Source organism: Coptis chinensis, chromosome 4, assembly GCF_015680905.1.
Source record: "Coptis chinensis isolate HL-2020 chromosome 4, ASM1568090v1, whole genome shotgun sequence".
Classification (NCBI taxonomy): domain Eukaryota; kingdom Viridiplantae; phylum Streptophyta; class Magnoliopsida; order Ranunculales; family Ranunculaceae; genus Coptis; species Coptis chinensis.
In genome coordinates this window covers 43,942,720-44,014,808 of record NC_141459.1, presented here as the reverse complement: position 1 = coordinate 44,014,808, position 72,089 = coordinate 43,942,720, and the positions used below count along the sequence as shown (strand labels likewise).

The following is a 72,089-nucleotide window of genomic DNA, read 5'->3' as shown; positions in this document are numbered from 1 at the left end:
GGACTTGCTACATAGATAGCTAATGACTCAAAAGCCTAAAGTCCACTTGAATAAATAATATATGTATACTTTGTTTGAAGGGTTTATATTTTTCTATTTTTTTTTTTTTTGAAGGGTTTTGACGAAGGGTTTTATTTCTATTTTTGGGTTATTATTGTCCTAGATAACAATTCTTATCATCCTCACCTATATAAATTATATCAAAATATAACGCAACAATCAAAGAATATAACACATACTTAAAATATACCATATGTTTAAGCGATAACCGAATTATATTTCATCTCCATCAATTAAAGTTGCAACTTCATTGCCAGTTGGCAGGTTGTATTGTCTTCCATCACTCTGCCGAGAATTAATAAGTCTTAGGCGGACATCAATCATTTCATCTTCTTTAAATCTGTCTTTTGCCATCCTAAAAGACTGTACAACTTTACTGTGTTGATCAAACATTTTGATCAATCCATCAACAATTACAGGATTGGCAACTTCATTATCTTCTTCATTGAATATTTGCATCCTATTCTTCAGTTCATTTTGAGTATCGTATACATATAACTGGCCAAATTGAGGAGGCTTATTTTCAAATGGAAGAAGAGACCCGATTTTATGATGATTTTGCCCACTTATTCTGAAAACGAAAAGACCTTCTCCATTATTGATAGTCTTATCTATCTTGCCTCCTGCAGAAGTAAATTGAAACATGGAGTTGTATGTCCGTATATATCTTCTAAATTTAGTAGATCTTGTTCCTCCTTTCAAGTCCAAGATTTATTAAGAAACTCAGGGGCATCCTCAAATAGTGAAAGTTGAACTTTTCCTTCTCCACAACATAGAGAGAACGTTGGAACAGATGATCTTTCTTTGTTGTTTCTTTCTTCTTCCCAAAGAATTGCTCCACAGTACATACACTTTTCAGTTGGTGGTCCAAAGTCATAAACGCCTAAAATATAAAAATTATTAGTGAACTTGGCAAACATTATGAATAAAATATTATAACTGAAGAAAAAAACACATACCATCAATGTTAGTATATTTGCTTTCACTGATATTTGAGATTTGAGATATTTAAGTCATTATACGACACATAGCATCTGTAAGATTCAAAGTACCTGTTTGGTCTGCGTAATAAAAATTATCAAATTTTGTAAACTTTAATTTTCAAATGACTATAGAATACAATTTTACCTTTGGTTAAATGATTGATCTGTTGCTCATTTAATTCCTGTGTGTGTATCGATTCCTCCATAACATAATTTGTCTCTGTATTTTCTTCCTCTGTAATAAATGCATAAAGGAAAGTATAAGTATCAGTTTCCTACATCTACAGAATATCTTAAAATCAAATGAGAATAAAAAACAGTATATTTTGATTTGGAAAGTTACATACCAATGCGACTTTGATATTCCATTAGCTGTGGATGTCTTCTTCTATGTTCTTTTAGCACTTCTTCTCTATGGTTGTTGTTTGTACTTGCAGACATCATAATTCTTCTATAATGCTTAAGGTTAGACCCTTCAATATATTCCCATAAGATTAGACACTTCAATATTTTATTTTGTTAGAATATTTATCAAGTGTGTATAATAAAAATGAAAACTTCGTACCATTATTGTTTTTCAGTGCAAGAATACATCGTCTATTGAACCGAACAATTCTGGAGGTATATCTTTTTTCGTCATCCATAAGGTAATCCTAAACAACTCTTCCTCTCTTCGGCTAAAGCTTTACCTCCTCTTATAGCTGATGCTTATCTCTAAAGGATAGGAATCACCCACCATCTCTGTTGGTTCAACTCGAGACGAATATCAATCTTATTCACTACAACTGATAATGATTTAGAAATTGTCTTCTTGGACAGCACTTACTTGACTGTATTAACAACTTTTGGGGATTTCTTAGCAACTGTGTAATCTCAAACTATAAAACAGTTTGTTTACCGTAAGATATGTGACACTGAAGAGGATCTTGAGCGACAGAAAAAACAGTTTGCTTACCGCTTTTGTTAAGAGATTTTGTTTGGTATGAACTGATGAGGAGAAGATTTATAAACACTCAAATATATCATGGAGTTATAGTAGTAATAGAGTTCTAAGACTTACGCTTTAGACTTTTAATTGTATAAGATTTCTAATTGTGTAAGAACCGAGTTAGCTTTTTAGACTTTTAATTGTATAAGACTTCTTAAATTTATCCTTGGACATTCGAGTTGAATTTCTATGCAAGTAAGATACTTATTTATTTAATTTGTGTTTTTGGATAGTAAAAAAGGTTATTTAATCTTAACATTTGTACTAATTTATTGGGTTATCTACTTATCTAAATAAAGAGTGTGAAACAAAATCAACAGGAATATTAACATAAATAGATCCTATATAATAGGAAACTTTTTATTTGCACGATGTTCTTGACAATGTATGGTGAAATTAATAGCAAGACCCTTACATAAACTGCGAAAAACAACAATTGATGGTTGCTGGCCTATCTGCTGCATATCGGGGACAACTGCTGCACTATGGCTTCCAGATGACAACTAAGGCTGGCTAGCTAAAGGAATAGCAAGTGTATGTGTTTGTGATATTGGTCGGTAGTGAGTTAAAGCATTGATGTAAATTGGAGCTCACCATAAGAAGATGGTGCAAACTACATGAGTCTAATGACAATAAATGAAAGATTAGAATTCATCCAACACTCTTAAGTAAACAACATCTGATACATACACATAAACACAAACTCATACATCAGTATACCTAAGATCTGAAGATCCTTCTTTATTCGATTGTCGGAGTTAGATTGCTTTTCCCCTTTCTGGTTAGGTACTTTCAAACCCGGGCCTTCCAACTCGTACTGCTCACACTCCTAGATCTTCACGGCACCTCCTCCACCATAGTGTGAGCTCCGAGCAGCTCTGAAAAGCTAGGCCTACTTAAAAATTAACTTTCAACAACGTCAACAACGCCACGAAAAAAGTAGACTATGGTTGCCTACTAATCTGATCACAGGTGAAATCCCTTCGCTTCGCGCTAGGCTTGGAAGCCGAATGTCAGGCTCCCTTCGCCTTATCTCTTTGAGTCGACAGAAGTAGTAGCAGCTAACAGGAACACTTTGTTGAAACTTCTCTTCAAACAATAGAATGTAACCGAAGAAGAGCTTTAACTGCTGAAAATGGCCAACCAAGGATGACACTCCGCATTTTGCCAATCGAAGTAGCCATAGCAGGTTTTGCAAGAAGAAACAATCCTAATGATAAGGTAACCGCATACATAGAGAATGATCATGCACATGAGTCAGCAAACTAACATTTGTAATAATAGCAAAAGAGTAAAGAAAAAATCACAATCTCGCAGCTCATGAAGCTATAGAAAACATAAGGTAATTATTAAACCATGAAACATGAAAAAGATAATTATGTAAAAGTGAGCCAATTACCTGGAATTCCTCAAAAGTAAGTTTGGGAATGACATTTGGATCACCACCACTATCAACCACATATGTATTGTCTGGGAATAAGGCCTACAATTAATTGCAACATAAAAGAAAAGAAATAAGGGATATTGATAAACGTGTATTTTTCTCGAACGTTTATTGGTTTCAGTTACTTATTTTCTTAAGTTCGAGGTCCACAGTCCAAAGTCCGAAGTCTAAAGACCCAAGTCCAAAGTCCAAAGTCCAACGTCCATATAGTCGTACGTTTTAGTCAAGTTACCTTACTCACGTGGGATTGGTAGGATAGGTTGAGTAAGGGATCGTCCAAACCTTAGGGCTCGGATAGGTTCACAACTGGAATTACAACTTTTGGTGAGTAGGATTTTTAGGTTTTTTAATTGGTTTAATAAATTTTGCGGTAATGCAATTAATGTAAATTACTACGGTGATTTTTATGTAGGTAAACAAAGGTGGAGAAACAGGGAGAGAGTTAATCATGCTCATGCAAGAATCATTTTTTAACAGTTTTTATTACCAAATCACTACATCTCTAGTTCGTCTCGTTTTGGAGACGACGTCCAGTATTGATCCCTAGTGCATGCCCACATCTCTAGGTCGCATTTCATTAGCATAAGGAGTTTCAATAATACCTCATCTCTGGTATATTATTTCAGCTCCTGGCTCGATTTCACATCAGTTGGACGAATTAGAGAGTCATTCGACACCGGAGAGTCGCGCAGAAGACTGGCGTCTGGAGCATCGCAATTCAACTTTGTACAGATCCTCGATCATTTTGGGACCGGATGTCAATTCTATGCCTAATTCCTAAGTAGTGATTCTAGAATATTAACGAAGTCAATCCGATTTTCACACGAAGAAAAGATAACCCTCCCCACGGGGATTAGCTCATGGTCATAGAAGGAATAATAAAACTTGTTGTATACATTAAGTAAATAAATGCAGGACAGAAATTAAACTAGAAAAGAAATGACTGTTATTAAGAGTAAAATAACTTACAGTATTTAAGCTGCTAAAATGGAAATGGCAGAATGTAAGTACTGAAGAAGAAAATCTAACTAAGCGGAAGCTAAAGCATTAATATGCTGAAGGGGTAATAATGAAGGCGACCCCCTCATATATAACCCTCATATATATAGGCTGATACAGGAGTGCTATCCGTGAATGTTTTAGATTTTGGTTTTATACTAATTGAATGGTGATAAGAGCCCAAAACTGTAGTTTTAACCCTGTAACAGTCATACTTTTAGACCAATTATGTGAGTAATAATTAAGAGTTAACACTGATTACGTGTTTTTATGCATTTCAGGCTTCAAAGTCCATTATATGCATAAATGTGCCACTTTAGCGAGATAAAGGAGCAAAGGTCGGTTACTAAGGAGTTCCGTGATTAAAGGCCAAGATTCAAGAAGACAAAGCCTTTCTAAAGCCCGGTCAAAGTTGAAAAGTCAAAGTCCACGCAGGCAGAAACAGTGCACAAAGTCAACAGAACTTCCGAAGACCATATCTTTGGACTCAGACCTTGGAATTAGGCCTACCTTATGTCAAAACGACTGGCTCGGAAAGAGCTTTCCAATGGTCCAAGCCTTGACCCAATCAGAGGAGCAGAAGTGGACGAAAAGTCTGTTGAAGCGAACTGCAGCTGAAGATGCCTTTTTGGACTGAAAGAATTGGGTTTTGGGCCTGATTCTCTGGCCCAAAACATGGCTCCACGCCCATGCACGATTTTTGGATCTGAATGTATAAAAACCAAAGCTTCACTCTTTGTTAATGGTAGATAGTTAGACCTAGATTAGTTAGCCTCCATTAATTAGTTTTAGAACTTAGTTTAATTAGTTTCAATTCATTGTATTAGATTAAATACTTGAATGATTGTTCATCATTTAATTAGATAAATAAAATAGTTATTATTATTCAATTTCGATTTTTGTCATTTACATTTATAGATCTAGTTTAAATTCTTGTTCTTATTTCATTCTTAGTTAATTAATTAGATTTCGATTATTGTTTAGTTAAATTTCATAAAGTTAGAATCTTTGTAATATGTTGTATTCAATTTCAATGGGAAATGATGGGTTGATGACTCAAGGCTAAAACCTCCATTAGAGGGGTTGATGAAGCTTTGATGAAAACTTAGTGGTTTAGTGTAGAAGTGTTGTAGAATCTATTCCACTCTATAAGGTCGTGATTCGCCATGAGAATGGGTGGACGACCTCACATGCTAGTTAGTATTTGGTAGAAATGCCATGAACACTAGGGATTAGAACTCGAAATTCTTGCCGTAAGAACGTAAGAATCGAGATACAAGAATCTATGCTAGGTTATCAAGTTGGATTCGAGGTGGATTCAATTCCCCTCTAATCCTTTATCTAGATTCAAGAACATTAGTATTTCCATATATTTCGTAGTGACATTCAACATATTGCTTTTCATATTGCATCGTAGTATAATTCCCCCTTCGTAAAGCTCTCATTAGACTTAAGACCGACTAATTAGATTAGAAAACATCTCATGCTAGAGCACTAGGAGTGGAACGAATTTGTTACTCCACGCTATTTCGATAGAATTGAGAGTAGAAACTTTGATAAATATAGACTCATAATAGTTTTAGTTTACTTACATTTTGAGTTTCATCGTTCATTTCGTAGGTAAGCTAATCATTTTTATGTTTATCAAATGGTTCGAAACAAAACTTTGTTTTAACTGTTTTAATTTTTGTCTTTTTGCTGATTTAAAGTTTTGTTTTTAGCTCATGTCAATTCAAAACGGTTTGGTTTGAATTAGTATGTCTTCTCTCTTGCCGTGGTATCAAATTGAAACCATCCTTTGCCACCGCCTATCTTTGACTCATCATGCTTTCGGGCCCGCAGAGTGGATCCACCTAGTGTGTCCAGTGGTGCGCTACCGATTTTGGTTTTTTACAACTTTTTGTCCTTCATACTGAAGTTAAATTAAGCCGTCGCTATGGCAGCTTCTTCACTAGCCAACGTCGGCATCTAGATTTATCCAATTTGAGCTTCGGAAGTTTGTCGCTTCTTTATATGTGGACCCGCTCGCCTTTGGTTTTGTTCTTTTGGAAACTTCGGCTCTAGTCGGGCTTTGTTGGGCTTCACGGGGTTGAGTGGGAAACTTCAAATATTCCCGTATTTCAGACTTCCGATGCATGTTTTATCACTATATTTATTTTAATTGCGGAATCCCGCAAAAGTACGAAAATATAATTATTACATGATTATTAAACACATAATCAACCAAAATGATATGTCTCTCGAGGGTTTAATATTACGGTTTTGGGTGCTTATCACACCACCCCAAACAAAGACTTTGCTTGTCCTCAAGCAAAGAAGCAACATTAAAACGATAAGTGATCAAAAATGTGTTGTCCTAAGCTAAATCTCATTTCGCGAGAGCAGAGCGGTTGCATTAACCGTGATGCAACAAGGCCTTGAACCACTAGGAATTCCCTAGTGGATGAGTTATAGCCTCGTGAGAGTTTTCCGAGAAGATACTCACAAACTTCATTTATACTACAACGACTCAGTAACAAAGGCTTGTTTCCTTAATTAATCTCGGGTATCTAGACATCTCACTAGCAGGGGAAACAAGGATTTTATTCTTTCGAAATTCAAGTTAATATACATACAATAATTGAAACATCTACGTATGAGCATGCATGCAGTAATCTAATAATGAAATGTATGAGCAGGACCGTTTCTGGATCCTTTGGATAGCGTCCTTAATTAGGTTCTCACAGGTATGTGTCGAAACACAATTTCTCTCTTATTTTTCCACTCAAGCTTTGCTATCTCCAGTGTGCAGTGGGCACACGTTTCCTCACATACTCAATGACAGTTAGAAGAGCCGAGGTCGAGAAGTCACAACAACTACTTATTATCACACTATCCTATTCCTAATTGAGCTAGAGGTCTTTATTAGGTGTTATGGGGCTTAGGTGGTAGTGTAGAAGAAAATGGAATGGAAAGTTCAAAAATGATAAGTATGAGAGAATAAGGTCTTCGAGATATTTATACTAGAGAATCCTTATTTTCTTTCCTGCTTCTAACATGGGTTTCCATACTTGGATTTTTCAAGCTTTTGTATTCCCTTTTGATTTGATTTTTTTTTTTTTTTTTTTTGGAGGGGGGGATTCTAACCTTGACATTTCTTTTGATTTTTGGAAACATATTTCTATTTTTTTTTTTTTTTTTTTTTTTTTTTTTTTTGAAACAGGTAACTGATTTTGATTTGTGACAAGGTTTTTCTCTTCATTTTTCTGCACTTCATCCTATTTCTCATACTCATCATCTAGGTAGGCTTATTTATTTGTGGTTACTAGATGGGTAATGATTTTTTTTGGTGAAGTAGAAAGGATTAATGAAAGGTTCAGTGGGGCGACTAGCGGTAAATTTTTTTTTTACAGGTGCGAATTTTTGGCTATATCGATCCAAAGAAGGCCTAAATTCTCGCCTAAGATTTGGGTAGTGATCAAGTAAGTAGACGTGTGAACTTCTCTATTCGGAAGAACTACTTCTCTGTGTCATTACTCATATATCATACATTTTGAGGCTTTTGGTTATATTCTTACAAGATATGGAAACTAAGTTGTCTAACCCGTGGGTCCTTAAACTTCTATCATTTGTGTACATTTAATGATAGTCGGTGCATGAATGCTCATAAAAAGATGTAAAAACTATTGCATCATGATTAAATTAAGTTTCTAAGAACAAGTCCTAATTTTGATGCTAGGGTGAGATTTCTAAATATTTTTCATCATAGAAAGAGAAATGAGAATTTGTCACTAAATACGTTTATTTAGACATTAAGTAACTATATACAACTATGCATGCCTAATTTTTGCAAAAGGTTCTCACCACCCAAAAATCCGGACCCGTGTCCTCAAAGTGTTAAGAGGAAGAAAGAGTATACGGAGAGGCTTTGAGCAAAAATAAAGTCGACATCTTCCACGAAATTTATTGTAACACACTATATATTATACATCATAAAAGTAGAAGCACAATCGTTGTTAGAGTAGCACATTGTTAGGTTATTTATTTATTTCACATCAAAACGTAAAACAAATATGTACATGCATCAACTCACATTGCCCCATCCTTGAACGGGGGATAGTCCCTCCTTGCCTCGTCCCCTCGTAGAAATGTCATTCCTTCACATCCCGCCAATCTATCATAGCTTTCCGGACTTCACTCCACTTCCTCTTCTTTGCATTGTCTAGATGAGCTATCATTTTATCATCATTAGGGGAAAGAACGAACTTTCTTAAGATACCTTGCGTGCGTGTCCATGTCCGAAATTGCAAAGAACGAATTATCTTGTTTGTTGGACACATAGAGTCGACCTTTACCCCAAATCCGAAGGTGGCCGCAAACTTCGTGGAAGTACGCCCTCACTATCCCGCATTTATTATTGGCGTGGTGATATAGTGTTGCCGAAAAGACCGGGCCTTCTTAAGATTCTCAATTACTAGTTCAGAATGTCGAAGGTGGTATGTTCTTTGGGCCAATGCATGGAATGTCTTACATCTTTGACTTTGATGCAGATGGAAAAATGCTAATCCCCATGATGTTGAGGAAGAATAAATAACATGGCAGTTCCAACATTCATGGTCATAATTGGCTAGTGGAATAGTAAATTCGCCATTGGCCGGCTTCGCACGCGTTCTTTGGCGTGGGCAAGGCCATCGCCATACCGGGCAGCAAAATCTTCCCTAGAATAGTCATTAAGGTCATTCTCTATCATGTATTGAATGGGAGATCCGGGTGAAGAGGAGGAAGGTCTAGAGCCATAGCCACTGTTGGCTCATAAAAGCATGTCGGGTGTTACCAATACGTGAGTGTAAAACCATTCAAAGGGAAACCCCCGGACAATTTGGTAGATTTTCCATGTTATCATAAAAATAAGTTGCCAAACCTGGGAGTATGCGCTCGGTGTAGAATAAGAGAGTTCCAACCAACTCGAAGTGATGTAGTCTGAAAAAGATGTCCATATGCTTGGGAGAATTCAAGAACGAGTGGAAAGATTGTTCGGAATCATCTTTGGAGCTTCCATTGTGTGAAAAATTGTGACCTGTTTAGACAAGGATAAACAAATATTAGAGTATGATGAGAATAATTAAGTAAAAACAAATTACCATACGAAAATTAAAAACTAAAAGGAAAATGATAAATAATATAGAATTGCAAAATTTAAATGGTTTCATTGGCCCAAGTAACGGCTAGGATCCTTTTGTGGGAGGGATCCATTTATAAGATTTTCTATGCCGTCAATCCGTACAACAGCCTGTCGCAACATTTTGCTTTCTATCTGGTAAATCTCGGCGTGGTTCTCCATTATGAGGTGTGATTTGCCAAGAACTGGTTGTGGCTGTGCAAGAATTGTGCTTGTTCCTCTTCGTTTATTGTCCGCAGGTCCTGAAATTCAAGAAGGCTGGTGATAATAATGTTCTGACGTTTGAATAATGTCATCAGTCCTTGTTGAATTAAGTGAAGCCCTTCCATTGGATTAAATACATTACATAATGCATTTTTAGTAAAGATGTTGTCGGTGGAACAATCTTCGTTTGGTCCTGTACCGACATGGTTCTTTGCAACGTCGGGGTTCTAGAATCCATTCCTACATACTGAGTGAATGGTAAGAATGTTAGCTGTTCGAAGAGGTGTATGAGGAGAAGTACTAGAAAAACCCCAATGTATCATGATAAGTGTCACAATGGTTGGTAAAGGAGCTGCCTTTTTCCTAGCACGTGCGATCGCATTCCAGAGATTTTTAATAATGCAAAAATCATTGCAGTTACTCTGCAACACCCAGAGTAAATGGAGGAGGGGTTTGGTTATTTTGGAAGTCTTAGACGTGCCTAGGACATTATGAGCTACCCATTGGATCACAGATAATTGGTTTTTTTGTAAAGATCTCGATAAACAATACGGTTTTTTTCGGTTGTATTCGGCCGTGAAGGATAGTTGCAAACATCGGATGTCGGATATTATCGAAAGGTGAATCTGAAGGTGTACTCCTTGGTTTGTAATAAGAATTTGAAGTACCTCAGAGATGATTTCCATAGTCAATTCATGTCAAGATCCGTTAGCACGGACAAAGAATTGTCCGTTTTGGAAATAACCGCTTTTATAAAATAACAAGACCAATTCTCGGAATAAAATGCTTGCTTATGGTGTAAAAGAGGGTACCATCCTCGACGTAATATTTCAGTGTCAAAAAAGGGATGAAAAAGACCATTTTGGAAATTTTCCATAAAATTTTGCTCGGGCACGAAACTTCGAGTGAGGGCCATTAAAGATGGAGTGGTGAAAAAAAGATTATTTTGGAAAAAGGGAAGTTAAATTTTGGAGGTGTCTATCCTTGTTATAAAAAGGCACCCATCCAAAAATGTAAAAGATACGTTTCGAGGTGTCACAGGATAGTTAGACCACGTGTATCTTCTAAGATAAGCGCAAAAGTGGGTGTAGTGTGGATGAGAAGAATGGGGCATGTGACAAGGAGTTTTTTTTTTTTTTTTTTTTTAGAAAAACGTAAGTAGAAGGACAAGGAAACTGTAGATATACGATTACAATAAGAGGTAAGAACGTACAACGGTATGGAAACACAACATAATGATACGATGACTTAAATACAAACCTAAATGTTAGATAGAACTATATGCCACATGAACAACATGACTATAATAAAACAACCGAGCATGAAGACTTGAGTAGCATATTCAATCTGCTGCTACTCAAACTTTTCTAGTGCATCCATGAATCTTGAGCTTGGAGTGATCCAAAAACGGTTTTTAGAATAAGAAGTGTAGAGGGAAGAATATGAAATGAGTGAATATGGAGGAAGAGTTGAACTTATTTATAGAAAGAAAATTGCCGTTTTCTGACCGTTTTCTGACTGTTTTTTAGATGTGGTCATGACCATTTTCTGACCGTTTTTTAGATGTGGTTCATGACCGTTTTTTAGATGTGGTTCATGACCGTTTTCTGACCGTTTTTTGATGTGTTTTCATTATCGGTTTCTGAACGTGTTAGTTACGTTAAAATTTGTTGTTTAAGTATGACATGTGAAATATATTTATATATATGTATATAATTTATTATTACCAATATATGTTCCTACCTATATACTATAATATTAGATATAGCTAATATATCAAGATAGAAATATTTAGGAACCATCTACTATTAAGCTAGAAAATGCAAACACGTAAATAAAATATCTGATAAAATATTATACAAGACCGGAAAAATAAATCTAGCTACAGATGATCCTCAGGGGTTGTAGCGAGAATCCTCCGGGGGCTGCAGAAGAAGAACCAGGAGTCCTGCGACGCCGAGGCAATCTGAGCTCCCATAGAGGCTAACTGCTCTGGATATCACCAAGAGTATCCATCACTGAGCTGAAATCGATCTTTGGCTCGCCATGAACATTCGCTAAACCGGGTTCTAGCGAAAGTAAGCATATTGTCCCCGAAATGCAGTCATGGAAGCTCTCATTTCTGGGAATTCGCCCATCTTTATCATCATCGACTTCGTGGAAAGTGGTCATATCTGTCCTTAACTTCGCCCAAGGTATGCGCCTCATCGATACGGCAAGTGTACATGTCTCTCGGACCACCGTTCACGCACGTAGGCCTCTATGGGTTGGGTGATCTTACTCATGGCAGTCTCATCAAAGTATGGTGGGTGAGAGGATCCTACGCTAAGCGTCTTTGGGCAGCCCTAGGTGCTGTGGGTTCCCAAGGGTCCTGTATGCATTTCTTGAAGACAAGCATATTCTCATATTGTGGTATAGGGAGTAGTGGGGTGGCAGACAGGAAACCCAGATTAATCATGACTTGCGTTACTAGAATGGCAAGGGGGGCTGACCTAAAAGTGGCATGTGTGATAATATCAAAAAGAAAGGTAACAATGCAGAAGTTACCCTTTCGCTCCTGGAGGATCCAGAGAAGGTGGAGGAAGGTCTTATTGATGTCCGAAGGCTTCGAGGTGCCAATGACGTTCAGTCCCAGCCATTGGGTTACTGCTAGCTGATTCGTCGCGACCGAAGACCGATACTGGCGCATTTTCGTCGATGTTGTACTCTCCCTCGATTAGCGTGTCGAGCATTAGGTCGTAAGTCCGTGGGTAGACGGACTGCTGCTGAGTCAGTACGTGGTCGACCAGAGGAATGCCCGTGATCCCGGAGAGCAACACAGGTGTGACTTCGTGGCGCACACCCTCGACGGTGACCCAAAAATGGTCGCCATTAAAGCTCCCATTGTCGTGAGAATTTCATCACCAAATCCTTGGAATAAAGCCCTCCATTGGCATATAACAAACTCTCCCATCCTCTAGAGTGAATTTCGTGATCAAAGAATGGAGCAAACATCCCGTTTTTCAAACAAATTCCCAAATTTTTTTCAACACAAATCCGCTGTTTCCGGCCATTCTTTGGTCGTAAAGAGAGGATGGCTATTGATTCTTGATGAGGGGAGAATTGGGATGATCGACGAAAAGGAAATCTTGATCGAGCTGTGAGGGTCTCGCTAGCGAGACTGGTTTTAGTGTGGGCTGTCTCTCGTGCGAGACTAATTCGAGAGGGTGCAAGATCCGGTTTTAGGAAGAAGAATGGTGTATTTGTGGACGCGTGTTTTCCGGTTTTGAGTTTAAATGGACCGAGAAATCGGTATTTTGGTTGGGCCAAAATTTTCGAAGCCCAAATCAAGCCTAAAGCCCGATTTAAACCTAAAAATCTAAATGCTCACCCCGACTTCGTTTGGACTCCGAATTGGACGAATGAGATACCGAAACGATCGGCACAAAAAATGCTATCCAATTGTATGAGTCTTTCTTGAAAGTCACATTTTTTTTTAGAGGAGAGTGTTTTATTTATAAACAAAGGTTTTATTTACATACAAGGGAGATATATGTGAAAAACACTGGATGTCCAGGGGAGTCACCATCTTAAATCATAGACAACCGTCATGTCGGCTCGAGCTTAACCCAATCAGCCCGGTGGGCTTCACCTCTATGTATTATGGGGTTAGGGGCAGGATGGTACCATCCTGGACCGTGCGAGCTACGGTCTAATAAAATTTCCCTTATTACATACTATTATCCTCAAACCGCCCCAAAGGGAACTCAGAGTAACCAATTTTAGGGTTGGTCTGGTGGAATCCATTGCCCGTTTGTGTTCCAAGTGTGCAACATCTGAGGTTGGACACGAATCTCATGTGCAAAACTTAATGCAAAGGGAAAAGGCAACAATATAAACATATCTACAAGGTGAGTCTTTTAACGTCAGATCCTCAAGACGAGTCCCAACCTGGGAGAAAATGGCGCGCGATTTAAGATTATCTTCTTGCACCGGGTGTCGCAAAAGTATACCTTAAACTAGCTAGTATCGGATAGGAAGTCAGGGCCTAGACAGAAGGGTGTTTGGCAATGCATACACCAGCCCATTCTTCACGCACGTCGTTTACGAGCAAAAGAACTACGACCATTCCCTATTCGTGATAAGTGAGACTTACACCAAATGATTAGCTAAAGTTCGCGAGGTAGAGAGTAGAAAAGGGAAGAGAAGGAAGGAGGTGAAATTTTAGGTACCCATCGTTTATCGAAAGGTACGTTTGCTCGTGTTGCAGAAGACATTTATACTATTCACGAAAAGAGTTTTTGTGGACTAAGGTTAGGGCTTGCAACCACACACTTCAAAGAACTTTGGAGATCATAAGATAGAAGATGGCCCGGCTACCAAAATGGCGTACCCTCTATAGAAACAAGATTGAGTACGCCAAACGAAACATCTAGTCAGTGTATACTGGATTCTGAAGAAGAGTCTGTTCAACATCTGGTGATCGTAATTCATGGTAATGTTTTAGGCGTTGTCCATTGACTTGAAATTCACTGTTATCTTTTGGATTAAGCAAAGAGATTTCCTCATAATGTTTCACAGCTGACATAATGAAAGGACCAGACCATCGTGTTTTCAATTTACCACGAAAGATGTGTAATATGGAGTTGTACAGTAAAACTTTTTGGCCAATTTTGAAATCCTTACGCAAAATGTGCTTGTCGTGCACTCTTTTCATATTAGCTTTGTAGGATTTCGAGAGATCATAAGCATCACTCCGAATCTCCTCCAGCTCATTTAATTGCAGTTTTTGCTTCTCGCCTGCCTCGATGATATTGTAATTGAGGCTTTTGATGGCCCAAAAGGCACGATGCTTAAGTTCAACTGGCAGATGACAAGGTTTTCCAAAAACAATGCGGTAAGGAGACATCCCTATAGGTGTCTTAAATGCTGTTCGGTTGCCCACAAGGCATCCGACAAGCGGAGAGACTAGTCCTTCCTTGAGAGGTTGACAGTTTTCTCCAGAATAGACTTTATCTCTCTGTTGGAGACTTCCACCTGGCCACTCGTTTGTGGGTGGTATGGAGTAGCAACCTTGTGAGTAACCCCATATTTCTTCATTAAAAACCCAAAAAATTTGTTACAAAATGTGTACCCCATCACTAATGATAGCTTTGGGAACACCAAAGCGAGAAAATGTTTTCTTTACAAATCTCACGATAGTCTTATGGTCATTTGAGCGACATGCGAGTGCCTCAATCCATTTGGACACATAGTCTACAGCGACTAAAATATATAGAAAACCTTGAGAAATAGGGAAAGGTTCCATAAAATCAATGCCCCAAACATCAAAAATTTCCACAATCAAGATAGGATTTAGGGGCATCATATTTCGTTTGGTAATTCGACCTAGGTGCTGACAACGAATGCAAGCTATGCAATGTTCGTGTGCATCGCGAAAAAGGGTGGGCCAGTAAAAACCACATTGTAACACCTTGGCCGCAATTTTCTTCCCACTTAAATGACCTCCGCAAGATTGTTCATGGCAAAAGGATAATACGTCGGTGTGTTCCCAGTCGGGAATGCAGTGACGAATGAGTTGGTCGGAACAATACTTAAAGAGGTAGGGTTCATCCCAGAAATAATATTTTACAGTGGATAAGAACTTTTTATGATCAGGACGTGACCAAAAGGAAGGGACTTCCTCAGTAACTAGGTAGTTAACGATATCCGCGTACCATGGGGATGAGAAAATAGAGTACAAGTATTCGTCCGGGAAGGAATCACCGATAGCTTTAGAATCACTATCGATGTCACCAACCAGCCTTGATAAATGGTCGGCTCACGACATTTTGGTTCCTTTCTTGTCTTTGATTTCCGTGGTGAATTCTTGTAAGAGAAGGATCCAGTGGAACAATCGTTGTTTTCGTCCTTTTTCCGCAGTAAGTACCGAATTGCTGTATGGTCAGTATATACGATGGTCAATGTTCCAACTAGGTAGGGGCGAAACTTATCCAAAGCATAGACAACAGCTAGGAACTCTTTCTCAGTTGTGGTATAATTACGTTGAGTGTCATTAAGAGTTTTACTAGCGTAGTAAATGACAATGGGTTTGTCGTCACGTCATTGGCCTAGCACGGCACCAATAGCAAAGTCGCTAGCGTCACACATCAATTCGAATGGTTGAGACCAATCAGGGGGTTGAATGATAGGAGGGGTAGTCAGAGCGGTTTTTAGAGTATCAAAAGCTTGTTTGCAATTGAAATTGAAGTCGAATACTGCATCCTTAAGCAGGAAATTGGTTAAGGGGCAAGTGACTTTAGAAAAATCCTGAATGAATCTCCTGTAAAACCCAGCGTGGCCTAAAAAGGCACGGATATCACGAACTGTACGTGAGAAAGGTAGCGAAGAAATTTTAACAATTTTAGCTTTATCGACCTCTATCCCGTCTTTTGAAACAATATGACCTTGAACAAGTCCCTTGGTAACCATGAAATGACACTTCTCCCAATTGAGTACCAGATTTTTCTCTTCGCAACGCGTTAATACTTTAGAAAGGTTGGATAAACAGTTGTTAAAGGAATTTCCGTAAATGGAAAAGTCGTCCATGAAGACTTCCATATAACGTTCCACCATATCACTAAAAATGTGAAGCATGCAGCGTTGGAAAGTGCCTGGGGCATTACAAAGACCAAAAGGCATTCGTCTGTATGCAAAGGTTCCAAAGGGACACGTGAACGTTGTCTTTTCTTAATCGGCGGGATCGATGACAATTTGGAAGTATTCGGAATAGCCATCAAGAAAACAGTAGTAAGCATAACCGGCTAAACGTTCTAGCATCTGGTCAATGAATGGGAGAGGGAAGTGATCTTTATGGGTTCTGGCATTAAGTTTGTGATAGTCAATGCAAATTCTCCATTTCAAAGGAATGCGAGTGGAGATGCACTCACCATTTTCATTTTATACAACTTGAATGCCGGACTTTTTGGGAACAACGTGGATAGGACTAACCCAGTCACTATCTGAGATAGGGTATATGATACCCGCATCAAGTAAACGTAAAACTTCCTCTCTCACTACTTCCTTCATGGCGGGATTAAGGAGGCGTTGTGGTTCTCGCGATGTCTTTGTGCCGTCATCAAGATGTATACGATGCGTGCATATGCTAGGGTCTATTCCCTTGATATCATCTAAGGACCATCCGATAGCGGAGCGGTGTTCACGAATGACATGAATCAAACGAGCCTCTTCGTCTGTAGTCAAGTGAGCAGAAATTATTATAGGGTGACTACCATCGAGATCGAGATGCACGTACTTCAAATCAGAGGGTAGAGGTTTTAAATCCGGAGTTGGAGGATTGGGGATCAAGGATTCGTGAGGGATCATCTCTTCAATGGAAAAGAGCGAATCCGGTTCTTCGAATCGGTTTGCACCAAGCATTAGGGTCAATAGTGGTATGCGACTCTAATAATGCATGGACATCCCTTTATGTAATGAAGTCATCGTCAAACTCGAATTATCAAAAGAAAGAAATTGGTGTATCTCATCCGGGGAAAAGAGTTTGTGAAATAATCATGTTCCGGACTATCAACCGGGCTAATCTAAGCCCTCCATTATAGGATCGGAAAATTGTTTCATTAATTTGAACACGTTGAGTTCGGAGTAAAGGTTCGAAAAGACAATGTCATTGAACCGTCCGACAATTTATGAGAGCGTTAGCGATTGCAAGAAAAGGGCGCCCCAAGATGATAGGGATGGAGTCACGAGGCTACTTCAAGATCTAGAATGACAAAATCCACCGGGTAGTAAAAATCTTGGACCTTTACTATAACGTTCTCTACTATGCCTTTTGGGTACTTGATGGATCGATCCGCGAGTTGCAGAGTCATATTGGTAGGTTTTAATTCATGAAGACCTAACTGCTTAAATAAGTAGTAGGGAAGTAGGTTAACACTGGCACCTAGGTCTAAAAGTGCAGTAGTGGTATACTTGTCATGGCGTGCATGGTACGGTTGGTAGGCACTGGTCCTTGTACTTTACCACACCATTGGTAGTGGTAATCGAGGGAAACTACTCAGTGAGGAACGCTTGTTGAGGTACATTCGTACGTCGTTTGGTGGTGCACATGTCCTTCAAAAACTTGGCATGCTTGGGCAAATGCTTTAGCGCATCTAAGAAAGGTAAGTTTATGGTCAAATTTTTGAAGGTTTCACGGATCTCATCAAAATGTTCATCATGTTTGTTCTTTACCAAATGAGCAGGGAACGGAGCTTTTGGACAGAATCGCGATATAAGGATCAGTGGCGTCTTTCCCTAGGGACGTAGGTGTAGATTTTGAAGGTACAACTTCGTCCGTTATAGGTTGCGAGGTAGGAGTTGGAAGGACGTCAGTCGTGACTTCCGTTAATTCCTCGTCTGGCATACGTAAATTATTGTCGATGGTTCGGCCAGAACAAAGAGTGGTAATGGCATTTATCTCACCCTGGCTTGGATTACTAGGTCCTGGTGCATTATTGAGTTCAAAGGCAGTGTTTGTAGGCTTAGGGTTTGGAACTGCTTGGCCAGGGAACACGCCCTTTTGACTTTTATCCTGAGCTAACGGTGAAAGAGATTGGATAGAAGCTAGGATTTGATTCTCATTGATTCATGTATGTTAGGAAGGTTTCAGCCCGTTTTATCTACCGTGGATTGTACCAAAAGAGTAGCGGGAACTAGTTCACGGTTATTATTTCACGAGTTGATTTTGGTAGTCATATCCTTGATTAAGCGGGAACAAGGTTGCGGTTGTTTTGGTACCTTATATTTGCGTTGTTGGGAAAATTACTTTGCCCTTTTTGGAATTGTGGAGGATTTCCTTGATGATAGGAATTGTAGTTCGCGGGTGGTCGTCTGAGGACGCGTTGTTGCCACGAAGGAGCTTGTTGTTGGACGGGGTGCCCAAGCTAAATTCGGATGTTGTCGCCAAGGTGCATTAGGGATGTTGAAAGCACAAGCCTCTTGAGAAGGTTGGGGAGGACACTCGTATACCAAAGGACAATAAGAATCGGTGCTTTCGGGACTTAAACAAAGAGGGCATGGGGAAGCGTTGGCGACCATGACTGTTTGGGTTTGTTTGTTCATTTACTTGTACCGAAAAAAGCATAAACCTTTTGTTTAGGGACTCGATTAGAGTTTTAATTCGGATCGGGTTTGACCTCAAACATAGGCGTAACTTTGGTAGAGTATCTTTAGAAGATCTAGAAGAATCGTGTTTTCCCAATGGGTGCTTCGCGGAGGCCTGTTTCAAGAAAAGTGTATGCTTCAAGATGGCGCCCTTGTCCATGAAACAACCGCCGTTCATGATATCTAATGTTTCCTTTTGATGGTCGAGAGACCATTAAAGAATGGAACGGACTAATACTGGCGGTGTCGAGTTGATGATGGGGACATTCGAGAAGTAGATCGATAAATCGCTCCACGCTCGAAAAAGGATTCACAGGGGTCCGGGCGAAAAAGAATTGAATCTTTTGAAGCATTTCGTAGTTTTCTTCCGGTATAAAACTTTATCATGAATGCTTGAACAAGTTTAGCCCATGTGTCAATGGATTGCGGCTTGTCCGGTGAGCCAAACCGAAGCTTTATCGCCTAAGGTGAAGGGAAACAACCTAAAGCAAGACTTGTTCGTTGGTAACGGCCGGATGGCGGAAAGTGGTGACTACTTGTTGCATCCGATGAAGATGATTGTATGGTTTTTCATGGTCTAACCCATGGTAAAAGGTAACAAACCGAAAATGTTTGGCGGAATCTGAAAATCACCTACAATCGCGATCGAGTTTAATACAGAAGCGTGTCCTTCCCGTAAAGGCAAGATAGAAATCGAAAGGGGTTTCTCATTTGTGAGATTTTCCTCGACCATAATTAAAGGAGATAATGGCAATGGAGATGTTTGACGAGGTTGATTTACGGAGGAGGGACTATGTCTAGGAGATAACATAAATAATTGTTTCTTATATTTTCGACGATGATATGTAAGTTCTAATTCCTTATGTTTACCAGACCGTAGTCTCATACAAATATAGATTTTAATTTAAGGCTCATAAGGAACGAACAATGACTGGAGGTTTTAGAATTTAGGAAGGAGGGAGTTGAAGCACGTCTTCCTGAGCTGTTGCTAACTCGAGCAGGGAAGCTAGGATAACGTGTGAATATTCCAGTAGCCAGGTCACCTGAGAGAATTGAGGGAGGTTGTTCGTGCTAGCACGTTCCTTAATTAGGCAACCTCAATTTTTTTTTTTTTCAAGTTTCCTAGGCACTGATGGAATAGGATGATGATTTATGATGGTGTATTATGCGGGGTGTTATTAAAATGATTTAGATGAAATTTTTAATTACTATGATTTTTTATTTTTTTATTTATTTATTTATTATTATTTTTTTTTTGTTTACGTAATTAATGTATTATGGAGACGTGATTACAAAATATGCAATTAAAACGATAGATGTCAAAATAGAAACTAACTAACATATACTAGTTTACGCAGAAAATCTACCCATGCAAATATATATTACCTATACGTGCAACTATGTGCAAGTTATACGTGAGTTAGGGGAATGTCGAGAATGAACTCATGCAATTGAATACTGCGTACGTGAATTGATGTAACATACACATACAAAAATATTCTAAGCAGGTGGTTTGGCGCTACGCATATATCAAAATATATTCGAATCATATTAATTGTGTTACGTGAATATGTAATGACGAACCACCTTTACATGCACTGAGTTCTCATGCCAACATACAAATATACGAGGTAAAATAGGTTATAGCAAATAATATCATCGACAAAGTTTGAGGAGTTTAAGAGTTTGAAACCTGGCGTCCCGCGATTCCTCGTATAGCGATCGACTACTCCCGAGCTTATGCTTACTAGCAAAACAGGACCAAAGAGCCCAAAAGAGTACTGAAAAGAAAAGTGGCATGTACCTGAAAACCGGAGTGTTGATACTCCAGGTTAGTCTCGCGTGCTACTAATTCAGTCTCGTCGTCAGAGACTCTTTGTCTGCATCAAGATTTTCAAATTCCTACGGAGTAGTTAGACTGTGCTAATGAAAATAAACAAACTTGGTGCACAGATATTTGTTAGTAGAAAAAGTTAAGGTAAACTGTTCCGTAACTCGTTAGTATTGTAATAGAAATAAAAATTAAAAAGATGAGGAGGTAGGGGAGGGGGTTTTTATGGATGTATTCCAGTTATTACGTTAAGTCCAGAGTCCTTCGGCGTGCAGCGGTGCCATTTGATAAACGTGTATTTTTCTCAAACGTTTATTGGTTTCAGTTACTTATTTTCTTAAGTCCGAGGTCCATAGTCCAAAGTTCGAAGTCCAAAGACCCAAGTCCAAAGTCCAAAGTCCAAAGTCCAACATTCGTATAGTCGTACGTTTTAGTCAAGTTACCTTACTCACGTGGGATTGGTAGGATAGGTCGAGTAAGGGATCGTCCAAACCTTAGGGCTCGGATAGGTTCACAACTGGAATTACAATTTTTGGTGAGTAGGATTTTTAGGTTTTTTAATTGGTTTAATAAATTTTGCGGTAATGCAATTAATGTAAATTACTACGGTGATTTTTATGTAGGTAAACAAAGGTGGAGAAACAGGAAGAGAGTTAATCATGCTCATGCAAGAATCATTTTTAACAGTTTTATTACCAAATCACTACATCTCTAGTTCGTCTCGTTTAGAGAGCGGCGCCGAAAGTATTGATCCCTAGTGCATGCCCACATCTCTAGGTCGCATTTCATTAGCATAAGGAGTTTCAATAATACCTCATCTACGGTATATTATTTCAGCTCTCGACTCGATTTCACATCACCGGCCGAATGGAGAGTCATCCCGACACCGAGAGTCGCTAGAGACTGTCTTGGAGCATCGCTGATCCAACTTTGTCTGATCTCGATCATTTTGGGACCGGATGTCAATTCTATGCCTAATTCTTAAGTAGTGATTCTAGAATATTAACGAAGTCAATCCGGATTTTCACACGAAGTAAAGATAACCCTCCGGTGGGGATTAGCTTCATGGTCATAGAAGGAATAATAAAACTTGTATACATTAAGTAAATAAATGCATGATAGAAATTAAACTAGAAAAGAAATGATTTATTAAGGGTAAAATAACTTACGATTATTTAAGGCTCTTTGAAATGGAAATGGCGGAATGTAAGTCTTGAAGAAGAAAATCTAACTAAGCGGAAGCTAAAGCATTAATATCTTTGAAGGGATAATAATGAAGGCGACCCCCCTCATATATATAGCCGATCTGGGGAGTGTTATCCGTGAATGTTTTAGATTTTGGTTTTATGCTAATTGAATGGTTCGAAACAAAACTTTGTTTTAACCTGTTTTTAATTTTTGTCTTTTTCTTTGATTTAAAGTTTTGTTTTAGCTCATGTCAATTCAAAACCACCTAGTTTGAATTGGTGCGTCTTCTCTCTTGCCAGGTAGTATCAAATTGAAACCATCTTTTGCCACCGCCCTATCGACTCATCATGCCTACGGGCCCTTGAGAATGGATCCACCTCATCATGCCGATTTTTGGGTTTTACAACTTTTTGTCCCTTGTTTGAGTTAAATTAAGCCCGTCGCTATGGATCATCTAAATTTATCCGATTCATTGTCACCAAATGCAGTGCGGGTTTAAAATGGTATACTTGAAAAAACTTAGTTCGTGTTTTAAAACGTCGTCCGGAAAAAAAGCGAAAAAAGCGTGGGGCATAAAAAGCGGGTTTAAAAGCGGTAAAAGCGGGTTTAAAGCATAATATCATATTTAAAAGAAAGCGGTAAAACCGATGATAAATAATATAATAGATAAGGAGTTTGATTTTCTTTGGGAAAAAAAAATAGACACATAAAATAAAAATAATAATAATACAAATGAAAGAAAATTCAAATACATGAAAGTATCAAATTATCATTACTCATCCAAATACTAGAAGTTTTAGATTCAATTGCCAAAACACTATTCAAAATAAGATACTACTAATTACCAACCATAATGGCATAATTAAATTACTACAAATAAGTTAATAACTTTAAAATTTTTAATTAATTATTAATAGTCTAAAGCAAAATAGAATGGTCTCAATAAGTCAATCTAAGCCCACTCTTCAAAAGGTTCAAAACCCTTTTCTTTTCTAGCATTTTCTTTTAAAAAAAAAAAAAAAAAAAAAAAAACGATTTTCAAAATCTAAATTTATTAAAATTTAAAAAGCGGGTTTAAATCGTTTAAAGCGGGTTTTTATTTTGTTGAAAAACCGGGTTTTAAAGACCGGTTTATCTCGGGTTTTAAAAGCGTTTTAAACCGTATTTTGACAATGATCCGATTTGAGTCGGAAGTTTCTTTGCTTTTTATTGTGGACCCTTCACGGGTTTTGTTCTTTTGGAAAGGCTCTAGGAAACTCCAAATATTCCCGGGGTTGATGGGAAACTCAAATATTCAGTATTCACTAGCCAGCTTCACTAGCCAAGCGTCGGCATCTAGATTTATCGATTTGAGCTTGAAGTTTCTTCGCTTCTTTATATGTGGACCCGCTCTGTACTGGTTTTGTTCTTTTGGAAACTTCGGCTCTAGTCAGGCTTTGTTGGGCTTCACGGGGGTTGAGTGGGAAACTTCAAATATTCTCGTATTCCTGTACTTCGATGCATGTTTTATCACTATATTTATTTTAATTGCGGAATCCTGCAAAAGTACGAAAATATAATTATTACATGATTATTAAACACATAATCGACCAAAATGTTATGTCTCTCGGGGTTTAATATTACAGTTTTGGGTGCTTATCAGATATATTCTGACAAACTCCACATTTAAAGTGTCAAAGAGAATCCAGCAGGTCAGTCTAGTAGAACCATAGGAACAGAATTATCAAACTAAATCCTTAAAGTTTATTTTCACCACAAACTTAAGCCAAGTGTAAGAAAATATAGCAAGCCAAGAAAACTTGATTAAATTGTGCAGTTAAAGCAAGTTCAAGCATTTATTAAGTGAAATCAGTTTTCATCTTAGAAACTTTTCAAGAAATTGATGGCGGATGCCTAAACTTATTAATTTATTGGTTCAAGAAATCAATATGATCGATAAAACAATGTCCGCAAGGGCTCACATTGTAAAATAAATAAATTACATTATAGTCACCATCTTTGAAATATCTCTCGGCTCACATTAGCGGTGTATTTCTCGCTTACTGTTGAGTGGTGTATTTCTAAAGATGACCAAGTTAGCGGTGTATTTCTAGCTTACCCGTTGAGCGGATCACGACCCGATGTATGTTATTAGGTTGGGAATATACCCCTTTCATTTCATTGAAAACTACACCTAAAATTGACAAAAGAAAAGAGTTTAAAAGTAAGAAAATGATGAAAGAATAACTGTTTAATCATTCAAAACTCGTGTCACCTGAAAAGACAAAATACAAAAGTTTTTTTTTTCTTCTAAATCGATTATAAGATTGAAACCTTTAAAAGATATATTTTCTCAAGGATTGTTAAGCTCGTAATGCCAACCCTCTTGCTGAAATGTCCGAAAGTCCTCCACACATTTGGGGAAGAAAACAAACATCAAGGTACACATCGACTAAATTGTAGAAATCCTTAAGTAGAAACACAAAATCCTTGAGTTAATACGAAGATACATTTAAGACTAAGCATAAACGGATATAAAATTTTCTTCACCTTAGTGTTTGTGGAAGCAAAAGCGGGTAGCAAGTCCTATCGGGATACGTAAATGCATTCAAAAATGTGTTTAGACTCCCTTTCAATAACTCAATGAACGGTTCCTTCAAAGGATATTTCCTTGACCCACACAACACACTATGTTCTAGTATGTGAGGAATTCCAGTTGAGTCCTTTCTGCATTTAAATTGCTATCACCATTTAATTGGGCCTAATGCACTTACAAAAAAACCAAAGAGATGAATAATTAAATTAAAAACTTACGGAGGAGTGCGAAAAACGATACCAAAGACTTTATTCTCATCATCATTAGAAACGGACATGACTTCACAACCAGTCTTCTTATGTCTAAAGAGAACAGCTTTAGATTTACATTCATTAATAACTTGTTCAGACACTTTCTCAAAACCCAAGTTCTCAGCTGCCTCATCTTCAACCCTACCACCAATATCTTAAAAAAACAAACAAATTAGTTTTTTAATATATATAATAAAGAAAAAAAAAAGAGGATTGATATATAAAAGAAAATGAACTTGGAGAGATGTTAGGAGAAGTTGAGACAAAGATTAACCTTGAAAGAGAAGAGAAGTTGTGTTTTTTAAAGTGGAAAGAAGGTGATGTGGAGGAGAGAAAAGCAAGTTGCAGCCGCTGTGGTGGTGGCCATGGCTTGAGGCTAATGTGTACCAAGTGTGGTGGTAATGGCGGTGAATAACAAGTGGTTTTTTTTTTTTTTTTTTTTTTTTTTTTTTGGTGAAGAGTTTTGTTTTTTTATCTTTGTTTATGTTACGAACAATTTTTTAAACCGAATTATGGTAAAATCTGATGTGTCATTCTCAGAGAAAAAAGGGAGGCTGACGTGGGTCGCTGGGAGCATTTTCCACTACTCTTATTAGTTAACTTTCTAGGTACTGACTTTACGATAATAGCCACTGGGAGTACCAGATACATATCCAACGTCCTTGAAACAAACTCGTCCTTGTTTAAAAGCTTAATCCAAGAATATAAAAAGTCAAAACAAGATTCTCCTAAAAACATGGGCTTGATGAAGAGGTTTGAAGGAAAAGTAGCAATAGTAACAGCATCAACACAAGGTATTGGTTTCGGCATAGCAGAACGTCTTGGACAAGAAGGAGCATCTGTTGTTATCTCTTCTCGCAAACAGGTTCGTGGCTGGCCTTGTGTCATTTTTTTTTTTTTTTTATGAAAATTTGAGATGTGCTTTTGTTATTGAGTTTTTCGCAGAAGAATGTGGATGAAGCAGTTGAGAATCTTAGAGGTAAAGGGATTGAGGTTTTTGGGGTTGTTTGTCATGTGTCTAATGCGCAGCAAAGAAAGAATCTTATTGACAAGACTATTGAGGTTTGCAATTTTTTCTTTTTGGTTCTTGAAATATTTGATAGTTTTATAATCAATTTTGTTATATAATTTGTGTTAGTTTGGATGTTATGATATTGTGTTACTATGGTGTGATTGGTTGTTAGATTACTGATCTATGACTGATTTGGGATAACTTCTACTTGGAATGAAAAATAGGCTTCTTTGTCTAGGGATTCCTATTATGTTTTTTGCCTTAGTGTTTAATTTTAGTACACCTTGTTGAATTGCAAGTTACTCTTTAAGGTCGAACTTGTAGAGGGAGGCTTCAACAATGTATACCAGGTCCAACACACACCATCCCACAAACATGCAGTGGACTTGTTAAAATTCCCCCTCAATGGGAACACGGGTCACACACATCCAGCAACACACCTTTGTTTTTGAGTTTGACTGAGATCTTTGTTTTGGTCCACAAAATGCTTGTTCTCATCACCGGTGGTGTTTAAGGTACTGGGTTGCTGATAATTGCTTTATTGTTGCTGTATCTTTCTTTCTCTCTCTAATCCTTATTTTGCTTTGCATGTACACCAACTTTAGCCAGAATTTAAACACACGATTCTTTTAGTAGTATCTTTATGGGACCTTTTGCGTTTTGTTTTATCTGATATAGAACACATATCACGATAAAATGATTTGAATGATTTACTAGAAAGATGGGAATTTCACCCCTATTTTATCGAATGCAGAATCGACGGCCTATCTATATGGTATACGTTTGTTTTTTGTGAATTTGAAATAAAGAAAAAAACAACAACTTGTCTGCTCGGAAGAGCCTCCGAATATTCTGGTCTAAAATCAATGATCAGTTTTGATATTTTGGAATTCGAACAGAGAAGAGATCAATAAGCACATGACATTAAAAAAAAAAAAAAAGATACGGGAATTGCCCCATAAGTAACTGTGCATGAAAGCCAAATGGATTGAAAGATTCATGTTTGGTTCGGGAAGAGATCATAATTTTTTTAAAATTAATTGAGAGGTAATGTTCTTTCATTAAGAATAAGTCAATATCCAGACACTTCTAGTATAGTTTAACCAGAATCATGCCACAAAGAAACGCTTCAATAATGGGACCACTAAGCTTCCTCTTATTCTACACCAAAGCACAAAGTTTGAATTTTTTCTGCTTTCGCAAAATTAATATGATTCGGTAACTACATAAGGAGTAACGTTCTTTGATAGTTATTTCTCAATTCGCATTTAATGTTTTATTTTCCTGGCAACTTCTGGATATTTCTGCTCTGATACTTCGATTATTTTTTCTGCTTTATGGATATCTTAACAAAGTAAAAGTTTCACAACTATTTTACGGTGTCATGCTTTTTGCTTATGATCACATGAGGTCCTAACTGATGATCTTGGTGGTTTGTCTGCAGAAATATGGGAGAATAGATGTAATTGTATCCAATGCCGCTGCCAATCCATCTGTTGAATCCATTTTGGACACTAAAGAATCCGTCCTTGATAAGCTCTGGGAGATCAATGTTAAAGCTTCAATACTTCTCTTAAAGGTGATTGATGCCTATGTTACTTCATTTCCTATCAAGTAGACCAATGATATACTTATTTACAGAGCCATGAGTGCATTCCCAAAGTCTGCATAACACTGCAGTAAAATTATGTGATTGCTAAAAACAAAGAAGAAAGTTTGGAGCTATAAGAGAGAAAAGACAGAACAACCTTAATTGGTTTCGGCCTCCTTTCACACTCCTTATATAGGAAAAGTAGTCGATTAATAATATAGGAATGTAAAAAAAAAATTGGTTTCGGAGGGGAGAATTGTCCCAACTGCCCCTTAGAACTCTATTAACTACTAAGGACAAAAAATAGGAGACCAGTTATCACTATATGTCTTGTTTGCATCTTGTTGTATATTTTGGAAAATATGGTTGGATTGTTGGCAGTTATGAAAATCATTTTGCATAAGAGATTAGTTGGCAGGATAATATGGCAATGGTTGGCCACATTTCTGTAATATTAGCAATATGTTTTGCTGAGAGTCTCACTGTAATCTGTTCCCTTGCACAGGATGCATCACCTCACTTGCAGAAGGGATCATCAGTTGTTTTTATTTCTTCAATCGCGGCTTATCAACCGCAGGGAGGCATGGCCATGTATGGAGTGACAAAAACAGCTCTTCTTGGACTTACCAAGGTATGTTTGTGAAATTCACATTTTTGTTGGATGCTGTTTTATGTGAGGGTTTTGGACTCCAAATACATATATATTTGAAGTATGTGTGAATGTGTGAATGTAAGCATCATTCACTTTGTTTTTTTTTTGATTGGCAAACTAAATTTTGGAGATGCAAGGATTTCATCCACTTTGTTATCTTAGACTGGACCCACAAGTCTCTATTTGATGACTAAACCAACTGATCAATCTAAATCATTGAATTGGTGTCTCCTCTATTTGGCGAAGCAGAGCTAGAAATAATGAAGATCTTTGCACCATTTACATTTTATGTCTTTAAACAATGAGAGGTGGTTGGAGAAGGTTTTGGAATTGTTATGCATTTAACATTCTTTTCGTGTTCTTTTAGGCGCTTGCAACTGAAATGGGACCCAATACTAGAGTCAATACTGTTGCTCCTGGGTTTGTACCCACACACTTTGCAGACTACATTACAAAAGATGCATCCGTAGTAAGTGATATTTCATCCATCTCCTTTGCCTTTTTTGTTTTTTATGTGTGCTTCATGTTTCCTCTTAATATATTTGGTTGAGGCCATTTTGTTCATACTGATTTGTTTTGTGCAATCAAAATTGAATACAACCTTGGATTCCTGTAATAATAGATAATAATACTTTGTCATGTATGTCAGTAATTACATGGATTATCTTTTGAACTTGTTTGGAAGGCCACATTAAAATCTTCAAACTGATAGCTAATTTTGCATCGTTTAAGTAAAGTGCTCCTGTTTGTCTAGTTCGACATTTCTCAACATATATCGTAAACTACTAATTTTGGCAACTAGCATTATTTAGTAGTTTGTTGTCTCCTATTAGAATTAGGATGGGTTTCTATTTTCAATTACTTGAAGTCCAAGGAACCACATCTATAAGTATGGATTCTCTATTGTTTTGTAGAATGAACCATTGTGATTATTATCAATTGAATTGAAGTTTATTTTATTCTATCATCTTATTATCTCTTTCTCCATAATTTTCATCTTCTTCTTATCTGAATTTTCTCTAATTCATATGATCTCTTATTCCTTTTTCTTCTTTTTCTTCTCTAAGTAAGATTTCCATATCTCATTCTTCTAAAATACTACCTTGTTCATCATTAATTGGTCTCGAGCCAGGTTCTTTTTGGATTCCGATCTGAAAAGCGATCCACCACCACCAATTCTGTACCCACTTGAAATATGACTTGGTGGGATTATTCTCTCCCTCACCACACTATATCAGACATTAAAAGATCTACAAGGTCCATTCCTTGTTCTTCTTCATAACAAGAGTCAGTAACTCTTTAACTTGTGAATGCCTTTTCATCAAAAAGTGTTTTAAATCTTGTAAGGATGATTGCTGACCACCTTAGTAGTGAATTTCTTACTCACAATATACAAGAAATCCATACATACAATGACTATGTACAAACATCCATACATCTGGGTTCCGGCCTGGATAAGTGGTTTAATGATACAAATAATGACATTTCAGTTTTCTGTAGCCTAATGTTATGTAGTTTACGATGAAATGAATTGAAAATCATTTCAGATGGAATTACAGGTTTCAATATTAACTGCTCGTTTCTGCAATTCTGTGTTTGATCTATACTTTGGGAGAATCTTCACCTTATAGATATTCTGTTAAGTTCAAGGCTTATGCTATATTTTAATCGTGAAATGATACTTTGAACAGAGGAAGGCTATCGAAGAGAAGACTTTACTTAACAGACTTGGTACCACAGAAGACATGGGCGCAGCTACTGCCTTCCTGGCATCAGATGATGCTGCTTACATTACAGGAGAAACTTTGGTGGTGGGAGGAGGAATGCCTTCAAGACTTTAGAATTTTCATATTGAAGTAAACTTTGCCTAGTTTTGTGGCCAATAATAATTCTCTTCTATCCTCATCCTAGGCGAGCTCAATAAATCTTTTAATTCTCTTAGTGTTATCCTATTGATATTTCAGGTTTGCCTTATATCATTAAATACAAATTGTAATCAGAATAATAGCTGGACAAAATGCTTTTTACCAACTTAAATTTTGCTTCCTGAGAGCTTCTACATGTATACATTTGCTTCTTTCTGAAAAGCAAAGGGAAAATTAGATGGAAATTTGATTATGGTAGGTACACGCTACCCTTCGCTTAACAAGTTATATTTTGAACCAGTATGCATTTCTTTATTTTACTTCAGAACGCGCGTGGTAGCTTAATTTTAATTTTTTTAGGCATTCTCTACGATTAGCTCTCCATTGGAATGTACCATTATATTTAACTTTGTAGCAGAAAGTCACAGGAATTCACGCAGGCTGTTGCACAGGCTTCTATATTCCATGTTAGAGATGTCAGAGATTAGATTTTTTTTTTTTTTTTTTTTTACTCAACTTAAATAGTAAAGAACCCAGCCTCTCAATTTCTGAAAGTTAATTTGCAATTTCATTGCATTGTTGGGTAATAATGTAATTTTGAATTTGCGATTGCAAATGTCATCTGTGCGACATATTAGGATATTTGGTAAGTTGGGAGTGCAAAACGTGAATGTTAGAGCGTAAGAAACCAGTGGAAAAGTTTGGCTGTATAATAGGAAGTTCATGAGGTTACACTCTTGCGTGCAGTGGTCAAATGATTCCTTATGAGGGTTCCTTCGCACCAGTTTAGTGTGGAGAACAATGGGATTGGGGGTATCAAGAAGTTATGTTTGCACTATTTAAATGATAAATTGATTCATTGCTTCTGGAATATCAGAGCTGTATGAAATATGCGTGTCAGATCATCGGGTGATTAAAGCTTTAATTGTTCTCTCGACAATCGACGGCTACATTTTAATGATAAAAACAAATAAATACTGTGTGTGATGCGCACAAATTATTCTATTGACAGATCATCGTTGTTACATATATTAAAGATGATAGCATAAATTAGCTGGTCATTTATTTTAGAAGAAATAATCCACTATGAATTGGCAGGGGTGGTCTTTGTATGAAGTATGAACTGCTAAGGTAGAAAATGAGACACTTTGAATTTGGTGTCTCATTTAACAACCACCACCACCAGTGACGATAACTACTGGAGTGTGCTTGCGACGCTTCCTGCCAGGATTTTCATCTGGATCTTCACTGCAAGCCAGAATAACCATTGAAATTATTGAGATAGATGCAACAACCATGCAAAGCATAAGTACTGTTCCAGAAATATGAAACAGAGAACCCTCACTTCCTCCACTACCAATGACATCAAAAGCCCTAGCCATCTCTTATGTCTCAGCAACTGGACGATGTATTCAATGAAAATCTGGCGTCTTTATAGCCACTACATTTCCTTTTTCCGACAGAAAGTCAGTGATCAGATTATGCTTCTTCTTTATATTCAAACATTGTAGGCTTTCTTGTCCTGAAAGTTTAGATGTACCAAGAATGCCAAAACGTGTTGACTAAGAAGTTTTTCCACGTTAATCATTCAACAACAGATCAAATTCCAATTGGGCCTAATTTTGTGATCATAAGATGCATTCCATTTGTGGGTCTTTTAGGTTTTGGTCTTTCTAATTAAATAATGAATATTTGGAGTTTAGTCCTCTCTAATCGACTTATTAGGTTTTGGTCCTCCTAAATCGTCTTGACAAAACAATCAACTATGTTGACTGTTTGTAGGCAGCTAGTCAAAATAATTTAGGATGACCAAAGCGTAATAAGTTGATTAGTGCAGACCAAATCCTAAATACCAATTATTTAGGATGACCAAAACCTAAAAAATAATGAATTTTACTTGAAACTTGTTTCTTTATTCATTTATTTTCCAGTAATACTACACCGACCTACTTATTTGACATATTATTTGAACCTAGTGATGTGTCAAAAGTCATAATCATTGATTTACATAGAAATATGTGTCCGTGTATATTGCAATGCAAACCAACGTTATCCAAATAGTGAGAGTGCAATAGTAGGTCTAAAAAAGTAGGTCTGTGTAGCACTACTCTTTATTTTCGGCTAGATTACATGAGAATGGTGCATATAAGAAACTGTCCCTTACTCAGTGCAGCAATGAGTTCTTACATTGCTTACCTTAGTGATCATGGTGAATGTTGAACACCTATTACTTTTAAGAGGGCATGCAACTGAAAGTCTCATCTTGATTCTACCTAGTGAGTAACTTCATATATGTTCCATAACTTATATGTCATCTGTTATATTTATGTCTCTCAACTGAAAGCGTGTCATGCAGTAGGAAAGACATGTTTTGATAATTGGTACTATAAATAAGTTAATAACCACAATTCACAGTGAAGTTGTTAATCATTTATAAGAACTGAATGTGTGCTATCTTTTGTAGCTAGTACAAACCCTGATCTTATTATTAAAGTTGTTTCAATTATGAAAAAATCATTTATCATTAATCTCTTTAGATTGAATCATTAACCTCCAGACAATCATCCCAATGCAAGTAGACATGTAATGTCTTCGATAAATATTTAAGTAGGTAGACTAGCCAATCAATGAAGTCTCCCTAATACAACTTTAGACATATATAACTGCTACAACGTACTGAAGAGATCAATTGAGGAACATAAATATGACAGATAAGTTATGCATGGAACAGATATGAAGTTACTCACAAGGTGTAATCAAGACGAGACTTTCAATTTAATGCCCTCTTAAAAGTAATAGGTGTTCAGCATTCACCATGATCACTAAGGTAAGCAATGTAAGAACTCACTGTTGCACTGAGTAAATTACGCTTTCTTATCTTGTAATCTAGTTGAAAATAAGTGAAGAAAGAAACAACTTTCAAGTATAATTCATCATTTTTTAGGTTTTGGTCCTCCTAAATATTAATATTTGGGGTTTGGTCCGCACTAATCGATTTATTAGGCTTTGGTCATCCTAAATCATTTTGACTAACAACCTACACTTGGTTGACGATTACTCAAGACAACTTAGGAGGACCAAAGCCTAATAAGTCGATTAGTGAAGACCAAACCCCAAATACCCATTATTTAAGAGGACCAAAACCTAAAATATCCAAAAAATTATTAAGAAATCAAGAAATTGTGTTGTAGACGCCCGAATCTCCTCATGTTAGGATTTTTTTCACTCAATGTCTCATCTTCAAGTTACTCTGAATATTGAACTAGAGTTGGAATTTAAATGGGATATTTAGTTTTTGGGCGACTTTTTAATTGGATAATTTGCAGTTAGTCACTAATTAATATATTGTTTATTTGTATTTGGGACAAATTGGCGGTTGCCCATCTGTATTTTATATATCGACACATTTACTCTTAGGATCAAACTCTAATTTACACTTCAAGTTTGAGGGCTAAACCCTAATTTTGAGATAAAACTTGGGCATTTAATAAAGAGTGTAAATTTGTTCTAATTGCAATTGTATGCTCTAATTATGATACATCTTTCATGTAATTGGTAGTTGACCCTAAATATAATGACGACCAACTCTAAATTGCCATCAAATTAGCCGTTAATTGGGGTATACAATTTTATGTTCTTGGTATCATTAAACAATAACTTTAGGGTGTGCTAATATTCACCCCTTGTTACATTTATAAACTCACTCTTAAAAAATTATATCATTTATTATACCCGTCTATTCTTCCATCTCCCCCATTAGCATAAGCTCACCAATCACCACTGCCTCCTTGAAAGTTAAAACTCTCTAATTAGATAAACCAGCCACTCAAATATTCACTCTCATTTACCAACTTTTATTATATTCTAGTTTATACCTAATGATAGCGATTGAATCAACAATAGATTGTTCAACCCCATGACTAACAATGGTAATAAATAAATAATATATATATATATATATATATTGTTTATTACCATTATTTAGGCTTGAGATATTCCAATTTGAACAATACCTCACAATTATTTTAGTACAAAAGCTAATGAAAAGCAAACACCTTTTAACCTCTAAGTATAATAAGCACAACTTCAAACGTGTTCATAATTCATTTTGTTTTTACCACAAAAAAAAATCAATGCAATGATCGAAACTATTTAATTTGTACAATTATAGAAAATTTAATAATATGCATTTTGTTTTGCTTTCACCCATCACTTGGGGGTCATATTTGCGTGTGTATGTTAATTAACTTAGTCAAGAGGTAAGTTGGTTAAGTAGTGGTCACAAAAAGATTCTTATATGGCCATTGAATCAAATCTTAGATCTTGTCGGGTGTCCGACTATTATTTGGAATTTTTAGTATTTGGTTATCCTATTAATAGTAATATCTGTGTTTGGTCCATAACTAAGTCATGTGTATGGCATGTGTATGGCATTTTAGCCATTTCTAGGAAAATATAGATGGAACAAGACGGTCAACTCAAAGTCAACACAGTCAACCGTCAATTTTTACCCAAATACACATAAACGATCAATTGGTGACCAACGGAAAATTATCCAATTAAAAAGTGACCCAAAAGCTAAATAGCCCCAATTTAAATTGCTCACAGTTTCTTAAGCTAACTAGTCATTGTTTGTCTTAAGTAATTATTAGAGAAATGCTCTTCTACAAGAAAATGAAATTAAGTCCTCCATCTGAAATTTTTAAGGCCGTGCAGTCGCAGAAAACAATGGCATTCCGCCTCAGTTTAGTCAGTTTTCTGTCTAATACTAAATTTAGATGATGATTTTGTAGTTGATGGATTGTGATTTTTGCTAAAAATATACCAAAAAAAATTATAAAAGCAAATTCCCTTCCAAAAGCAAAAATATTTTGGAAGGGATATTGGAGGTAGAAATAGCTTTCAACTACTTAACAACATCGCTACTCTGTTAAAACATCATCACTTGTTTTAGCTAAACCTGAAAACGTTTACAACTAGACAGGCACAGGGCTTTGCTGGTTCCCATCAGCCCTGAATAGGTGAATCAATAGCAAATAGTAGAAACTAGAAAGTACTGTATATATATGCAGCTAAATGTTACGTAGAAAAAAGATGATATATTTCTATGCAGTTAAATTTGACATTTCATCATGTTCTTGAAATCAGGACAAAATTTAGTAGAAGAGGCATAATTCTTTCACTAATTTAAGAATCAGTAGTGTCTGAAACATTCTTAAGCACAAATACTAAACACCAGCCACTTTCCTAGCAAAGATATTGACCTTTGGAGCATCTCTGCTTCTATGTACATAACTCTGCCAAACCAAAACGTAACACACTACAAACAATTATAAGCTGCTAGAAATGGGGAATACTTCTCAATTTTGTATTCCATCAGAACCTAAACATATTCATCGATGCCTACATCATCCTCGTTTATTATGTGGTCTTCCCCAAGTTCCTGCCTGGTATCTTCTAGACCATTTACATACAGTTGAGACCTGGAAGCAGTGAGAGCAGGCGTGGCTTTACATTGCAGCGCAGGATCTTCTTACCCTCTTTACCTTCAAACATTTTTGTTATGGGTAAAGGTAACAACAAAATAGCAACAGTTCAATTTGATTGTGAATTTACACTGGGATGACATCAGCATTCTGGCTCTCATCGCACTTCAAAATGAGACCTTCAATATAAGTGGGGAGAAGGCAACGCAACCATTGACAACCAGAGGAAGCTGGTATTGGTGACGGGATGATCATCAGCACATTCTCGTGGCGCTGGACAATACCCATCACACTTACAGTACTTCCTTCTTTTATATACCTGAAATACAGCATTCTCATGGTTACCCAATAAAATGGATTGCAGCGTCTTAAAATACGTAGACATTAAAATTAAAGAAAACAAATAAGATCTGCAATTCCACAGATGCTTGACAACATCGTGCAAAAAGAGTTGTAACTTGGAAAGTTAAATGATAGCTTACCCCTCCTCAAGGCGCATAATGCGGTCATCACTAGAGAGGTTGCGATCCGCAAGCCAGCGTAGAAAACTGGGGGACAACTCTCGGTTTTCCTTTGTTATTTCAACTACAGCTGTAGGCTTCACGAATGGAGCAACTTTTGCTCCATAACCTGCTTTCACTAGTGCTCTTAATCCTGACTGGAAGTCTGAGACATAGAAATCTGCCACATGTTTCTGTTCAAAAGAATGAAAATTAGCTCAACATTACTGAGAAACTGAAAATTGGGAGAGGTGGTTTTTGTCCGGAATGTAGGACTACCTGACATTATATTAAGCTCTTCACCTCACAATTGAGTTTACAAGTTTAATGGTTAGACATCAACAAGATAGCACTAACATCAGAACTGAACTGCGCCTGTTTTATTGGAACTATACATTAACACAAGATATCAAACAGAAAGGGTTAAAGGACATTATAATTATTTATTTTTTGTAATTTTCTTTTTGGCTTGGTAGAATAGAAACCTCACTAGGTAAGCAAAATAGCATATCACGAAATATAAAACAACCAGTGTGCGAATATGCTTTAGACTTACGAGTTTCTCGGCTCAAATGGTTTGCTGAGATTTTGTAAAGGCCATTCTTTGACTAGATCACAAATAGAGTAAAATTGAGAAGTTGAGGTTGGAGCGACAGCATACCAATCTTGAGAAGAGATTGAGCAACGAAGGAATATTTGATTTATGGTTTCTTCTCCACATCTACTCTGAATTACCATACTCCGAGTTCTCAAGTTATCCACCATTAGAATTTTATTCCAAAGGGTGCACCAAAAGAAAACTTTCATCTTGGTGAGGACCTCTATCTTCCAACAATCTCGCAAGCAAATTAGAACTGAGCACCTCTCCTCCACTAGCATGCACAAGGTGAAAGTAGGACTCTTTTCTTGGGCTATCTCCATTTCCACTTGTCTTCCTCACAGCCAAGATGAATATTGGCGTTAGGCCTGACCGCGGCCAAACCTAGGGCCCACACATGTTGCCCTCACGGATCTCTCACCCAAGCCCAATATTGTTCACAACCTTAGCCACTGCTGAGCTCAATCCACAGTTGGGCCTCATCTATGGTGTGGGGTTTTGATCAAAAAGGCCTCAGTGCTATTAGGGTTGAGAGCCCTCTTTATCAACTGGAGCGTAACGTCATTGCTACTCAATGTGGGACTATTCAATTTGGTCCACACACCCAACAATCTCCATCTTGGACCGAAAATGGCCCAGCGGAACCATAGGCTCCGATGCCACTTGTTGTGTAGTTCAACAAACACTTCTCCATTTTTAACTCCCCTGCAGCCATTACTCCCACTCCAACTAAACAAGAAATTAATTTCTACTTAATTAGAAACCAAGCACTTTGATACCAACTGTTAGAGTATAATTAACACAACCCCAATAATAACTAATACCAATGTAACAAGAGAAATTACATAATTGCGGCAAATATAGGCAACATCAAGAATTTCATGAGGTTCAGCAATATTGCCTACGACCTCCAGAACACACCAATTTCAATATTAAATATGAAAGCCCCTACAATTAACTCTTTGTCTCTCACTCAAAGCCTTGGTTTCCTTAATGAAACTAGACACAAAATCACTCGAGAATCTCTACTAATTCTTTCTCTTAAAATTGGATACAAATGGTGATTGGTGAATGAACAAAGCACTCTATTTATAGGCTTTTCATTTTCCTTTTGCAATAGTTGCAAATATTTCAAGCATTTATGATTAACTAGAGAATATTGAATTGAACCCATGTTTTAAAACCTTTGTCTTCATTCTTTTGTGACTTTTGAGTTTCTCAATTACTGACAAACTTCACCATGTGGTCAATGAAGCCTACAATCACTAATGTGACTTCAACATCCATACTTAATAGAAAGAACTTGATATCTTTAACTCCCCTGAAACTTGGTGCGCTCATTCTCTCGATCTTCAAGCTTGAAGACCTACTGAAGTTGATGACCATCTTGGTCATCATATCAACTGGGTTCTTACTCCTTTGAATATTTTCAAGCTTTAGAACACCATCTTTCAAAAGTGTAAAATACATTTTTTGAACATGGTGTTCTAAAGCTTGAAAAGATTCAAGTGAGTAAGAATGCAATTGATATGTTTACCAAGACGGTCACCATTGACAAACTAAAGTTGTGTTCAGCTTAACAAGGTCTTTAAGTTTGAAGATCGAATGAGTGAGCGCACCAAGTTTCATGGGAGTTAAAGATGCCACGTTTCAATCTTCCAGTGGGAGATTATTAGTTAAGTGTGGATGCTGAAATCACATCAATGTGAAACAAAGATTATTAATTGTAGGTTTCATTGACCACTTGGTGGGGCTTGTGTCAACAATGGAGGTTTGCAATACTTAAGAAAATCAAAAGTCACAAAAGAATGGAAAAAAGGCCTTAAAACATGGGTTCAATTCAACATTCTCTGGTTGACCATAAATACTAGAATTATTTGCAACTATTGCATAAGTAAAATGAAGAGCTTATAAATGAGTGAGTTGTTCCTTCGTTATTTGTATCCAATTTTAAAAGAAAGAATCAGTAGAGATTCTCGAGTGATTTTGTGGCTTGTTTCATTACGGAAACCATGGCTTTGAGTGTGAGACAAAGAGCTAATTGTAAAGGCTATCACATTTAAAAGTGAAACTGATGGGCTTTCGAGGACGTAGGCAATATCGCCGAAATCTTGTGAAATTCTTGATGTTGTCTAAATTTGCCTCAATTATTTAATTTATTTTGTAACGTTCTTATTACATTGCTTCCAAGTTCTTATTATTATTGGGGTTGTGTTAATTACACCTTAACAATTGGCTCAAGCACTAGTGACAAAAATTTACTAGTTTTCTCGTACGTGTGTCATCTCAAGTGAGGCTCCTAAATAACTTCAATGTTTACAATGGACATGCAACCTTTTTTACAATGGCACATCTTTACACCACTTTTCTAGCCAAAAACTTAGTGCTCCTCCCTAGTTAAAATAATGACGACTGCCTTTAAAGAATAAAGATTTAGAAACAAATCTCTCTCCAAGTTATACCCAACTTATTTCAGGTATCCCATTTCACCAAATATATCTATGCCTTTCTTCTGAATTGTCGCAAGAAAGTCTAAAAGATTCACTTTCAACTATGTGGGAAATGGGAAACACTTAAGGGAATGACAAACAATAACAACAGAACTGCAAAACTCAAGAGTACTCTTCATAAGAACCAAGCTTACCAATTAATGTTCTCTTTGAAAGGTGGAAGAAGATGTCGATCATATTTTTGTTCTCTTTCCCTTGTTCCTAATCATACGTCATAGTTGCTTTTTTGGTTTGGTGTGCATTGTTAGATAAGATCTTGACTAAAGACAACCTCTGAAAAAGACATGTCAAATAGGTGATTGTCAATTTTTGTCCCTTGTGGTTGAGAGATGGGGAGTCTGTGAATCATATTCTCTTGTCGTGTCCTTTCTCTTAGAGAATCTGGCGATCTTTGGTGTCTCTTGGGTGTGTCCTGATCCAATGAAGAAAGTATTAGCCTCATGGAACTTGAGGGTCCATTCTCGGAAGGGATGTCGTCTTTAGAGTATGCTTCATTTTGCAATCCTATGGGGTATGGTTGGAGAGAAATACTAGACATTTTGAAGCTACTACGATGTTTATGGAGAAGGTGATTTTAGCCATCAAAGCGTGGCTGTTTTTCTGCTTGAAAATGCACGATGAGTTTCGATATATCCCTTTTGAGGCTTTTGTGTGCAGATGGGAGCCCATTATGAGCTGATAGGCAGAATTTTTCTATGTTTTTTTTTTCTTCTCAGTTTCTATTGTAGCTTGTACTATAGGATATCTTATCCTATTTCTGTTCTTGTTCTCTCGAGGTGGCTAATCGTATGTGGGAAATTTTCGTCATATCTGATATTACTTAATTAAAAGGGATGTACTTGTGGTGAGTTTTAGCACCATGCTAAGCAGTACTCGTTTGAGCTTGTACAGTTATACAATCTAAAAACCATTGGGATAAATTCAAGCTCCCTGCTATACCCAAACTATAAAAAAATACAATGACAAAACGATGCATAGATTGGGATGTTTCTAATTTAGGCTTGTTTGTGCTCATGCTCAATGCTCTACTTCCTAACAGATTACCATAATTGTACAAGATGCTTTACTACCGTCTTTATTATGTTAGGTAACATATTTTGTCCCTCCCCACGCCCGCATGCATTCTTGTGTTAAAAGCAAAAGCCGAATAGGTAAAAACTAAGAAGTAAAAGATGGATGTAACCCTTTTCTGGGGGGGGACTTTGGAAAAAAGCTGCAAAGAGAAAGGAGAATTCTCTAGAAAGTACAAAGTAAAATAAAACAAAGGAATTTAAGACTTTGAAAGTAACTCTTGGAAGATGTATAGAAACAAACTTTCTTGTCTTTTTGAACTTTCAAAAGATAAGTTTTTGATTCTCAGTGAGTCAGTGTATTCAGGTCAAATACAAACTGGCTATGTTGCAAGGAAAAAAGCACGCTCAGTACAAATTCCAGTTCACTTTTTTCTAAAGACGGCCGCATTTGGACAACATACAATTTTTGCTGGTGCCTGTGGGATAAAACTTCAATGATGATTATGATGAGGATGGACGCAATTACAACCTTCAAGAGAGTAGCACCATCTAGACAATCACTTCAAGCAAATCAGGTACTGAAGTAAGAAAATATACTAGGTTGTTGTACAAAAGATTTGCATAAGGGATCAGCCATAACTGATTTAGTTTTAGATATATGATAAATAACCAATTATAGACATTAGACAACATTCCAAGAGAACTCCGATATTTGTTAAAAAAAAAGAAAAGAATCAATCTCCAAAACAACAGACACTTAATCATATGAAATTCATGCAATCAACAGAAAATATGGTAACATCCATACAAAATTAGGCTTCTAATCTTCAAACAAGACCACTGAAAATAACATTATCAATCTTTTAGATACTACTAAAAAAGTAACATAAGTTGCTAGGCATACTGACCTCAGAATATCTCAATCCCCATGTGAAAGGCCAGTGTTTGGAGTTTGCAGACTTTCCACCCCATCCTTTATATTCATACAACTCTGTGGATACATATGCACACCTTGGCAGCCTCTGGTAGGATGATTCAAGAGGAATACTACCACAGGTTACAACCTGCATCAAGATGCACCAGTTGGTAGATAAGGACCTTCATAATATAGGGAACAGAAAGGAAAGGGAAGAGGGGGCAGACCATGTAAAATATAACGATCTTTGAAATGTACAATCTAGTCCTAGAATCTATAACTTTATGGTGTGTAAGGACAACTTCACAGTGAGTCACTTTATCCAAGACAGAAATGATTCAGATGGGTCTGAACCCAGATATCAAATTATAGCATATGAAATCTCATACACCAAACCATACTTATCTACCAGGAATTACAAATTAGTGAAATTACATGTTACGAAAGTTGATCTAAATTTGTAAAGTAGTTGGATGCAGAACTCGGATTAATCGAGCTGCAGCCCGAATAACTTATAGTGCAAAGTGGTCCGACGTAAATATAGAGCAATATCATCTTTGAAAGTCGACCTTCAGTGATCTGCTTTTATCTACCATTCTTCTTCAATTTTTATACAAACTGTAATAGCAAAAGTAACAATAGAAATTATTCTTTCAGGAAAAATGTTCTGCATTACGAGTGCTTGACCATTTAACTGTAGTTTAACAAAGGTACCAGGTAGAAAGGAACAGGAACAGGAGCCACTATGAAAAAGTGATTATAGCAATAAAGGGATTTGTCTTCGTCTTTCTATGGTCGAAGTTTTGGGAGGAATGGACAGATACATTGTTCGGGGACTTTACGTTCAGATGAGGTTCCTTGCTCGGCAATGCATATGATCATAGCCTTTTGTTTTAGTTTTCTCTCATTTGGTAGCTTTTTCTAGCATCGCTCTTGTATTTGTCTTCCCATTTGTTGTTTTTGAGTGGGATATCTCATCCTACGAAGTTTGACTGATGATTATATATATGCACATCACATTTTACCGATAAAAAATAAAATCGTAGTTTAACAACGACTCAGAATCATGTCAAGGGATTCAGTAATACTCTTCTCAATCCTGCTGAGGTCAACAAAAGATTGAAACTGAAAATCAAGCAATAATGCTCAAATTTTGAGGTGCAGTACACTATTAGAGCCTAGCATGAATTCATATCATATTAAACTCAAAGACTTGGAGTGGGAAAATTAATCATGTGCCGCTGTTAATTTAAACTATTCGTAGAATCAAACATACAAATGTGGACTGCATATCTGCGAGTTTAATTTATATACACTCAAACATGCAAGGCACCTCTCAGTATATTCCTGCAATGAAATATTTCATATATAGCCTACTTACAATTCGGGACACTAGCCAGATTTTAGCTGAGTAACAATGACAGGGACCACTGTCTCAGAGACTGACACAGGTACCAGGTCTCTCAAACTAAGAATTCATAAGTCTCTCAAACTTATGAAGACCTGGAAATAAATAATAATATGTTAATCACGATTTATCAATATCCACATGACAGTTTTGTTGATAGTTACAACTTTATTTCCTAAACCCTTAAATTCTGTCCTCCCCAGTGAATTGGGAATCGAACCAAAGACCTTGGGCCCAACCTCCCAAGTCCTCTTGGGCCATGACATTGAAGGCTTAAAGCTTTTGCTATATTACGTAGTCTAATTGCTTTACTTTTGGGAGGGAAAGATCAAGTCACCTAATTGCTGACCTCTTACCTATTGATTTTCTTCATTAAGAGGACTACAATAGAAAGAGTATTTGACCCGAGAACATAAAAAAATTCATTTAGACCTCCAAAGTGTGCACAAATGCATATCCTCGGTATAGCAAAAAGGATGAAGGAATTTCACAGAGCATAAGCAAAGGGGAGGTCCCGAAACATGTGTTTTGTGCCTTGCTCCGCCCTAACACGGGCAACCCTATTGATGATGATTTTACACCTTTTTCTAAGGTTCTTGTTGCTTAAAGTTCTTCCAAACAGTGATATACACCATAAAGAAAATGTTTTTAAAGGTTATTGTTTAGGACACCAATATTCAGTCCATTTGCCCTGCTCTTTTCTAAAATTTCAGTGACTTTGAGAAGTAAGTGACACCATTGTTAGCCCAAGCATTCTATCTTTCTCCTTACACATCTTTACTTCGTCTAGAAATGAGTCTATTCAGCCCAATGTTAATATCCCACTAATTGAAGGATCAGTGGAAACCAAGGTCTTAAGAAAACACCATTGTCCCATGTGGTTCTATCCTCAAACTGTTTGCATTTCCTTAGTGGACGTATTGGAGATGGAAGCATAGTCGTCTTTGGATGATGGTCACCACCCCAAATATAATCGCAAAAGGATATCTTCTCACTGTCTCCGAGTTTGTACTTTAGAAACACAGATGGTTCGGCCTTAGGAAACCCAGGCAATGGGGGTGCGGGAATTATCTTCAGAAAATACAAGGTGGAAATTCTTGGTGTTTTAGTACAAGGCCTAGGAGTTACTACAAACTATGAGGCAGAAAGCTTGGCAGTGGTTTTGGCTGCTGAAACTGCAGTGGATAAAGGCTGGCACAAACTCTGGATTGAGAGTGACTCAATGGCTGTAGTTCTTGCATTCAAAGGAGGTGAAGTTCCATAGTAGCTAAGAGCAAGATGGTATAGAGCCTTGAATCTTATCGACTGGAAAAATTCACATACACTCAGAGAAGTAACTTTGGAGCGGATGCGGCAGCAAAACATGGATCGACTTTGACTACAGGAGTTTTCTTTTGGAGTCCCAATAGACCTCCTTTCATTAAGTCAATAGAATGTCCTCAGCAGACTTACTACAAATTTGATTAGGATTCTATGTTCTTAGAGTCTGTTGTAATCCCATCTTGTCAGAGTTGTATTCTTTATAGTATATTATTAATAAAATATCCTACTTGCATGCAAAAAAAAAAGTACTTGACATTTTTTGAGAATCTCTTTGATTTTCATGATTCTGATCCAGCAAGCACAACCATGAGAAGAAATAATCAGAGTAACGCACTCAATGTTTAACTTTTACAAAATTTTCCCAGGGACTTCCTTCCAAGTTCAGAATCACCAAATGCATTTAAAGATCAAGTTTTCAACCAAAAATTACAAGACTAACTCTAAAACAATTAATACACACAAAAAAATAAGATACGCATAGGAGTTGGGTTTTGATCCTTATAGGTTCACCATACTTCAGTGGGCTTAGGAAGGCAAGTTTAAGAGGTCATGTATACGGACAGACATCTTGATTCCTAGTTCTATTTTAATACCCTATTTTTTTTTTTTTTGATCAGCAAAACAAAATTTTATATTAATAGTAATGAAGATGTAGTGTGAGAGATTCACACTACTAGAAATACATATAAATGCTACCCCTCAATCACAGACTCCCATCTAAAAATGAGGTCATCCAATTTCAAACCTCTAACACTAGGTAAGAAAGACACCCATGCCCACATAAGAGTTTTACATTTAACTATAAGCTGTTGGACATCCCTAGACTCATCGTCGAAAGTTCGACGATTGCGTTCCAACCATATGGACCATGTAACTGCGTGAGCTATAACCTTTGCCATCAAATGGATCATTATAAGACGAATTATTCCAAAGATTAAAATGGTTCATTCCACTCATTCCATTTTTGCTCTTCCAACTTATCACAATGCAAATCTTTTTTTTTTTTTTTTCGGTAAAATGTGATGTGTATATATAATCATAAAGTCAAAATACGTAGGATGAGCTATTCCACTCAAATACAACAAAGGAAAAGACAAATACAAAATCACTACTAGAAAAAAGAAACTACGACTATTAGAGAAAATTCAAACAAAGGGATGCAATCATGCATGGCCGAGCAAGGACTCCCAACTGAACATAAGGTCCCTGAACGATGTATCTGTCCACTCTTCCCAGAACTTTGACTAGAGAAAGACGAATCTCTTGATTGCTACAATCACTTGTTCCTTAGTCATCGCACATCCATCAAAGTGTCTCCTGTTCCTTTCCAGCCACAAAGCCCACATGATAGCAAAAGGTAAGATATTCCACACTCTACATCCCTTTGGGGAATAGACATTAAGCACCCAAGAGCTCAACAGATCTTTCACTGACCGAGAAACAACTCAATATACCCCAGAGTGGCCCACAAAGTAACTCCATATCTCCCAAGAGAAAGGACAATGAATGAGAGTGTGACTCACTGACTCCCCATCAGCCATACACAAGGGACAAAAGTTAATGATTATTTTCTTTCTCCTAATAAGATTGTCTATGGTCAAAATCTTATTATGGGTCGCACACCAAATGAAAAAAGAAACAAAACAAGAAATCTTTGCTGACCAAATAAAAGAACTAGGAAAGTCTGGAATCATAACCCCCCGGTTGTTAACCGGTAGATGAGAACACAAAGAAAAGTAGAAAGACTTCTTTACCTTTAGAATTCCTTAAATTGACTTCTCCATGAAACCGATATCATCCTCCAGTACTCTAGAAGAAAAACTAAATCCAAAAGGAAAAACACCAATGGATCTGTCTTTGAAAAAAAAATTCAACGGTAAAAATATATATTTCATTTATTCTCAATAAGTAGCACAAGTACAATATAGTTAACCCCTACTTAGTAAGGAACTAAGTTGCGAGGATTAACTCTGACCAGCGTGGTTAGATTTCACAGCTGATACCACACTGATGGTTCCTTTCGCTCATTTGATTGCAAACGTTTTTGCTCTTTTACATAATCACAATGCTATGCTTTACCTTGAGAATTTGTGATATTGGCATCACTATATGAACAATGCCATCATCCATTTCTATAGAAGAAAAAACAAATCCAGAAGAAAATAAAACATTGTAACCACCTTCGAGGTTTGATTGTATTCATACCATATCCTATTTGAGTTACAAATCAGGAGGGAAAAAGATTTATTTAAACTAAGAAACTCTCATTTTACCCTGTTTCCAAAGCCACTCATAGAATCAACTCTAACGTGCACCTATCAAATCGCAAGGGATCCAATCAGACAATACGAGTTGATGAAGCGCAACTTATGTTCCAACCATCCTGGGATTGGTTTCATCATTATATTTGTGGATGAAAAGATCGTCTTTGAACTAATCTTGAAATTTTCACCAAGTGCAACTAATTCTACAAAGTGATACCAATAATCGGTCTACCAGGTTCGTGCATTTGTAAATGGTTCTTAGCCAAGTGTGTATCATGCTCCTTTGGGTGAAAGGGTGCAACCACACTCTTGAAGTAATTTCGAACTCCATCGTAGGCCCATTGCGCGTAAGGCTTCAATGACACTATTAGGGCAATCCAAAATAGGTCTACCTTCAAATTCTCACAAGTTAAACAGCAATTAAAATGTTGAGGCCAAAGCCGAACGTTTAATCCTATCACCAAAGTTATATCTAATCCATCTAAACATAGGAAGCCCATTAAGAATGGCTCTCCAAACATTGTACCCATAAGGAACAAGGACTAGGCCACCCTCTCACCCAAAATGCTTCTGCTAAAATCTAGAGATAACATTCTTCTTCAAAACGCTACTCTTTTGAAAGACACCTATAGGGCTATACTTCCCCCCCCCCAAGAACACTCTCTCTTAAAGAGGTTCAAACTAGCTCCACCTCAGTGTCAAGAAAAACCAAAGTACCATCCACACAATCGAAGTAGAAATGCTAACTCTACTACAACCACCGCACAAAAACTTCTTAAAACACCCATCGTGTTCACCTCCAAACCACTCTCCAGAACTTCAACAACCAAACTGAAGATGGGAGGGGAGAGCTGCTCAACTTGCCTAGACTCTGGAAATCTTTAAAAACAAAAGGACTTGTGGGTGACAAGGACGGAGAAAGACATCGAAGAAATACACTTTGACACCCATATCCTCCATTTCACCACAAACATGTTCTCCCTATAACATAATCCAGAAATCTCTAATTAACCTGGTCATAGGCTTTAGTTAAATCAACTTCACAAACAGTGCCAGAATTAAGTACCACTCCTCCGCCATGAATGAATTTGCTACACCTTGTGTGCTCCAAATCTCAGGGGTCCTTCCCAGAGTAAATCATAATTGATCGTCTACATAATGGGACTACCATTTAATTGGTGGCATGAAAGTATTCAAATATGTTTAAGAATGATATTTTTCACTCGATAAGGTTGCTAAAGATTTCTGACTTCGATGTGATCCAAGAAGCAAAGCCTCTCAACAGTTTAATAAAGCCTAAAGATATTAAAGATATGAGATCTCCAAGTAAGTAATAGAATGCACAAGGTTGAACAAATTTCATAAAATGATGGTCTAGTTTACTGCATGTACAATCTGAAGTTAACAAATGATATGTGTACATGTATTTTTGAGGCAAGTGAAATGTGCATCTCAGTCCTAATACTGTAGTTTGAAGCTGGAGTGAAAAAAATAAGTGTATCATTAAGAATGATCTCTTTTACTATTTTGCGACAATAAGTTGATTCATATTGTAACTACGGCATCCCATCAAGATATCCAGATGAGTATATGGCGATTGAGGTAACCCTCGGGCAAGTAAGATAAGTTCATTCCTAAATCAAAGTTGACAATTTAACTACTCCAAAATCCACCTTCTCTTACATTTGCTATAAGTAGAAAATTCAATCCAAGAATGAGAATATATTCCAAATAATAATAGAAAATAAAATTTAAAAAGAATATAATTATAACAAACAGGTAATACAATGCATAAGTCAAATTAAAGATGAGAGTGACATTAGTAAGTATGAAACTAATTGGTGTTGACAAGAAGAAAAGTGGTCATCATAAGCATAAATATTTGAGTTAAATAAACAAAAAAGGTCAAGTCAAAAAATGAAATTACCCCAGTAACTTTCACAAACTGTCCATCTCTAGCACTCCTGAGCTCAGCATCAGGATATCTATTCACAAACCCTAACAACCCTCTCTTCCTCCAAAAACAATTCCACATCACCACAGCCATCACCGGCACAAATATCGCTCCCACCACCACTAAAATAAACGGGTTCTTTACAGTAGCCATCAGAAACACACCCACAACTAATCCCATCAACACAACTATCCCAAAAACCCACATTATCACCTTCGAAAGTCGAAACCCAAACTTCAAATCCTCTCCCACACTAGTGACCGCAGCCCCATAAACCGTCTTCCCCACCGACTGCTCTAACTGGCCCGACCTTCTAACCTCACCACTTCCACTAATTAGGCCAGTCGGGTGTAACGGAATCGAGCCGGAAGTGGATTTCTTCAGAGGGCCAGAGTTGGTTTTAGCAAGTTGGCCAGAGTTGGAAGTAGATCTTATGGATCCACTATTATGTTGGGAAGATGAAGAAGGTCTAGAAGGTTTAGAACAAGGGTCAAGCATAGGTATATCAAACATCTTTCCAAGTTCACCAGATTTTTTAACATCACCACCTGTATAAGGAACGGGACGAGATCCCATTGATGGTTGTCGTTCTTTAAACTGTTCTGGTCTGCCTCCTGAAACATATAGTCCACTGCTAAGTTGGTGTGATGGGATTCTAGTACCCATCTTGGAGTGAGGAAATGAGGGGTTGGTTGGGACTTGGGAGGGAAGATGATGAGAGCAGAGAGGGATTGAAAAGACAAAAGAGGAGTTGATAATGACTTGTGTGGGGATTCTTTCTTTTATAATAATCATGCTACTAATAACTTCGCCACTGTTTTCTGTTAATCATGACTATTTTAGTAACTTAACTTCGACTCCAATAAAAAATATATATATATATATATATATATCAACACCACGTCAATCAGAATTACAAATCAGAATCACTAGTACGTGTTTGTTTCTGCCCATGCAACTTTGCTTGATTGATTTATTTTTTATATGATTTTTAATCTGTTGGTTTGAAAATAACTTGAAGAATTTGTTTACTTGTTCAAATTTTTATTTAACTAAGAGTTTCTCTAGCTGGAGGCTAAGTTTGAGAACAAACATTCTCAAATAATGACCACCTCTAGCTAGTAAAAACAAATCTCTACTACTAGTATATCTATAATGATCGTGGCATCTTAAATTCATCCGGCACTTTTTCTTACGCATAATACCCTTGATGAATAATAAAATCAGATGTCTAGCTATTTATTAATGAGGACTATTTTGTCTTTTTATGTGTTTATAAATTTTCAGTACCGATATTGTTCTTAAATAAAACAATTGTTTAACACCTTCAAATAGGGCTAATCAGTCTTTTCATGTGGGAGTATATTAGAAAACCAAATCCACGCCATTCTGAATTGTACGCTTTACAATAAATTTCATTTAATTAGCAATAATTGGGTTATTTAATAAGAGGTTAAGAAAATGAAAAGTCTAATCAGATAATACGAACCGATTCTTTTCCATTCTCTCCCATATCTATCTTTCTCTTCTTCATATGCGCCCCTCTCTCTCTCTCAAATAATGGCGATTTGATTATTGAAAAAGAGTCTCTCTGTTGCCATTTGATTTTTTCAAAAGGTAAAATCTTTTTCTCCTTTTGAGCATGTAACCATTGTTTAAGAATCTCTCCAGCCTCTCAGAGATGGTGAGGCAAAGGTGACCTTTCCTAATTACATAGTATATGTTAATCAATGTTACCTAATCAATCTTTTATGTTCGATGCAGGTATCATGTCCCCCCACCCCCCCCCTCATGGCTCAATCCAAGTGGTAATCTTTTAATCATATTTGAAGAATGGGGTGGTGACCCAAATGGAATTTCTTTGGCTAGCCGAACCGTTGACAGCGTTTGTGCTGATATATTTGAATTGCAACCGACGTTGCTAAGTTATCAGAGGCGAGTCTCTGGAACAATCAACCGGCCATTAAGGCCCAAAGCTCATTTAAGGTGTTCTCCTGGGCAGAAAATTTCGTCTATAAAGTTTGCTAGCTTGGGAACTCCCCAAGGGGTTTGTGGCAGCTTCAAGGAGGGGAGCTGTCATGCCCATATGTCATATGATGCTTATATTTGAATTGCAACCGACGTTGCTAAGTTATCAGAGGCAAGTCTCTGGAACAATCAACCGGCCATTAAGACCTAAAGCTCATTTAAGGTGTTCTCCTGGGCAGAAAATTTCGTCTATAAAGTTTGCTAGCTTGGGAACTCCCCAAGGGGTCTGCGGCAGCTTCAAAGAGGGGAGCTGTCATGCCCATATGTCATATGATGCTTTTGAAAAGGTAGAAAATTCGCATGAGAATGTAAGCTTGTGTTTCCACATTCCTTTCTTTATTATAGAAAGTAGCTAGACATTGAGTCATTTCTGATCACTATACCGTTAAATAATAAGCTCCAAAGTTATAATGATCATCAAGACAGAGAAAGGAAAATAGGATGTAGGGTCCTCTCCAAAACCAGCACGGATAAGATTTTGGTATACTACACTTTCCAGCAATCAAAAACATCAATGATCAGCATATTTCATTTTTTTTTAGCAAAAACCAAAAGGTGTCCATTTACTGGCAAAAATTATCGAATGAACTAGCGGGTTTACCCTATTGCTCACCTAATGCTGTATCGAAAAAATAAAAATAAGGGTGGGTTTGTTTTATTGGTGAGTCTTAATATGTGTCAATTAATTTCTTATTATTGTTTAAGTTTCTCAATACGTTATGAAGAAATACTATTTAGGATAATTGTTGTGTAATTATTTTGTATTTGAATAAAAACCACCTTTTGTCCATCTCTAGCTCAATTTTTTTTTTCTTCTAATAAATCTATACTAAGCTTGGAAGGGATTGTAGAATTAGCATGTGGCTTCCATCCAGAGTGTTGCATCAGTGAAATGAATAGTTTGACTTGTGTGATGGATTTCTCAAAGATCTTTCTTTCCGTGTTTGGTTTAACAAATTAAATTGAATGGTGATCCAACTGGCGTCGTTGAAACTGAAAAGCAGGTGACATTAAGGGAGACTAAAATGCGGATATTCTAAGAGTACTCGAACAAGAAAAAATGAAGCAACTGATTGCTCAACAAACCTCGACGAAGAGGTTGCAAATTTTGTCCAAAATATAAATGAAAGGCCTTGAAAAGGTGATGTATGCTTACAAGTTAATCTTAAGCTACTAAGTGCAGGGACACAGTGGATATGTAGTGCATGGCTGTTGCTGATAGCCCTGTGTTCTTTTAATTTTTGTATTGTTGAGTTGTTTCCAAATTTTCTTCATTTAGGTTTTGGCCGGCTACCCTGGGGCTCAGACGACTCAAGATCGACAAACTTCTTCATGAGGAAAAACATATTAGGTGTTAGTAAGAAGGTTGGGAAAAGGTATTTCTTAGATTTTCTTTCACACCTTCTTTCTCTTCTAGCTAACATATTTTTTGTTGAGTTAATATGTACTGTTCCACTATTTCTAGCTTATGTTTAGAACCTGTATGTGAAGTTCTTACGCACACCTGTTTTTTTTTATCCGTTTGTTATGATATGCGTAATTTTTATCTGTATGGAATATGGAATGGAGAGGATACGTGGCACCAAAGATTGGGTAATCTCTACTCTCTATCCTGTATCATATTGTGTTGTTTCGTACCATTACTTAATTTTTCTGTCCAGACAACTACTTATGTATACAATGGTCACGCCTAACTCTGTTTTTAGTCTTTGCTTATTGTTATGGATTTCATACTTTAGCATGCCTTTTCTGTGGTCTTGCTATCTATAAAGTACATTCTTTGGAAAATGAAATTAGTTTTGGCTCAAGACTATGAGAGACTAGAAAGGGGAGCCAAGTGTGCTCTCCCAGTTTTGGGGTTTTTGTTTAGCTATTCATGAATAGCAATATTATTTATTACTGCCAATGTCATGATATTCCGCAGGATTATTGTATTTATGCATTCAGATATTACAGCTATTCATTTTCTTGAGCAAGATCTGTATGTAATAATATTTGATCAGTAGTATAATATTCCTTCTTCACTTTCTTGGGTAAGAATCAAGTGTGAATCTAACAATTAATTTAGTGGTGGTGTCGTTCATTTCAATCATTTTTGAGGTCTTGCAGAAGAATGCAATGCTTGGAGGTGCGTTAACTGGGGCAACTGTATCTGCAGGCACAAATAGTAGCAGAGACAGTTGTTATGGATGCCATTGCAGGAGGTGCCATTACTACTGCTGCGGAGATCCTTAACTAGCAGGGGTTTGAAACTTGAGAACATTTTGATTAATTTTAAGGATTGGGAGGTTAAACTTTGGACAAAGTCGGCAATTTATCATTCCAACAGAGGCGTATACGCTTAATGTATGTATGTTAAAGTTTGGATTGATTTGCCTACTTCGAAAGAACAATGTTTATGATTGAACTTTAATTTTTATCATTTGTTAACAAGATTACGTATAACCGTGGTTGCAGGTCTGCACAACACCGTATAGAGCTCCTGAATTGCTCCTAGATTTCAAAGATTATCACGATAGTGACCCGATATGTGGTCCATTGGGTGCATATTAGGTAAGAAGTTTAATCCGAAAGCAATATTTTTGTTAAAAGAGAACCAGTTGGTATTAAACTAGATGATTTGAATCAATTATTGTGTGAATTCATGAATCTAGGTGAACTAGTTAGTGGAGATACACTCTTCGAAGCACATAGTATCGAGGCTCAGTTTAAGAAAATTTACATTGATTAACTTTCCATTTTCTCCTTATTCCTTTTAAAACTTTTTGAAACTGCCCCCAATCTTACTGAAATATCTGTCATATCGAAGGTTATTGGGAACTCCAGTTGACAATCTATGGCCAGGGACAAACAAGGCCATTATAGCTTCAAGTGATATTATTATCGCACCAGAATTGTCATCACACTTTCCTCTACTTGATGGCATTGGGTATGCACCTTTTACAATGTCTATCCTTATACCTATAGTGTCATATAGGTTTAAAATGGCAGGCTAGATTTGCTGGAGATGATGCTCCAAGTGTGAAGTGCTCAATTTTGATTTGTTGATCTTGCAGCATAGATACCTACATAACCCTCAAGCCCTTAGAAAAAGGCAGGTCAATACCATCAAGTGAATCAAAGCTGAATAGCTTTGTCGTCATTGCTTTAGTAGCTCATATCTTAACATTATGTTATTATACAGTTTACTAAGAGTGATAACAAAAAGTGTTATTGCTTTCTTAGTGTCCCTTCTTTTGTGCATATACATGCTAGTTCTTTACAAAAACTTAATTTAAATTAGGTTGATAATAATTGCAACTCTTATTGTTTTTGAGTGTGTCAGCTGGTAGCTAGCTGCTTTTAGTTCCAACTATCTACTAAAATACATTTGCTAATTAAAAAACAAAATGTATGTATAAGCGATCTAAGCAAAATTCTATACATTTTGTTATGAATTTGTTGTTGTATCCCTATAATCATTGGATTTCAGTTTCTGTGATGGTTGAAGTTGCAGGTTTAGCCAACATGAGTTGTTCACCGAAGCATTTCATGTTGCCATAGTTCTCTTCAGACAATGTTCAAGACTTACCGGACTCGAGCTTATGCAGTGTTATTTGCAGATAGTGGATTTAGTCCATTCTGTGAGTTTGAGTGAAGCCTCTAAAGTAGCATTGATTAATTAATGCCTAATCGACATCTAGGTGCAAATGGATTTCGAACTGCTAATTGATTTCAAACTTCCATCGTTTTGGATTAATGTCTTTTTCTGACCGGTTGTAGATTTGGATGTGGATGAGTTGGTGAATCGGTTGCATTAAGAAAGAGGAGAAAATACAGACATTAAATCCTACTCCCACGAACACGATCATTGTGAGGACTACTCAAATCACCAGGAATATTTCCTTATCGAATTTTAATTTTTTGATAACTGGAACTTATGGGATTCTTTTGGGTGTTTTTTTTCATTATTTTTTATTTTTGTGTATGTTTCTCAAATCTGTGAGGTCAGTCATTTTGGTTAGGATTTATGTTGTTTTTTAGGTGAACATTGTTGAAATGTGATTTACTAATATCTATGGGGTCAGTTTAGGTATTTGGTGATAGTGTAGTGGTGAAGGCTTTCAACATGTTCATAACTAGCTGTTAGTCTGTGTCGGATATCGAAGTGGTTTTGTTAGTTGTTCATTTTTATGGGAAGGAGTTTCTTAGAAAAAATTAACATGGTTAAGAAGGAATTTAGAAACTAAGATCGTAAGTTTATTCTAGGGGTACCGTTGGCCTTGAGAAATATGTCCGGGAGTCTGCATTGGAGGCAATCCTCCACAATCTGCTTCATTTTTTGAAGCCTGAAACGTTCCAAGGGGCTGTAAAAGCTATTAACAAGAGAATTCTATCTGTATTGAATAGTTGGGAATCAAGTAAGGTGGACTTGGGCATGTTATGTGCTCTTCTTGCTCCCATTTGCAGTGGTCCCCAGGCGAGTGCAAGCGGGACGGATTCCGATGCTCTCCTGTGGCGATATGTTGGTGAAGGTAGTTCAGTGGTTAAGAAAGTAGATGCCATGAGATATATCGAATTGCTTAGAGCAGTTTACCTTCCTTCTCAGTCGACCCATAGAACGTCGGAATTTTATGGAGAAGTTGATGTTTCAACAGTTTCTTTTCCCAAGTTTCTGTAGATGTTTGATAATCCGGATTGTGGATTTGGGATCATGGACACCCTGGTGAATCTTGAAAATGGAGACACAATCCGTTACTGCAACTTTTCTTGCTCTGTGTGCCACTACCTTATTATCGGGTCCCGCTTCAAGGAAACAAAATCTCACTTCAATCTATGTAGTAAATGCTACTGAGTGAAGGGAAGGTGCCGTCTGCCATCAAGTCGGTTGAGTGTAGCTTCAAAGAGTATGGGAATGAGGTGAAGCAATTAAAGATAAGTGCACTATCTTAAATTTGCATTCTAGAAGTTGCGGTCGGGGAGTTTCATAAATACCCCCCGTATTATTAACCTACCAATTTATTCAACTGCGGTGTGCATTATAAATTTTGTTTTGTTTGATCGTCACTTGTGCCCTTACGTAAGAGGTATATCCTTGGAATAATATGTTATGTAGTCCCATCTTTTTATTGATGGCTCCAATATAGCTTCATCATTAGCGAGTTACGTTTGAAAATCAATGTAATATTCTCAGGTGTCACGCTATTAGGTTATTAAATTAGATTTGCTTGAGCTTCTGTAAAACTTTTTAGACGTAGAGCCTCTGCTCCTAAAAGATTCTCCTCTGCAAGATGCCTAGATCCTTCCGGGCAGCCTAGAACCTTGACACTAAATTCATGATACCTCACCCTTGTTGAGGGCATCCAATATTTTACCTTTCAATTTTCTTTCTAGTTTGCTAAGAGTGCTCTCTATCTCTCCTTGTAACATACACTTCCATCCATATAAATAAATAAAAGTTCAGTTTAATCAAGTGTTCTTGCTGCTGACTGATCTTCTTCCGCATTAATCAGGTGTTTTACCTGCTTTCTTTTTATTTGGTATCAGAGCCATGGCAGCTTAACTTGAGGTTAGTGCATAACGGTGAGGAAATGTTTTACAATTATATTTAATTGTAGGATTTCCTAAGAAAAGATGTAAGTAAGAGATATAAGTATGATTAAGGAAAAAGGTGTGAGGGTTACTCTTTAGGACTACTTGCTTAAAGGCTCGGTTTTCCGACCACAAGAATGTCCGCCTGGATCCTAAAATACTGTTGACTCTTCTTTTCCATTATTATGAATAGTATCTTATTAGAGATGAAGTTAAGATTACTTAATTTTATTCTTGTTGAAATAAGACTATTTGCTTTAGCAAGAGGTCATTATTGTTTCTTTACGTTTATATTGGTAACTCTGGGACGTCACCAAAGTCGCGTAGGGTATATGCTGTGCCGTTTAGCAAGAAATGCGTTTAGGCCGTTTGCTCCCCGTAAAGCGTTGATGAGGCGTGGTTTTACTTAATATAAGCACTAAAGACTTGATTTTGATTATACTGTTTATAATATTTGGAGAAGAAGACGATGTGTCAATAATTACATCAAGATTAGTTTTTATACTGTTTGGTATAGTTATAATTCATTATACTCTACCTGTTTTGCACTAACACCTCAACCCCCATGGCACAATCATCAAATAATGATGATCTGAGTTCAATTAAGAACACAGAATTAATCGAGTATGATCTCGACACACAGGACAAAATGAATAAATGGACGATCCCTAATATGGATCCCAAAACCATATATAGATATGGTAACTGGATTGAAAAATTGACCCGATAAAATTGCGGTAAAACTATGGAACAAACTATTAGTTTAAATTCCATGAGTAATAATTTAAATCTTTTAAGTCCTCGTGATTTATATCACCATGTGAAAAATTATAAATTTATTCACATAGGCCTAATCTGAGGTTGCTTTCGGACCATTGACCCTTTTGGGTATGAATGCTTGTATTCAAGCAACACTCGAGATGCTAGGTGTCTCGACTATTTACCGTCCCTTATGGGAGCAGGTAGAGACTAGTCTTTGTCATGGACCAGTCTATTTTGATGTCTATCCTAATTTAAGTTTAGCTTTATCGGATAGAAATCTTTATGATTTCAGATCATTACAAATTCAGGGCTAAAGGTTATAACTTTTTACCGGATATGAAGTGATAGGAATTACTTACGAAATTCACTACAAGGTGTTACAGACTTTAACACCTAATGTAATGCGGCATAAAACTACACCAGGTAAAGACTGTGTTAATAGACACAAATCTTTTAACTTCTAGTGTAGCAACACCCGGGATGATTCCTTGGAGTGAGATTCAATTTCGAATCATGGATTTGCGGCTTATTTGTTCAACCACAGCCAATCATTAATAATGATTTGGACCGGATAGTCCAAACAACGAAGGTGAAGTTATATTGAACTTTAAGAAACCCTTTGTTGGTAGAAGTTTGTCTTTGAGGTCCTCTTACAAGATCTCTATACCACAATCTTCTAGGCATTGAGTTTGGAATCGAATCTACAACACAAGATACAATCAATCGTAGAAGAGATCCGTTATCTCTAATCAACAAATACCACATGGTATTTATACACGACAAGCTAGGAATCTCCCACGTCGAGAAATGGATTTTGTTTTATAGATGGATTATACACCTTATGAAACTTATCAATTTTATAAATTAAAATATGAAGAGTTGAGTAAATATTTTACTCCTACAGAATTGAAACCTATGCTTAGACCTTATGATGATTATTATGATTATCATCAGAGGAATTGTACTCCTCTGACAAAATGGTTTTGCTTAGAGTATCAGAATCATAAAATTCTAAATGGCAGAGTTGAGCGTGCAACTCTGAGAAAAGATATCAGTGATTTTCTTAAAGCCAAACAAGAGGCTAGGCTTATGGCCAAGGTAAAAATAGATTTACCTAAGGAAAATACCTTAATTAAAAAAGAAAATAAGTTACCTAATAAAGAGGTAATTCAAGAGGAAATTGATTATTATTCCACCTATTGCAAAGGAGGAGATCACTACTAAATGTAATTTTACTCATGTGCATAATTATATTGGTGTGTTAGAATTTCATCGAGAAAAAAATGGACTACTACCGATGAAAAGGAGATGTGACTATTCATCCTCCAACAACACCTTTGAAACCGAAAGATAGTCGGAGGCTGCGGCTTATATCAAGCCCACCCAAGAAGAAGCCCACAAATCAATGCGGATGGAGGATATTAATAAAATTTGTAAAAACAGAATAATTATACAAATTTGTTGTTTACAAACTATTGGAGCTCAATTAATCGAATTGAGAATAATATGAAAATATCCTTAAACATACCCCTAGGATTGATCCTAATAAGGATAAAGAACCTTTAAAGAATATTTCTTTAAAACAAAACAGTTCTTTTGGTCATATTAGACCATCTATTCAAACCTCCGTGGATATTCCCAATTTCAAAATTTGGATCGGTCTTCATCCAAAATGATTTTATTGAGAAATTATACACTCAATTAAGCAAATTAAAATTTAATATTCTTTCTCAAGAATCTAACTCTGAAGATGATATTAATCCAAATGAAATTTTGGATATTGAAGCAAATTTCGCTTCTCCTAATCTGAATAAAATAACTTATGAACGAATCTGTGAGAAAGTGAGTCATATAGGTCACAAAGCCAGGAATTATTATCCTAGACCCACTCCTCAAGATATTCTTTATGAAGAAGCCTATTTTAATGACCAAGTGTCTTATCAAGCTAAGACTATTTACACTTGGAATATTGATGCTAAATCTGACTATCGATTTATCACACGCCAGGGAGATGCTCATGTATGCAAGTGTTTGCAAAGCCCATGGAAATCTGAGATCATGGATAATGCAGGTTTATTTCCCATGGATTTGTAGGTATTCTTAAAGGTTGGTGGGATAATGTTCTCACTCATGAGCAAAGAGATGAAATCTATAACTCTACCAAAGTGGAGTTTAGCTCAGAAGCTAATCAGAATATATCTATTTCTGACGCAGTCTACACTCTATGCCTAACCATTGTCCATCATTTTATTGGACCAGAAGGTTTGTCAGCTGAAAAGAATAGAGAAATGCTGCAAAATCTTAGATGTCCTACTCTATCTCATTTTAGATGGTATAAGGATGTCTTTTTAGCCAAAGTTCTACAATTACATGATGCTAATAGTGAGCATTGGAAATCTAAATTTATTGATGGTCTCCCTAACTTCTTTGCAGAAAAGGTTAGGAAAAAGCTCAGAGATCTTAATGGAGGATCTAATATTTCTTATGAGTCTCATACTTATGGGAGTCTCATTAGTCAGGTCATTCAAGAAGGTCTTAGCCTATGCAATGATCTTAAGCTACAGCATCAGCTTAAAAAACAGAATCTTTCTGATAAACAAGAGCTAGGAGAATTTTGTGAGCAATTTGCTTATGATATTCCTTCTCAAAGAAAGAAGACAATTTCTTCCCGAAAAACCCAGAAAAACAGTAAGAGAATATATTCTCGAAAACATAAAAGGAGTTTCAATAAAAATTGGAAACCTAATAAAGATTTTTATAAAGATCCACACCATAAAAGTAATATTACTTGTTTAAAATGTGGAAAAATTGGTCATTATGCCAACCAATGCTATACTAAACAGAAGATCAATAATCTAGAGATTGATGAAGATCTTAAATTACAATTAAGTAAAATCTTACTTAATACTAGTTCTTCTGAATCTGAATCTGCAGATCCTTACTCTAGTACTTCAGAGAATGAAGCACCATGTCAGTGTAACATGTTGCAATCTAAATGTGATAGCATGAGAGCTATTTTACAGATGAATGGGTTAGCTATTAATGTTCTGACCTCAGAACAACAGTCTGTCCTAGAGCTTATCGACTCTATTACTGACCCTGACACTAAGCTAAAGTTAATTAAAACTTGCTTTAAAACAGTTAAGGACAACATTGTTGATCCTACGGAAGGGTATAATCTTAAAGAGGTATTTGATCGCCTAGGAAAAAATAAACCTAGTTCCTCAAAGTCTCTAGTCACCCAGAATCTCAATGATAAAATCCAGAATCTCAACAAAGAGATTCTTCATTTAAAGCAAAGAGTGTTTCAAATAGAGAAACACTATTTCAAGGAAGACACTAACTTCCAACACTGCAGTTTCACTTCCTCTATACTTTCTAGGAAATGGAATATTTTTATAACCTTGATTATTGACAAAGAATATATTTTGAATAATTATATTGCTTTAGTCGATAGTGGTGCAGATATGAATTGCATCCAAGAAGGATTAATTCCACCAAAATATTTTGAAACTACTACTCAAACTATGACCAGTGCTAGTGGTAGTAAAATTGCTATTCAGCATAAGCTTACTAAGGTTAATATTAATAAGAATGAGGTTAATATACCTCTATCTTTTCTCTTAATTAAAGACCTTACCCAGCAAATTATACTGGGAACCCCTTTCTTAAATACCATTATGCCTATAAATAAAATTGACAATTATGGTATTTACACTAACTTTGAGGATCATCCTTTGGTCTTCGAATTTATCTCTTCTTCTTTGCAGAATAGGAAGATCCAAGATTGTGAAATATAATTCACAAACAAAGGCTTTATGAGTATCCAAATATTTTGGAAATGATATACTCTTCATTATTCAGAGAATATTTCTCCGGGATTATATCCTGTACATCTAAGACATAATTGAATGTCTTTTTACAGAATCCAGCATGCTCCAATTTGGTTCATTGGAGAATCCATTATATGGACAGCACACAGAGCAACCATTTAAGGACTCTGAATCCTTTCAGGATACTGCTAATGTTGAGATTATCAACATTCTTGAGGACAATTTAGGCCTCCTTAACTGGGATCATCCCCAGGAGTCTGTTGGTATTCCTAACAGCATCAACAAGGGTAAAACCTTGGAGTCTGAATATTTCAGCGCTTATGCGAGTTCTTCGCATAATTTTTCTAGAGAATCTAAAAGTACTGGTAAGAGAAAAGTACGATTTGATGATCTAGAGTTACCTTATGTCTATGATAACCGACATAAGTTCTTTACACATCAAAAGCTTCACAGCTTTCAGAAGTCCATCTTGGACAATGTTATCAATACCTTTGATCAGCATAATAAAAAAGATCTTATCCAGATTCTTAAAATCACTGCTAAATATTTTAGCAAACTTAACCAGAACTCAATCAAACCTTGGTCTCAGGTTAATAAAACCAATAGTTCAAAAAGATCCCTTGATTGTGTATCTTGGAGTATTCTCTCCAAAGACTTTTCAGAATATTTTTGGAATAAAGCCAAAATTTCCCTTCCAGCACCTTTACGAATTAATCCAAAATCTTCCTCCTTCACATTTTCAGAGATGGATTAATAACTGGAATTCCATAGTTATGGGTTCTTGCCCTTTAATTATAAAAGGTATTGCCCACATTACTGAAGGCACTCACAGCATACATCCTAGTCTTCATATCTTCCTTCCTGCTACATTTTGGCAATATTTTGGTCCTCAAGATATGTTTCTAATTGATGAATTACTAGAGATGGGATTTATTAAATCCATAACCATCGTCGCGCAGAATATCTTTGGAAGCGAGGAACTAATGATGAGAACATTCCCGCCTTCACCATTGGTTCATGCCATAGAAAATACTATGATTAAATGGGTGGCACTGTTCAAGCATCGTGAATTTATTAAGATGTCCTGAATATACAGAAGATGAAACTTATCCTGTAGTATTTTTGGTCCGAATCCATAAACAGAGACCTTTTGATGACATATCAAGAGTTATTTCTCTTCGAATCTAAGGAGAAATTTCATATAATTACAATGTAAGGTGATCGAGAAATGGCGAAATCCGTGCTATTGGTCTTCGCCAGATTAAATGGTTTATCAGATCTAATTCAAAGACAAAAGTATCCAAAGTTTACTTTTTGTCTGAATCGATAGATTTATAATCCTTACAGAATCCTTGGACAATTCTAATAAAACCAAATTCTTTGAGCAATTCAGCAGGATTAGCTCTTTGGCTCTTAGTCCAACGGCTATGGAGATCCTCAAATTAATAGATGAAGAAGGACCTTATGAGTATCTTAACCATCTTGGGGACCTTTCCTCTGCATCAGAACTTGAAGATGTGGATAATGATATCCTGACCCAAGTTGCTGAGAATATACGCAATCAGCATAATGGCAGACACTATGGCCCAAATTAAGGACCAGAAATAGAATCAGCATAATACTTACAGCTGTATTCTTTATCCAAGAAGGACCCATGAAAGGGACATTTCACCTTTTCTTTTCTTTAAAGTCAAAAGATAATGGATTAAAGTATCAAAAGGATTCTTATCCTTTGAAGACAGAAGTAAAAGACAAGTATGCTTTGTCAAGGTGGCCCAGTCGACTGCAATTATTGAAGCACACGTAGCCACTTCTTGTGCGGACTCCAAATTATATTTTGAGTTCCGACTAGTATAAAAGGGATACCTCACCCTTGTTGAGGGTATCCAATATTTTACCTTTCAATTTTCTTTCTAGTTTGCTAAGAGTGCTCTATCCATCTCCCCTTGTAACATACATCCATCCATATAAATAAAAGTTCAGTTTAATCAAGTGTTCTTGCTGACCGATCTTTTCTTCGCGTGTCGGGTTTTTTACGATCTCTTTCTTTTATTTGGTATTAATCAGGTGTTTTACCTGATCTCTTTCTTTTTATTTGGTATCAGAGCCATGGCAGCTTAACTTGAGGTTAGTGCATAACGGTGAGGAAATGTTTTACAATTATATTTAATTGTAGGATTTCCTAAGAAAAGATGTAAGTAAAGAGATATAAGTATGATTAAGGAAAAAGGTGTGAGGGTTACTCTTTAGGACTACTTGCTTAAAGGCTCGGTTTTCCGACCACAAGAATGTCGCTGGATCCTAAAATACTGTTGACTCTTCTTTTCCATTATTATGAATAGTATCTTATTAGAGATGAAGTTAAGATTACTTAATTTTATTCTTGTTGAAATAAGACTATTTGCTTTAGCAAGAGGTCATTATTGTTTCTTTACGTTTATATTGGTAACTCTGGGACGTCACCAAAGTCGCGTAGGGTATATGCTATGCCGTTTAGCAAGAAATGCGTTTAGGCCGTTTGCTCCCCGTAAAGCGTTGACAGACGTGGTTTTACTTAATATAACCACTAAAGACTTGATTTTGATTATACTGTTTATAATATTTGGAGAAGAAGACGATGTGTCAATGATTACATCAAGATTAGTTTTTATACTGTTTGGTATAGTTATAATTCATTATACTCTACCTGTTTTGCACTAACACCTCAACCCCCATGGCACAATCATCAAATAATGATGATCTGAGTTCAATTAAGAACACAGAATTAATCGAGTATGATCTCGACACCACTGGGACAAAATGAATAAATGGACGATCCCTAATATGGATCCCAAAACCATATATAGATATGGTAACTGGATTGAAAAATTGACCAGTAAAATTGCGGTAAAAACTATGGAACAAACTATTAGTTTAAATTCCATGAGTAATAATTTAAATCTTTTAAGTCCTCGTGATTTATATCACCATGTGAAAAATTATAAATTTATTCACATAGGCCTAATCTGAGTTTGCTTTCGCACCATTGACCCTTTTGGGTATGAATGCTTGTATTCAAGCAACACTCGTGAGATGCTAGGTGTCTCGACTATTTACCGTCCCTTATGGGAGCAGTAGAGACTAGTCTTTGTCATGGACCGGCCGATTTTGATGTCTATCCTAATTTAAGTTTAGCTTTATCGGATAGAAATCTTTATGATTCTCAGATCATTACAAATTCAGGCTAAAGGTTATAACTTTTACCCGGATCTCAAGTGATAGGAATTACTTACAGAATTCACTACAAGGTGTTACAGACTTTAACACCTAATGTACGGCATAAAACTACACCAGGTAAGACTGTGTTAATAGACACAAATCTTTTAACTTCTAGTGTAGCAACACCCAGGATGATTCCTTGGAGTGAGATTCAATTTCCAGAATCATGGATTTGCGTAAACTTATTTGTTCAACCACAGCCAATCATTAATAATGATTTGGACCAGATAGTCCAAACAACAGAAGGTGAAGTTATATTGAACTTTAAGAAACCTTTTGTTGGTAGAAGTTTGTCTTTGAGGTCCTCTTACAAGATCTCTATACCACAATCTTCTAGGCATTCAGAAAACTGAATCTACAACACAAGACAATCAATCAGTAGAAGAGATCCAGATATCTAATCAACAAATACCACATGGTATTTATACACAGCAAGCTAGGGAATCTCCCACAGCGTCAGAAATGGATTTTGTTTTATAGATGGATTATACACCTTATGAAACTTATCAATTTTATAAATTAAAATATGAAGAGTTGAGTAAATATTTTACTCCTACAGAATTGAAACCTATGCTTAGACCTTATGATGATTATTATGATTATCATCAGAGGAATTGTACTCCTCTGACAAAATGGTTTTGCTTAGAGTATCAGAATCATAAAATTCTGAATGGCAGAGTTGAGCGTGCAACTCTGAGAAAAGATATCAGTGATTTTCTTAAAGCCAAACAAGAGGCTAGGCTTATGGCCGAGGTAAAAATAGATTTACCTAAGGAAAATACCTTAATTAAAAAGGAAAATAAGTTACCTAATAAAGAGGTAATTCAAGAACAGGAAAGGATTGTTATTCCACCTGTTGTCAAGAAGGATACTATTATAAAAAAATGTCCTACTAATAATTATATTGGAGTGCTAGAATGTGAAACAAAACATTCTAAGGTGAATAAGGATATGTTGACTGTTCAGTCTCCAATAAAAGAAAAGGATAGTAACATACTAGTTACTAAAATCAATGATTTTAAGACTTACAAAAAACCAAAAAGTCTTAAAGAAAAGCAGCATTGGAAGAAACTTAGGCCTAAAGCCAAAGCTCTTCGTTTTTGTATAAAGTGTGATCATAATGGTCATAAGAATAGTCAGTGTTCTACTAGACCACAAGACTATGGTAATCTTTTGAAGATAAGAAAATTTAAGATTAATCCACAGGAAAAGATTTATGATCTTCATTATCTTCAAAACTTTATGACCTTACAGAACCTTGGTTCTTATAATCATATGAGACTTCCTAATACTTTAAATAAAGGAAATTCTCATATCACTAGTATTCAGGATCTACAGTATGAGGTTAATAACCTTAAAACAGATATAAAAGCCTTAAAGACCAATAAGAATATGGTGGACAATTTTGAATTTCAGAATTATACTAAGGCTAATAACATTATATTCCAAAGATGGAATGTCCATGTTAATTTAGTTATTAAAGGAGAATATACTCTCACTAATCATGTTGCCCTTATTGACAGTGGAGCAGATCTAAATTGTATTCAAGAGGGTTTAGTTCCTACTAAATATTTTGAGAAATCTACTCAAAATCTTTCTACTGCTAGTGGAGCACCTATGCAGGTTGCATACAAATTAACAGATGTATTCATCTGCAAAGAAGGACATTGTTTATCTACCACCTTTCTTTTGGTAAAAGATATGTCTCAGCATACTATTTTAGGAAATCCTTTCCTTAACTCTATCATGCCTATTACTAGTATCACTAATATAGGTATTCATGCAACTATTGATAAAAATAGAGTTATCTTTGAGTTCATAACTCCTCCGGTTCAAAAGCAGGTTGCTATGATTAATACAAATCTAGTAGCTAAAGAAAGTCAATTAAACTTTCTCAAAGAAGAAATAACTTCTTTAAAATTACAGCAAAGACTCAACAGTAAGGAGTTTCAGAATAAAATTGAACAAATTAAAAATCAATTTATTACTGAAGTCTGTAGTGATATTCCCAATGCTTTTTGGGAAAGAAAGAAGCATATGGTTTCTTTACCCTATGAATCTAGCTTTAATGAACAGTTTATTCCCACTAAGGCTAGACCTAGTCAAATGAAATCAGAATATTTGACTTTATGCCAGACAGAGATCCAGAGTCTTCTGGATAAGAAGTTGATTACTCCAAGTAAATCTCCTTGAGTTGTACAGCCTTTTATGTCAATAAGGCAACTGAAAAAGAAAGAGGTGTTCCCCTGAGACTGGTTATTAATTTTAAACCTCTTAATACTGCCTTACAATGGATTAGATATCCTATTCCTAATAAAAAGGATTTATTAGATCGTTTATCTACAGCGATCATCTTCTCAAAGTTTGACCTTAAGTCAGGTTACTGGCAAGTCCAGATTGCTCCTGAAGATAGGTATAAAACTGCTTTTTACAAGCACTTTGGACATTATGAATGGACAGTAATGCCCTTTGGTTTAAAGAATGCTCCCTCTGAATTTCAGAATATTATGAATGAGATTTGCAATCCTTATTCGGATTTTGCTATAGTCTATATTGATGATATTCTAATTTATTCTAAATCTTTAGAACAGCATATTAAGCATTTAAAGATATTTAAAGAGCTTATTAAACGAAATGGTTTAGTAGTATCGGCTCCAAAAATGAAGTTGTTTCAAACAACGGTGCGTTTTCTTGGGCATAATATTACTGAAGGAACAATTAGTCCTATAGACAGAAGTATTGAGTTTGCTTCTAAATTTCCTAATGAAATTTTAGATAAAACTCAATTACAAAGATTTCTTGGTAGTCTGAATTATTTGGCAGACTATTATAAAAATCTTTCACAGATACCTCTATTCTATACTCCGTGATTAACAAAGGTTCCAACCCCTCGAGTACGGCTCATACTAAGGGTACAGAAAATTAAGCTTAAGGCAAAACAATTACCTTGCCTATCTTTGCCTAATTTTAATTGGTTAAAATTGTGGAAACAGATGCTTCTAACCTTGGCTATGGTGGCATCTTAAAACGTAAGAATCCTATCTCTAGTAGAGAAGAATTAATCCGTTTTTACTCGAACTTGGAAGAAAGCACAAATTAATTATTCTACTATTAAACAAGAATTTTGTCCTTGGTAAAGTGTATTCATAAATTCCGGGATGATTTACTGAATCAAAAGTTCTTGGTAATGCGTATTGATTTTAGTGTCGCTAAACAGTATTACGTAAAGATATCAAGAATATTGCTTCTAAACAGATTTTTGCGGGATGGCAAGCGGATCTTTACGGCCGATTTTGACATTGAATATATCAAAGGTAATTCTAATTCCTTGCCAGATTTTCTAACTAGAGAATTTTGCAGGGATCATGAGCACCTCTCTCGAGAGGCAAAGGCCGCGGGTTATACCACAAGAGGTCGGGAAAAGCAAAGGAAAATATAATTTCCTTGACAATAAGGAGCAATTTCCTCCGTTATCACAAAGAAAAAGGAAAGTCAATGAAAGAGGCTGTCCTTACTCCCTCCGACTCCTTATGTCCCTAATAAAAGGGAGATCAAAACAATCATTTATCTTCAACCAGAGATGAAAGCGGTGGATGCCCCGATCCTTGGGAAATTCAAAGAAGATATTTTGACACACGCAAGATCCCGTTGTTGACGGCAAACATAGATATATCTATGAAGAAATTTTAGCTTCGCTACCTCCAAAGATGGATATTCACCATACGCTACAAAGATCCCGATTCGAATATAGTCCAATCTCTTACAAAAAAGCATCTTTAAGAGAATTATCTCTTACAATGAGTGGGGTTTGGACCCCAACAAGTGTCGAAAATCGAGTTCGACAAATATCCTATATAACTATGGGACTATATCTTACTTTTACTAATGTGTTTTTTCTATCGAATTCTCACAGAAACACTCATGGTTTATCAAGTTATGCCCACAAGCCCATCAAGACTGACTATCCATATTGGATCTTTCAATGGTGGGAGTATTTTGGTCCAGAATTGGATATTCTCCCGGAGAATCTTTTAGATATTTTTCTAAAATGGACTGACAATCATCCTCAGCTGAAAGGCAATGATAAGATGCCAAGAGGATTATCATCCTTGACCTTTTTTACCATATATGGTATTCCTTGGATATTCAAGTGGGATTTTAGTTGTGAATATAATCACCTTAAAATTCCAAGTCCTGAAGAGAAAATTCTATTCAAGATGGTGGATTTCTTTTCCAACAGATGAAGCCATCATCAGCATTGAGAATGATTTGAAATCATTCATAGAACAGAACTTTAATTAATCCTACGTAAGATGTGGATACAGGGAATCCTTTTCGATATGATGAAGAATCTTATCAAATTTCGTAATCGGTTTCTCGATAGCCAAATCAATGAGTTATGCATGGAGAAGTTTAAAAATCATTTTGTAAATTCCTTTAAGTTACCAGTTTTGGAATCCTGTGGTACTAAGGAAATTTCATCCTCGAGAAAATGCAATGCTATCTTCTCAAAGATGATGATGTTTCCATGACATCAATTAATAGTCGAAGAAGCAAAACCAATTTGCTTGCTTAGCCGGAGAAGGTCACCGAAGAAGAATTGGGTGACAATTTTGATATTACGTATAATAACCCGCTTATATCCAAGCTCTTCCAAGATTCCTCAAGAACCTATGGACATATGGGCCAAATTCAAAGAAGTCCTTAAGGCAAAACAGGAATCCAAGACTACTTCCTTTAAAAAGTAAGGAAGTTCAGGTTTACACGGCAAATTTTCAGAATACCAAAGATAATAATAATTATCTTTTCAGCATAATGGCAGACACTATGGCCCAAATTAAGGACCAGAAATAGAATCAGCATAATTCCTACAGCTGTATTCTTTTTACTTTATCCAAGAAGGACCCATGAAAGGGACATTTCACCTTTTTCTTTTCTTTAAAGTCAAAAGGTAATGGAATAGAGTATCATAAGGATTCTTATCCTTTGAAGACAGAAGTAAAAGACAAGTATGCTTTGTCAAGGTGGCCCGATCGCGAACTATTGAAGCACACGTAGTTACTTCCCCTGCGGGCGGACTCCAAATTATATTTTTGAGTTCCGACTAGTATAAAAGGGATACCTCACCCTTGTTGAGGGCATCCAATATTTCACCTTTCAATTTTCTTTCTAGTTTGCTAAGAGTGCTCTATCCATCTCCCCTTGTAACATACATCCATCCATATAAATAAATAAAAGTTCAGTTTAATCAAGTGTTCTTGCTGCTGACTGATCTTCTTCCGCATTAATCAGGTGTTTTACCTGATCTCTTTCTTTTTATTTGGTATCAGAGCCATGGCAGCTTAACTTGAGGTTAGTGCATAACGGTGAGGAAATGTTTTACAATTATATTTAATTGTAGGATTTCCTAAGAAAAGATGTAAGTAAGAGATATAAGTATGATTAAGGAAAAAGGTGTGAGGGTTACTTTTAGGACTACTTGCTTAAAGGCTCGGTTTTCCCACCACAAGAATGTCCACCGATCCTAAAAAATATGGTTTGACTCTTCTTTTCCATTATTATGAATAGTATCTTATTAGAGATGAAGTTAAGATTACTTAATTTTATTCTTGTTGAAATAAGACTATTTGCTTTTAGCAAGAGGTCATTATTGTTGTTTTTACGTTTATATTGGTAACTACGGGACGCCACCAAAGTCGCGTAGGGTATATATGGCTTGTTTAGCAAGAAATGCGTTTAGGCCGCTTTGCTCCCCATAAAGCGTTAATGAGACGTGGTTTTACTTAATATAACCACTAAAGACTTGATTTTGATTATACTGTTTATAATATTTGGAGAAGAAGACGATGTGTCAATGATTACATCAAGATTAGTTTTTATACTGTTTGGTATAGTTATAATTCATTATACTCTCACATGTTTTGCACTAAGACCTCAACCCCCATGGCACAATCATCAAATAATGATGATCTGAGTTCAATTAAGAACACAGAATTAATCGAGTATGATCTCGACATACAGGACAAAATGAATAAATGGACGATCCCTAATATGAATCCCAAAACCATATATAGATATGGTAACCGGATTGAAAAATTGACCAAGAAAATTTGCGGTAAAAACTATGGAACAAACTATTAGTTTAAATTCCATGAGTAATAATTTAAATCTTTTAAGTCCTCGTGATTTTATATCACCATGAAAAATTATAAATTTATTCACATAGGCCTAATACAGGTTGCTTTCGGACCATTGACCCTTTTGGGTATGAATGCTTGTATTCAAGCAACACTCGAGAGATGCTAGGTGTCTCGACTATTTATCCGCCCCTTATGGAGCAAGTAGAGACTAGTCTTTGTCATGGACGGTCTATTTTGATGTCTATCCTAATTTAAGTTTAGCTTTATCGGATAGAAATCTTTATGATTCTCAGATCATTACAAAGTAAAACACTGATTAAAGCGGAAGAAGAACAAAGAAAGAAGAACACTTGATTAAACCGAACTTTTATTTATTTATATGGATGGATGTATGTTACAGGGGAGATGGATAGAGCACTCTTAGCAAACTAGAAAGAAAAATTGAAAGGTAAAATATTGGATGCCCTCAACAAGGGTGAGGTATCCCTTTTATACTAGCTCGGAACTCAAAATATAATTTGAGAGTCCTTGCTACGTGAGATTCAATAGTTGCAAATGATCATGGACCTTGACAAAGCATACTTGTCTTTTCAACCTTCAAAGGATAAGAATCCTTATGATACTTATTCCATTACCTTTTGACTTTTAAAGAAAAGAAAAAAGGTGAAATGTCCCTTTCATGGGTCCTTTTGATAAAGTAAAAAGAATACAAACAGAGGTATTATGTCGATTCTATATCCGGTTCTTAATTTGGGCCATAAGTGTTCTAGGCATTATGCCAAAAAAGATAAATATTATTATCTTTGGTATTCTGAAAATTTGTCGTAAATCAACTTCCTTACTTTTAAAGGAAGTAGTCTTGGATTCCTGTTTTTTTAAGGGCTTCTTTTGAACTTGGCCCATATGTCCATAAGTTCTTCAGAGTCTTGGAAGAGCTTGGATATAACGGGTTATTGCTTTATAATATCAAAATTGTCACCCAATTCTTTCTTCGGCCGACCTTTCCGCTAAGAAAGCAAATTGGTTTGCTTCTTTCCCGACTATTAATTGATGTCATGGAAACATCATCATGCCGAAGAAGATAGCATTGCATTTTCTCGAGGATGAAATTTCCTTAGTAAAGGATTCCAAACCGTAACTTAAAGGAATTTACAAAATGATTTTTAAGCTTCTCCATGCATAACTCATTGATTTGGCTATCGAGAAACTGGGATTCTCAAATTTGATAAGATTCTTCATCATATCGAAAAGGATTCCCTGTCAGATCCACATCTTCTATAGGATTAATTCTCGAGAGTCCGCTCTATGAATGATTTCAAATCATTCTCAATGCCGATGATGGCTTCATCCATTGAAAAGAAATCCACCATCTTGAATAGAATTTTCTTCAGATCGAATTTTAAGGTGATTATATTCACAACTAAAATCCCACTTGAATATCCAAGGAATACCATAAATGGTAAAAAGGTCAAGGATGATAATCCTCTTGGCATCTTATCATTGCCTTTCAAACCGAGGATGATTGTCACCCATTTTAGAAAAATATCTAAAAGATTCTCCCGAGAATATCCACTCGACCAAAATACTCCCACCATTGAAAGATCCAATATGGATAGTCGGGCCTTGATGGATCTGGGCATAGCTTGATAAACCATGAGTGTTTCCTCGTGAGAATTTCGATAAAAAACACATTAGTAAAAGCCGAGATATAGTCCCATAAGAGTTATATAGGATATTTGTCTAACTCAATTTTCGACACTTGTCGGGGTCCAAACCCCACTCATTGTAAGAGATAATTCTCTTTAAAGATGGCTTTTTGTAAGAGATTGGACTATATTCAATCAGATGTAACGATGGTGAATATCCATACCGGAGGTAGAGCTAAAATTTCTTCATAGATATATCTATGTTTTGCCAACAAATGTGGATTTATGATCTGCGGTGTCAAAATATCTTCTTTGAATTTCCCAAGGATCGCATCCACGCTTCATCTCTGGTTGAAGATAAATGATCGCTTGATCCGCCTTTTATTAGGGACATAAGGAGTCGAGGAGGAAAGGACACCTCTTTCATTGACTTTCCTTTTCTTTGTGATAACGGAGGAAATTGCTCCTTATTGTCAAGGAAATTATATTTTCCTTTGCTTTTTCCCCGCCTCTTGTGGTATAACCACGCCTTTGCCCTCTCGAGGAGGTGCTCATGATCCCTGCAAGAATTCTCTAGTTAGAAAATCTGGCAAGGAATTAGAATTACCTTTGATATATTCAATGTCAAAATCAAGGCGTAAAAGATCCGCTTGCCATCCCCGCAAAAATCTGTTTAGAAGCAATATTCTTGATATCTTTTTCAGAATACCTGTTTAGCAAAGACTAAAATCAATACGTATTCAAGAACTTTTGATTCAGTAAATCATCCCCGAATTTATGAATACACTTTACCAAGGACGAATTTCTTGTTTAATAGTAGAATAATTAATTTGTGCTTTCTTCCAAGTTCCGTATAAAACGGATTAATTCTTCTCTACTAGAGATAGGATTCTTACGTTTTTAAGATGCCACCATAGCCAAGGTTAGAAGCATCTGTTTCCACAATTTTTAACCAATT

General features: G+C 36.4%; 2 protein-coding genes across 2 annotated transcripts; one reads left to right on the top strand and one right to left on the bottom strand.

The window, feature by feature from the left end:
• Positions 1–25,457: 25,457 nt before the first annotated feature.
• Positions 25,458–30,166, top strand: IBR1 (indole-3-butyric acid response 1). Its single transcript, XM_086556886.1, has 6 exons — positions 25,458–25,666; positions 25,747–25,863; positions 27,258–27,392; positions 27,910–28,035; positions 28,424–28,525; positions 29,748–30,166. Exons 1-6 carry the CDS (start codon positions 25,538–25,540, stop codon positions 29,895–29,897), a joined length of 759 nt encoding a protein of 252 aa, XP_086413012.1. The 5' UTR covers positions 25,458–25,537; the 3' UTR covers positions 29,898–30,166.
• Positions 30,167–35,076: 4,910 nt separating this feature from the next.
• Positions 35,077–48,701, bottom strand: LOC147503611 (Ubiquitin-specific protease family C19-related protein). The gene is made up of 4 exons (XM_086556885.1): positions 47,867–48,701; positions 40,937–41,092; positions 35,890–36,101; positions 35,077–35,726 (listed from the first exon to the last, which is right to left on the bottom strand). The coding sequence occupies exons 1-4, from the start codon at positions 48,686–48,688 to the stop codon at positions 35,534–35,536; spliced, it is 1,383 nt and encodes a 460-aa protein (XP_086413011.1). The 5' UTR covers positions 48,689–48,701; the 3' UTR covers positions 35,077–35,533.
• Positions 48,702–72,089: the final 23,388 nt, after the last annotated feature.

Bases quoted from the DNA above. Each gene is read 5' to 3' on its own strand.
- IBR1 (XM_086556886.1), top strand. From the start codon at position 25,538: ATGGGCTTGATGAAGAGGTTTGAAGGAAAAGTAGCAATAGTAACAGCA. The intron at 25,667-25,746 runs GTTCGTGGCTGG...AGTTTTTCGCAG, and splicing joins TTATCTCTTCTCGCAAACAG to AAGAATGTGGATGAAGCAGT. The intron at 28,526-29,747 runs GTAAGTGATATT...TACTTTGAACAG, and splicing joins TTACAAAAGATGCATCCGTA to AGGAAGGCTATCGAAGAGAA.
- LOC147503611 (XM_086556885.1), bottom strand. From the start codon at position 48,688: ATGATTATTATAAAAGAAAGAATCCCCACACAAGTCATTATCAACTCC. The intron at 41,093-47,866 runs GTAATTTCATTT...ATCTTGATGCAG, and splicing joins AGTTTGTGAAAGTTACTGGG to GTTGTAACCTGTGGTAGTAT. The intron at 35,727-35,889 runs GTAAGCTATCAT...GCTGTATTTCAG, and splicing joins ATTATGCGCCTTGAGGAGGG to GTATATAAAAGAAGGAAGTA.